The 66,986-nt window shown below is 55.6% G+C and overlaps 7 protein-coding genes across 17 annotated transcripts; 3 read left to right on the top strand and 4 right to left on the bottom strand.

The window, feature by feature from the left end:
• Positions 1-7,920: 7,920 nt before the first annotated feature.
• On the top strand, positions 7,921-12,299 carry ASPHD2 (aspartate beta-hydroxylase domain containing 2; the record flags this gene model as incomplete). Its single annotated transcript, XM_080355399.1, has 3 exons — positions 7,921-8,728; positions 11,002-11,124; positions 12,199-12,299. 3 exons carry the CDS (start codon positions 7,921-7,923, stop codon positions 12,297-12,299), a joined length of 1,032 nt encoding a protein of 343 aa, XP_080211525.1.
• Positions 12,300-12,989: 690 nt separating this feature from the next.
• Positions 12,990-28,295, bottom strand: HPS4 (HPS4 biogenesis of lysosomal organelles complex 3 subunit 2). 6 transcript variants are annotated; one of them, XR_013922960.1, is made up of 14 exons: positions 28,208-28,295; positions 27,431-27,521; positions 26,767-26,910; positions 25,668-25,775; positions 25,373-25,489; positions 25,149-25,243; positions 23,807-23,879; positions 23,109-23,142; positions 22,383-22,479; positions 21,123-21,933; positions 18,010-18,142; positions 17,072-17,180; positions 15,447-15,784; positions 12,990-15,004 (listed from the first exon to the last, which is right to left on the bottom strand). XR_013922960.1 is itself a non-coding variant. In XM_080355146.1 (13 exons), the coding sequence occupies exons 1-13, from the start codon at positions 28,234-28,236 to the stop codon at positions 15,613-15,615; spliced, it is 1,992 nt and encodes a 663-aa protein (XP_080211272.1). In that variant the 5' UTR covers positions 28,237-28,295; the 3' UTR covers positions 12,990-15,612. The 6 variants fall into 6 exon arrangements, 4 of the variants coding, with proteins under 4 accessions (XP_080211272.1, XP_080211275.1, XP_080211273.1 ...); XM_080355146.1 differs by having other exon boundaries at positions 12,990-15,784; positions 23,130-23,142; XM_080355149.1 differs by having other exon boundaries at positions 12,990-15,784; positions 28,208-28,293.
• A 92-nt stretch (positions 28,296-28,387) lies between these two features.
• On the top strand, positions 28,388-30,218 carry SRRD (SRR1 domain containing; the record flags this gene model as incomplete). Its single annotated transcript, XM_080355159.1, has 7 exons — positions 28,388-28,506; positions 28,586-28,626; positions 28,701-28,837; positions 28,919-29,017; positions 29,122-29,276; positions 29,504-29,549; positions 29,825-30,218. 7 exons carry the CDS (start codon positions 28,388-28,390, stop codon positions 30,047-30,049), a joined length of 822 nt encoding a protein of 273 aa, XP_080211285.1. The 3' UTR covers positions 30,050-30,218.
• Positions 30,219-30,362: 144 nt separating this feature from the next.
• Positions 30,363-39,079, bottom strand: TFIP11 (tuftelin interacting protein 11). Its single transcript, XM_080355150.1, has 12 exons — positions 38,751-39,079; positions 37,799-37,952; positions 37,017-37,173; positions 36,352-36,479; positions 35,700-35,852; positions 34,366-34,875; positions 33,550-33,656; positions 33,179-33,347; positions 32,729-32,972; positions 31,958-32,100; positions 31,527-31,692; positions 30,363-31,441 (listed from the first exon to the last, which is right to left on the bottom strand). The coding sequence occupies exons 1-12, from the start codon at positions 38,945-38,947 to the stop codon at positions 31,086-31,088; spliced, it is 2,484 nt and encodes an 827-aa protein (XP_080211276.1). The 5' UTR covers positions 38,948-39,079; the 3' UTR covers positions 30,363-31,085.
• A 5-nt stretch (positions 39,080-39,084) lies between these two features.
• TPST2 (tyrosylprotein sulfotransferase 2) lies at positions 39,085-53,370 on the bottom strand. 6 transcript variants are annotated; one of them, XM_080355156.1, is made up of 10 exons: positions 53,301-53,370; positions 45,783-45,851; positions 45,146-45,241; positions 44,270-44,510; positions 43,919-44,086; positions 42,609-43,516; positions 41,619-41,817; positions 40,419-40,469; positions 40,165-40,213; positions 39,085-39,569 (listed from the first exon to the last, which is right to left on the bottom strand). In XM_080355156.1, the coding sequence occupies exons 6-9, from the start codon at positions 43,442-43,444 to the stop codon at positions 40,184-40,186; spliced, it is 1,116 nt and encodes a 371-aa protein (XP_080211282.1). In that variant the 5' UTR covers positions 43,445-43,516; positions 43,919-44,086; positions 44,270-44,510; positions 45,146-45,241; positions 45,783-45,851; positions 53,301-53,370; the 3' UTR covers positions 39,085-39,569; positions 40,165-40,183. The 6 variants fall into 6 exon arrangements, with proteins under 6 accessions (XP_080211282.1, XP_080211279.1, XP_080211280.1 ...); XM_080355153.1 differs by lacking the exon at positions 45,146-45,241 and having other exon boundaries at positions 44,270-44,703; positions 53,151-53,347; XM_080355154.1 differs by lacking the exons at positions 43,919-44,086; positions 45,146-45,241 and having other exon boundaries at positions 44,270-44,703; positions 53,151-53,347.
• A 915-nt stretch (positions 53,371-54,285) lies between these two features.
• On the bottom strand, positions 54,286-57,964 carry CRYBB1 (crystallin beta B1; the record flags this gene model as incomplete). The annotated part of the gene is made up of 5 exons (XM_080355053.1): positions 54,286-54,466; positions 54,704-54,846; positions 54,978-55,110; positions 56,826-56,944; positions 57,824-57,964. The coding sequence occupies 5 exons, from the start codon at positions 57,962-57,964 to the stop codon at positions 54,286-54,288; spliced, it is 717 nt and encodes a 238-aa protein (XP_080211179.1).
• A 4,277-nt stretch (positions 57,965-62,241) lies between these two features.
• Positions 62,242-63,450, top strand: CRYBA4 (crystallin beta A4; the record flags this gene model as incomplete). Its single annotated transcript, XM_080355114.1, has 5 exons — positions 62,242-62,280; positions 62,385-62,503; positions 62,725-62,866; positions 63,000-63,142; positions 63,303-63,450. 5 exons carry the CDS (start codon positions 62,242-62,244, stop codon positions 63,448-63,450), a joined length of 591 nt encoding a protein of 196 aa, XP_080211240.1.
• Positions 63,451-66,986: the final 3,536 nt, after the last annotated feature.

Genomic DNA, 66,986 nt, shown 5'->3' on the forward strand with positions numbered 1-66,986 from the left:
CAGATCCCCAAAGGGCCAGCTCCTCCCTGGGTCCCCCCACTGCCAGGCCCTGGGGAGGGCAGTGAAGCCACCAAGGTGTCCTTGGCTACCGGTGTCTTTCTTTTGTCCTTGTAGAACAGCAATTGTAGAGACTGGTTTAGGTTTGGGGTGGTTAGTGCATCTCTGCAGTGTACAGCTGAGACTTAGGTTTTTTTCCTTTAAAAACAATGAATGTGTGTTTGTAATTTGTAAAGGTTAAGAAAAAAAAAAAAAAAAAGAAAAAAAAAAAGAAAAAAGTGCCAAAAATGTACTAAGCATTTCATTTCCCTTCATACATGTCTGTTTTTATAAGAACAATGTGAAAATTGCTGGGATTAAATATTTTTGAACATGATAAAGTACTTCCATGGGAAACTCTAGCATTCAGTATAACCTCAATACAATTTGTTCTGTACTTTTGAATGTCTGAAATCGGTTTGCAGAGACTTGGACTGCAGGTCTGGTGCAAGCGAGGGTCAGCACCGAGCACGTCACACACCTCACCGGGCCACGGGGCGAGCTGACACAACCCTGGGGACATCTCTCCTCCTACGGGAGTCAGCGCTGGTTCCACCTGGACCCAACACCACCCGTGCCAGCCCAGCCACAGAGATGCCTCATGGGGTGGGTGGGGGTCGGGGTCCTGCCCGAGGCACTGGGACCCCTCTGCAGACCCACAGCCATGTCACAGAGGATGTGCAGAAGGTTTTCAGAAGCCCTGCTAGCACAGCCCTGTGGGTAGGAGGCCTTTGGGGACCTAGCCTTTCCATGCCCTGAAGACTCATGGCCATCACCTGGCAGCTCTCATGGGACATGTGCCTGCTGGGGACAGCATCTCCCCAAAACCACAGGGAGAATTTGGGGGGCTGCCTCACCTGCCCCCTGTATGTCTCCACACTGGGCTCATCCTGCAATGTGCAGCAGAGCGGCACAGTTCAGAGCATTTCCCAACACCTGCAGAGCCCCAGGTTTCCCTGGCAGTGGCAGTGGCCAACGGGGAGGGACAGGGACATGCAGCCCTCCCCAGCACCCTGGGAAATGCCCCCAGCTGGGGCATCTGCCACCCTGCCAGGAAACCCAGGGCCTCCTGTGTATCCCTGCACTGCCCCACATGAAACAGGAGAATAATCCTGCACTCTGAAAATCTGCTTTTTAAAAAGGTTACGATGTGACATAAGATAATAGCTTCGTTTAGCAGCTGTCAGGCTAATGCACAGGGGGGCGAAGGAGCCAAGGCTCTGATACAGAGCATTCCCAGGGGAGGAAGCTTGGGTTATTTTTGGACAGAGATTGCAACAGAATTAAAATGAAGGGGAGAAAAAAAAACTCTTGATGCTGCTGTTCCTCCTCGGTGACGTAAAGCAGGAGCCAATCTCTGGCCTTGCGCTTTGTGCCGCGGATGAAGCTTTGTCTGAGCGCAGCAGCCACAGCCATTACCCGCCTGTCCCCCACGGCGGCGGGACGCAGCGTGCTGGTCCCCTGGCAGTCACATAGCCAAGGGATCCCCGTGCCCACCCATCCGCCTGAGCTGGGGGTGGAGCAGCAGGGACCCTTCACCTCCCTTACAGCTGCGTCGCAGGGTGGTGAGGCAGAGCATCTCTCCCCAGCGGGATTTCATATAGCCATTCGCTGGCCGCATCCCTGCACCTTCCCCCATCGTCGGGTTATTTCTCAGCAGGAGTCAACAGCGGCTTGGGGGGAACCGTGCGGAGGTGGAATGTGATTAAAGAGCGAAGAGCGGTGGGGGGCTCAGGCTGGGCCAGCAGCAGAGCAGTGCCCAGAGGCAGAAATGCTGTGGGAGGGATGCAGAGCTGAGGGATAAAGCCAGGCTCAGAGAGTCCTGCACACTGCCTGGGCACCAGCTGCTCTGGCAGGGACTCAGGAAGCAGGAGCTGGCAGGTTGGAGGTCTCCTCGGCTCAGGGGCACAGGGAGGACCCCTCTGGGAGCACCATCCCAGCTCCAGCCTGAATGCCCTCAGAAATCCTGGCCCTGGCAGAACACAAGCCAGTTTTGGCTCCAGCTGCATCCTGGCAGCGGCTCGTGGGGGACACCGAGCACTGTCTGCCCCGGGAGCACATCTCGGGAAGAGGGACAAGGAAGGGCTGGAGCCAGGAGGCTGCCATGCAGATGGGGCTCCTGCCAGGGTGTCGCTGGCAGAGCCGTGCCAAGCACATCCTGGGGCTGCTCCCGGTCCTTGTGCTGTGTAATGGTCTAGTGCCTGCTCTCATTGCCTGTTTGTCCCCTGCCAGACCCTTGCTGTCCCTGCCTGGGGCCCAGTGACCCCTCCTGGTGCCAGGGGATCCCAGCTGGGCCATGACGGGAATGACATCTCCTCCAGATCCCCAAGCTGGGGGAATCACCCATGCCAAAGGAGAGGAGCAGGGATCTGCAGAGCACAAGCCCGAGAGGAGTCTGGCAGCAGGGTTAACCCTCCTGGCATCCCTGCCAGCCCCTCCAAAGAGCACAAGGCAGGGGCATCAGGTCCCTGCATGGCCAGCATGAGGCAGGGATGGGTGGTGCAGGACGTGTTGTGAGAAACCTGTGTGCTGCATGTTATGGGCTCAGCATTATTGGGGGAAGTGCACAGCAGGGAGTCAGGATAAGAGCCCAGACCTTCAGATCTCAATTCTACCCCCTCACCCCAGCGCTGTGGGAAAGCTGCACAGCAGAGAGGTTGCTGGAGAGGGTGCAGCATTGAGAAAGGGGTTGGTGCACTGGAGGGTGAAGAGCCCCAGGTGACATCCTAAAGGCAGAGAAAAGAGAGAAGAGATGAGCGGCAGAGCAGGGAGCAGAGAGCAGAAGGCAGATGGAGGGGAGAAAGGATGAGAGAGCCCAAGAGCCAGCAGATGCTGTGGCTGCCAGCAGAAGGGTGCACTGCCTGCCAACAGCAGGTGGGACATGCAGGCTGAGCCTGAGTGGGGTCTGGGAAAGAGCAGGAAGGAATAAACCCACCCTCCTTTCACCCTGCAATATGCAACACTGCCAGGATGCTGTGGGAGCAAACATGGGGAGCCAGGAGGGCTGGGCTGGGGAATGTGCTGGTGGGAGCACAGGGGAACAGCAGGAGCAGAAAGGAGGCAAAAATGTACTGGGACAGAAAACAAGCTGCAGCTTAGGTGTGCAGAATCTGGGGCTGAGATTGCTCCAGAGCAAGCACACACAGTGCAGGGGCTGGGCAGAGCAGCCCTTAGGTCACTGCTAAAACCCAGCTCAAGCTGTGACAGCGGATGGATGTGCAGGCACCGGATGGCAAAACCTGCGAAACAAAGCAGGGCTTCCCCCACACTGGGAGTGGTGACACGTGTCCCACGCAGCTCCATATGGCACTGTGCCACAGAGCCGGGCAGCGCTGCTAGGGCTCTGCCTGTGCTGGGCTCTGCCTGCAGTCAGCTTGGCCCAGCAGCTTCTCTGGCACCAGAGGGCATGGTGGGGGGAGGGCTGGACCTTTGGGGCTCCTGGAACCACTGGATTTGACAGTATGTGCCTAGGTGAATGGGAAATGGGGAGGAAAAAAGCAAGAAGCAGGAAGCAGAAAGGCTCAAGACAAACTGTTTCTTCACCAGTACTGAAGGGTTGTTAAAGGACACCCTAAATTGCAAAAAAAAAATTGCTTTCTCTACTGCCAGCCTGCAAAACTGGTCTCTTCCATAGGGCCAAAGTCTGAACAAATGCAAGGTCGGCTTAGAAAGAGAACATTTTGTCAAGCCCCATGGGCTGGCTGAAGTAGCTGGAGCCAAGCGTGTGTGAGGCAGCTGCACTAAGTCTGTTTGCTCCAAGTGCTGAGCTGCTGCTGTTAGACACGGCCGGGTTCTTCTGGAACCCTGCAGCTGCTGCTCTCGCTGCCTATGGGCTCTCCAAGGGAACTCCCAGGAGCTGAAGCTGCCACAGCCCAGGAACCTCAGCTCCAACACTGCCCTCACCCCAGGTGCTGCAGCACACCTGCACATCCTTGCTTAGGCATCTCCTGGCTGCTTGCACCTAGCGTATTGCCTCCCTGGGTGCTCCTGTCCCCTACATCCCAAACACATGGATCCTCAGGGAGCAGCAGCCCCTGTATGCTGTGTCCCCAGGTGCCTGTATCCCTGCAGCCAGTACTCCCTGCATCCCTGGAGCCAGCATCCCATACATCCCAACTGCTGCATCCCTGATAGTCGGTGTCCCTGGAGCCAGCATCCTGTCTCTTGGGTGCCTGCATCCCTGGGTGCTCCCATTCCTAGGGCCAGAAACCCTAGGGCTAGCATCCCCTGCATCTCAACTGCTGCAGTCTGCAGCGCCTGCATCCTTGGAGCCATTGTCCCCTGCACGTCCTCTTGCATACCGCGGTGCCTCTGCACTTCCTGCATCCAGCTTCTGCAGCCCCACACACGTGTCCCGGGGCCCGTGTGCCCCCAGCCCGGGGTGCCCGCGGCGGGACGGATGCTCCCTCGGGAACCAGCACCCCCGTCTCCCGGCCGCTCCGTCCCCAGTCCGCCACCCGGGTGCCGCAGCCCCGTCGCTCCCGCCCGGCTGCCGGCTGCGGGGTGCGGGGGCGCGGGGCGGGGCGGGCGCGGGGCGGGCGCGGGGGCGGGGGCCGGCCCGCTGCGCAGGGCGGGCGGTGCCTCGCCCGGGGCCCGCAGGCTGCGGCCCCGGCGCGGTCCCGGCGGGGGCGGTGCGGCCCCTCCTTCCCGGGCTGCTGGGAGTTGTGGTCCGCGGCGGCAGCGGCGAACGGAGCGGAGCGGAGCGGCGGCCCCGGGTGGCCCCGCACGGCCCGGCGCGGGCAGCAGGTCGGTACCGGCGCGTCGCAGCGCATCGCGGGGGGGCGGGAGCGGTGGCCTCGGCGGGGAGCGCAAACCGGCCCCGCCTGGCCGGGCAGCGGGGCTCGGCGACACGATCGCGCCGGTGACAGCACGGCGGCAAGTGCCACTGCCACGCTGGGTGATGTGACAGCAGCACGGCTGAGAGCGCTGCCACAACGGGTGTTGCAGCCACAGCGGGTGATGTAGCCACACCGGTGACACCAGCTGATGCCGCCACGCGGGCTGACACTGTCACACTGGGTGAGACCAGCGTGATGGGTGACACCAGCAGGGTGGCACGCCAATGGCATGGGTGAAGTGAGCGCCCGCGGGTGCCTGGCCATGCTCCAGCTCTGTAGTAGCAGCCAGTGCCCTGCCTCACCCCGACACTCCTGCATTCAAAGGAGACTCCTCATGATGGTCCCAAAGGTGCCACCACCGGCGCTGAGCCAAGGACAGCACCACCACATGTCCTCGCCGCCACGGGGCCCACGGCCTGGGCACCTCAGCTGGGCTCCAGGAGATGCTGGGGCTCCTACGGAGCCACCAACATGCAACTTTCTGCTGCATCGAAGCCTCTCTGCCTTCATTATGTAACGCCGCTGCTGCCTGGCACGGTGCTCGCCTCCACGTCCTGCACAACTTCAGTGTGTTGTGGAATTGATTTCCACTCTTCTGGACTGGCTCTGACACTTATTATTAGCTGAGGAACCTTTTATTGGATCTCGGGCTCGGGGTGCTTTAAGCAGCTACCCATCTCATGCAGGGCTGTGGTGCTGCGTGCAGCCAGGGAAGGGTGACAGCACCCACTGGCCTGGCAGTGGGTCCCGACCATGTATCATCTGCCAAGAGCAATGCTGGCATTTAGGCCCTGCTCTGCCACCACTCGCACAGCCCCTACAGAAGGTGGTTTTGGGCAGGTTTGCAGCGGCTCTGCTTGTGCCAGCGCAGGTGGCAGCTCCGGGCTGGATCTCTGGGGACACTCTGCCCGGTGTCCCCGTGCAGCCCAGGGCTCGCAGCCCGAAGGCTCTCTGGCTGCAGGCTGCACATGGGCTTTGATCTCTTACTGCTCTGATGGTTTCCCCCTGATTTTCCCCGCTTTGAGGTGCTGGCACCAGCCACAGGGCAGCAGTGGGGCCATGTTTGTGCTGTGCCACACTTGCACGGGTGTGAGTGACTCTGGCTCTGGGACCCCAAGTCTGTTGCATCCTCAACTGCCCCTCCCGTGCACTAGCTTTGTCCGTCGGCTCCTGGATGCGCCTGGCTGCTGCGCTGAGCAGCTCCCTGCTCGCCTGTCAGGGCAAGAGCCACCCTGAATACAGATCATGCCGGGGCTGTGCCTGCCTTCCCAGCCACACTCCAGCACCACAGAGGAGTGCGGGGGATTGTGCTGGCTTTGGGGAATAACCCTGGGACCGGCTCCATGGCTGCGCCCCGGGCGCCAAGGCCTGGGCTGGAGAAGTTGGCATGTCTGGAGGGATGCCAGCCGGCAGGCAAGGTGGAAAGTTATCTTAAAATTCCCAGGAGGCTGTGACATGCCACGTGGATTGGAGATCCTGGAACGGGACACGCAGGCAATGTGCTACAAGGAAGTAGGATGTAGAAAGGCTGTCTGTATGGATGTCCCTCCCTTGGGTGTAAAACTGCCCAAACCTTGTGTCCCCAGCCCTGCACAAGGGCCACAGCTGCAGGGTCAGGTTCCAGACAAAGCTCTACAGCTGAAGCTCATTCCTCTTGCAATCAGTAGGGAAATCACCTTCATTACCAGGCTGTAGGAAGGACTGGGAAGGGTTTGGATGGCTTCCCTGCTTAGTAAACTCATCCTACTCCTTACAATGCTCTTACAGGTGAGCTCCCATAGCATCTCTCTCCCTCTTACCTGTATCATCCTTGTTTCACGTCTCCCAGATGGTGACCTCTTGGTGCAGGCCAGGGCAGCCCTCAGCGTGCTTCCCAACCTGGTTTGGGTTTCCCCTCCATTTCTGACCTGTTGCCTAGTCTGCTTCACTGCCCCTGCTGCTCAAGGTGCCCAGGGATGGAGTTTGGGGTGAGCAAGCATCACTCATGGTTATGAGGGGTTGGAGCATCTTCTCTTTTCACCAAGCTGCTTCCCAGGAGCCGTGATGGTGGGGCAGGACAGAGCTGCCAGGGGTCATTGAAGAAGGGACAGGCAGCAGCTGCTGGTTGTGTAGCAGGATCGTCCCCTGCCCAGGGAGGGGGACAGGCTCTGCTTTTTGGGCCAGGTGTGTGGAGTGTTGCAGTGATGCTGGGAGCCGTTCACCTCTTGTGACGTGTGAGCTGGTAATCTCTGGTCAGCACGATCAAACAAGCCAACCCCAACCTGCCACCATCACTGCTGTGCCCTCGCCTGGCTGGCCAAGCTCCTGCGTCCCTGAGGGCAGAGACATAGGCTCAGGGCTGTCAGTTCAGTCTCTGGAGGGAGAGTCATTTCAGAGCATGTAGATGGAGGGGATAAACTGATGTGCTGCGAGATAGGGCTGTTAAGTGTCTATTCCCAGCTTTGCCCCGCTACCTTATCAGCCAGATTTCAGATGTGATAAGGCAGCGGTGGTGGAGGAGAGAAAAGAGAGGAGCAGGAGGGGAGACAGTTTCCTTAGGCAGTGAGAGCTGAGGTGCTGGGCTCTCCCTCCTCACTTCCATTTGGATAGTTGTGGAAGATGCTGTTGAGAGGGGTGGGGTTTTTCTCAGCATGGGATGGTGTTTGGCTTCTGGACAGGGAGAACTCCTCATCCATCATCCCTCCACGAGGAGCCGAGAAGCTGGTGCTCCGGCACATGATCCCAGCAGGGAAACCACCTCCCTAATGTCTCTGTGTTTCTTTCCCCAGAGCCTTCCTCCAGTGCTGCCTTTTGGGATGATCGGCCCAGGAGCAAGGGCAGCGACTCCCTGGGCACATCACCGCTGACCCACAGCACTGGCACCCCCAGGCAGCCTGGCTGCCGATGCAGAGCTCCTGGGCACGCAGGGGAGAGCCGCAGCTCCGCGTCCCCATGGCAGCCCTTTCGCCCCACGCCCCGGCCCAGCTGCATGGTGTGGGTGCCCCTGAGGAGCACCAGGACTGACCGCCGGGCCCCGCTGCGCGCAGCCCCCGCCCGCTGCACCACCATGTCTCTGGAGTGGCTGCTGGACTGGAGCTGGTCCCTGGACGGGCTGCGGGATTTCATCGCCACTGGCATTCAGTCGTTCCGGGACTGCGACACCAGCGCCCTGGCCGCTGTCGCCTGCCTCCTGCTGCTCTTCGTCTGGTACTGCTACCACGTGGGGCGGGAGCAGCCTCGTGCCTACCCCACCGTCAATGCCCTCATGCAGAGCGCCGAGGCCAACGGTGTGCAGAACGGCTTCGTCTACTGCCACTCGCCCGAGTGCGTGCGCTGCGCTCACCATGACGGGCTCAACCAGAAACTCTACCACAACCTGCAGGAGTACGCCAAGCGCTACTCCTGGTCTGGCATGGGCAGGATCCACAAGGGCATCCGCGAGCAGGGCCGTTACCTCAACAGCCGGCCCTCCATCCAGAAACCAGAAGTCTTCTTCTTGCCAGACTTGCCAACCATGCCCTACTTCTCCCGGGACGCTCAAAAGCACGACGTGGAGTTGCTGGAGCGTAACTTCCAGACCATCCTGTGCGAGTTTGAGACCCTCTACAAAGCTTTCTCAAACTGCAGCCTCCCACAAGGATGGAAAATGAACAGCACGCCCAGCGGGGAGTGGTTCACCTTCTACCTGGTGAACCAGGGCATGTGCGTGCCCAGGAACTGCCGGAGATGCCCACGGACGTACCGCTTGCTCGGGAGCCTCCGCACCTGCATTGGGAACAATGTATTTGGGAATGCGTGCATCTCCGTGCTGAGCCCGGGCACCGTCATCGCTGAGCACTACGGACCCACCAACATCCGCATCCGCTGCCACCTGGGTAAGTGCCTGGTGGGGAGTTTCATCCTGGCTGGGTGTTCCCACCATGGGCAGTGCTGGGGGGCTGCAGCCACACCTGGGTGCAGGAGCCCACAAAAGGCCTCTTGCACCCTGTACTCGCCCAATTCAGCAACTAATTGCAGCCCCAGGGCTGGCTTAGGCGGCTGCTCCCCTTCGGCATGAGGAAGTTTTGGGGCTTTGGCAGCAGCAGCCTCCCCAGGAGAGGCCAGTGCTCAGTCCTCCCTGGGTGCCCAACCTCCCCAGGGTCCCCAGCACAGCAGCAGGAGTGTTTTACCTCCTCCTCGAGCAAACCTGGAGGTGTGGGCTCGTGCTGATGCATGATACGGGGCTGGTTTTGTACAGAGGTCTCCAAACACCCCTGTCTCTGCAGCACCCCTACTTCCCATCGCGGGATGCAGGGTAGCCGGTGGGTGCTGCTCCAGTGCAAAACTCTTTCCCAGTGCCACCCTCTTGGCAGCTCCCCCTCTCTCGGGGTTTCAAGTGCTCTGTGCTTGCACAGGCAGATGTGAACAAAGCTGCTGCTTCGGTGTGAATCAGGGGTCCCAGGGTGTCCCCTCTGGCGGGTGAGCGCGGGGCTGGCGCGGTGCTCCCTGCGCTGTGGGTGCCGTGATGGGGAGAGCCCCCGCGGCACAGATGGTCGGGGCTCTGCCGCGCTGGAAGCGGCACAGATCGTGCCGGGGGAGGCACCGCACGGGCCATGCTGGCAAACACCGAACGCGCTTGTTCAGCCAACTTCTCTCGGGTAAACACACTCAGGCAGTGACTGGCCATTTATTTAGAATTGGAATCAGTTCTCGGGGCTGATCCCAGGAGCTCTCCATGCCCAGGTCTAGGGGGCTGGGATCTGCCCTCGCTGGTGCCCAAGACAGCCCAGCACCCGGCTGCCAGCTTTCCTCCCTCTCCAGGGAGATGTGCTCCCCTTGCAAGGGCTGAGAGGAGAGGGGGCTGGTGAGGTCCAGGTGAGATGAGCCATGCAGGTCATTCCCTTGTCCTTCCATGTTTCCCAGCTCCATCTGCCCCACAGCTGCTGACGCCCCAGCCAGGACACAGCACTGCACTGGGGACATGCTGACAAGCTGCTCAGGCACTTGCTGCTGTCCCCACCATGGTGCTGGGCGCTCAGCCCTCACTGTGCCGAAGGCATAGGCATGGTTAAGAGACAACCTGCCCTCCTAGGCCAGCTTGGTCTGCAAAGCCAGAGCTCAGTTGAGGCTGTGCTGCAGGGAAATGGCTTTGGGGCTTGTAGGCTTTGAACCACCCGTTAGAAAAGCAGAGCAGCTTTTTGTGCTCCTGGCTGTCCTGGGCAGCTGGGAGTCCCTGCTGCGCTTGCTTGGTTTTGGCATCACTGTGAGATCTGCTCCTGCTCGTTTGCTGCATCGTTACCATTTGCAAACCACGTGAGCCCTGACCCCTTTCTCCGCTACGGCCACATCCTCGGTGCAGGTTGACTCTGCACCAGCTGCAACCGTCCCCAGCATTGCAGGGGGTGACATTCCTGATGCAGGGGGTGGTGGGATCGACCCTTGTCAGATTGGCCTGACTTGCCTTAGTGTTTCAGGAAAAGACCCATTTTATCTCTAGGATTGTCCTTCTGCTTGTGGCCTGCACAGTCTCTTCCTTTATGAAGGTTTTGTGACCCTCCCCTGACTTTCTGTCCTTGCAGCTGCCTCGTGGGGAGAATTGGCAGCATCTCAAGTGGGGCACCAAGTGACAAGGAAGATGCCGAGTGACACAAGGTCAAAGGGGAGCTTGTGGCAGAGCTGGGAATTGAGCCCATTGCTCGAGTTCCAGTGCAGCATCTCCTCCTACCCAGCCTTGCCCAGGCAGGGGGATTGCAGCAGAGCTGGAGGAAGCAGAAGGCAGGCTCTGCCTTCAATCGGTGTTTGTGGGCTCTGGGGACCCGGTGGCTGTTCCAGGTACAAAAGAGGGTGCCCACGATGCTGAGCTCTTTGGGGTACAGCCATGCAGCAGCTGGAGCCAAGAGGGGCAGGAGGGAGCAGGCAGGGGCTGAGATGCACAAGGCTCTGAATTCTGCCTGCAAACGCAGTGCCAGCTCTGTGCATGTTCTGAACCTGCACTCTGCTGTGCGCCGGGTTCAGCATAGCCTCTGCTGCTGCTCTCTGCAGGGAAGCAGCCCCTCGGCAGCAGTGTGGAGCCCGAGAGGAGCTCACCATACGCATTTCAGGGCTGCTCCCTTCTCCCAGGGAGTGCAGCGCTGCCTGACCCTCCCTGTGCTCCTCTCTGTGCCTGCAGGTCTGAAGACGCCCAGCAACTGTGAGCTGGTGGTGGGGGGTGAGCCGCAGTGCTGGGCTGAGGGCCGCTGCCTGCTCTTCGACGACTCCTTCCTGCACACGGCGTTCCACGAAGGTCAGTGCAGTGCGGGGCCTCGTCTCACACCAACAACAGCACTGGGGAGCGGGGCGAGCGGGGGGAACAGCGTGACCTGCGCCCAGTCCCTTCTCCTGCCAAGGCACCTGCAGGGCTGGTGGCAGCTGCGTCCCAGGGGTGACACCGCTGCTGCCCTCTGGCACTGGGGCTGGCGTGGTGGGGCTCACCTCCCATGAATGTTCCTGGCTGCTCCAGCACGGTGGTGGGTCCCCATGCTCCTTGCCCCGGGGAGCCCCAGGACTTGTTCCTGCTGCCAGGGCAGCACAGGGCCCCCAATCCTCTCCCTGCCACGGCAGCCAGCACAGAAACACTTCCCTGGTCCCCCAGAGCTCCGTGGGCTCCAATGCTGACAGCCTCGGCCTCCTCTGGCCCTTGCTGGCAGCAGCACAGTGACTGCGGTGGTCCTGGTACGAGGCAGCGGCTCAGTGCTGACGTGCCAGAGGCACCTTTGTTTCTGGTGCAGAGAGAAAAGCCTCACGCTGGCCTGTTTTGCTGCCTGTCTCCATCACTGATGGAGGCCGTTCAGCTTCAGCTCTCTCGGATTAACCGTCATCATTTGTTGATGGCATAAAAGCATCAAGCAGAGCGGTGAAGAGTGGGAGAACAAAAGCTGTTGCTCCCACATCCACCCTGCTGTGGGGTTGGGAAGGCATCTCAGTGCGAGGTCGCGGGGCTGGGATGGCGCAGCAGCAGCTCCCTGCACAGTTGAGATGCAGCTGCATAAGGGGCAGGCTCAGCATCACACTGCTGCCTGCACCGGGAAACCGCCGGCTCCGGGCACCCACATCGGCCCTGGAGCCCTGGCAGGGAGGATGGTGCCCTTGCCAGCTGCTGGAGGTGCTGGGCTCCCAGCGAGCAGATGTTGTTTACTGGGGTTGTACCGAGCAGATGCCTCCCTGCTGCAGGTGCAGGCTGGCCATGCTGCTGGGTGCAGGCACTGCCTGGGGTGCAGGCAATAGCTTCCCAGTGCAGAGCCCATCACCATCACGTCGGGGCGAGCACCAGCTTCTGCCCTGGGAGCACAGCCTCAGCCCCTGCTTATTTCCCCACCAGGTCCCCCAGAGGAGGGTCCCCGCGTGGTGTTCATGGTGGACCTGTGGCACCCCAACGTTGCTGCTGCGGAGCGCCAAGCCCTTGACTTCATCTTCGCCCCGGGACGGTGACGGTGCTGCCGGTGTCGTGGGTTCCAGGGCGGCCGTGCCGGCTCGGCTCCGCCATGCATGGACGCCCGCTGCGATGGCACGCAGCCTCGGGGCCCTCCCTCTCGGGGCTCCTGTAAATGGAAACTGTCACCTGTATCAACGCCCATCTCTTTATTCCCATCGTTGGCTTCAGGGATTATTTTCCAACACGCCAGCGCATCGCCTGCCCCCCATGGTTCGCTGTAGCACCACGCCCGTCCGTGTTATGTTGCTACTGTGTTTTGCGGTGTTCAGAAGTAGAGTAACTAAACCAAGGGTGTTTGTCTGAATGTAATAATGTAAAACTTCTTGTGGTTGTCAAAAGAACAGCACACACACATCAAACCAGCCAACCGGCCCAGCGCTGAGCTCAGCCTACCTCTACCCCTGTTGCTGTCCCCAGATAGATGGACAGATGGACACCAGAGGCTGCAGTGGGCACGATGCACCACAGGGCAGATGAGGCAGCAAAGGCAGCGCTCAGCCTGCAGAGAGCTCCTGCACCACCAGCCCAGGGGCTCCTGTCCCCCTCGCAGCAGGGCCCCAGCCCACAGTTCCCGTCCCTCCTGCCTCAGCAACCCAATGTCCACCCTGGCGAGGGGACAGTGCACATCAGGCCCCACTCTCTAATCTGACCAAGGGAGTTATCGATTGCCTAAATCCCCTCCTGGCTTTGTCTGCAACCTTCGGTTTTCACCGCTCAAGCTGGGAAGCCCCTGCCGGGCAGGGACACATTGGGAGTGCAGAACAGGGCTTTTGTCTGTCCATAGCAAAGGGAGGAGGTGACGCTTCCTTCTGCTGCTCCAGCGTCTCCTCTCCTGAAGCCAGAGTGAGCATACAGAGCAGCAGCTCACATGTACCTGACAGCACAGGAAAGGTTTCCCAAGGCAGCAGGTGTTTCGTTCTGCAGCCCAAGGGATGAGCCCTCCACCCTGGGACTCCTGCCCACCCAGCAACCAATGAACTTTTCCTGATGTCGCCAAGCATCCAGGGTTTGTTTGGGGGTTTTGGGGTGCAGAGGTACCGTAGGGTTTATAACATGCTACAGGTGAAGCACAGCATGTCGTGGGTGCTCACTGCCGTCCTTGCACCTCTGGTTGGGACACGGCTGTGCTGGGGTCGGTGGCCTCAGCGTGGCTTTGGGGACTGCTCGCCCCCGCACCCGGGAGGGAACACAGCCCACCTGCCCTATGATTTCTTTACCAATTTTTCAGTGATTAGATTGCAAGATAAGGCAGAGATTTCAAATACATCCAAGAGATTTTTTACACCTGTCTTGTTACAGAAAATCTGAAGTGCATGATTTCTACACACATTGACTGCCTGGAACCAGAGCCCAAGGAAGCAGGCTGGCTCGGCAACTGTCTTATGGTTTGGTGACATTCATACAGTGGATAAGCAAAGATTATCAATAAACTGTTGTGCTGAGAACAGAATGGGCTCTGCCTGCTGGTGTAACTGCTCTGGGGTCAAGCACAACACAGAGGGGTTGGGTTCTGCTGAGGCAGCTGCTGGCAGGGAGGGAAGAGGGAACAGGCCTGAGCTGAGTTTACACGTCATGCTTTAGAACACCCAGCCCTGTGACACTTCTGTCCTGCCCAACTGCCCCAAATCCAGCACCTGACATTTCCCAAGCACAGAGCCAGCCTGGCAACACCAGAAATGGCTCAGCACGAGGCCCCGGCCCTCATTCCCAGCACTCACATGCTCAGACCAGACCCAGCCAGCACACTAGCTGCTCCTCATCATGTTCTACTTGAAATGACTGCTTTTTAAACATCCTGTCTCCAACACAACCATTAACTCAAGGGCCTAGAGATCTTCACTGTACTACCACAAGACAACTTTCCTCTAACAGTCAAAGGACAGAAATAGGTCTAAGTGGCCAGATGTAGCTCAAGAAGCACAAGGGAATGAAGCCACCCCAGCTGTTCGCTGCCGACAGATGGCACAGCAGATTGCAGAGGAAGATTCCTCACGACAGCAGGCAAAAGCATCTATTTTGTGCTTTGCTGCTGTGCCAAAATTCCCTCCTGTCCCTCTCAGGCTTTTCCTTCAATTTGTTCGCGTTTCCTGATGGAGCATGCCACCACTTTCCAAAACCACCAGCCAGGAGACAGCGGCATCTCCCTCGGAGCAGCAGTGTGGTCTGGGGCTGCCTTGCAGCTCTGTTGCTGTCACCGTGTCACAGTAAAGCCACCAACACTTCCACCTTCAGTGATCTGCTCAGACCCTGACAAGTGGCTGCTCTGCAGGGGCGGTGGAAACAACAGGCACGGCCTGTCCAACCCCACCTGCACCAACCCCATCCCCAAACCCTCGCGCCAGGAATCACAAACACAACAATCAGGCAATAAGGGGACTCTGGCCGCTGACACATTGCACTTGGATGAGTCTTGGAGACTCGTTTATTGTCACCATAATGGTGATGTGTGCATCTGTAACAGCAACAGGCCCTGAAAGCCCCAGCACAGAGAGTGGCTGTCGACGGGCTGCAAACCCACTTTGGTCCTGGTAGCTCAAGGGGCTCCCGCTTGCCTTTTGTCAACAGAACAGACAGTAGCAAGAGTTAAGAGGTGAAACAAGGTCCTTGTGCAGGAGGGAGCAGGAGGCTGAGGCACAGGCAGCGGGGGTAGAGCCTTCATCACCATCACCGTGTCCCCAGTGAGAGGCCATCAGGAAGGCAGCTGTGAGGGAACAAGGACCTCCCTGATGCAGCAATAGTATCAAACCCCCTGACAGCTCCTGTAGGAGGATTATGAGTTTTGCAGCACTTATTCTATTCCAGTTAGGCTGAGAACAAGCTGTTAATCAAGGTAAGGCATTACATCATGGCAGGGGATCATTTCTATAGATTAAGAGATATAAATAAAGCCCAAGTCTGACCAGGGCAAATGTAGGCACAGGACTCCCGGCAGATGCAGCGTCTGACATCTCAGTCAGCACTGCTCATCAGCCTGCTGTCTGTGTAGCTTAGGGCAAGAAGAGGTTTGACTTCAGGTCAAGGCACCCCAGGAGCCTCTGCCTGCAGCAGAGAACCACAAATAGTCCCAGAGTCAATGTAAACCAAGCAGCCCACCAGCAATTTTCTATCTGCAGCCTTTGGTAAGAGCCAACACCAACACCAACCTGCACTGGCACGGCACGAGCTGCAGGAACAGAGCCTGTTCCCCAGGCCAAGGGAGGCTGAGAACCTGCAGACGTAGCACAGAACCTCCTGCCTCCCACCGAGTAAACACCTTTGAGATTTTACGTATTGGAGATGAACGCTCAGCACGGGCTCAGACGCGTGGGTTCAAAGCAGGTTCACTCCGTGCTTCAGCAGCTTTTGCTTGGCCTTGCTGGGCAGGCTGAAGGCACTGTCATGGGGGTTGGGGACGCCTGAGTTGCGGAGCGGAGCGCCCAGCTGCTGGAAGTAGGTTTCCTGGACAGGGTTCCGGCAGGCGTACACGGCCGTGGAGGCGTTCCTGGCAGGGCAGGAGAGAAGGCAGCGGTCAGGATTCACAGCTTTGGGCCAGATCCCCTTCAGCTCACCACGCTGGGCACTGGGATACTGGTGGCACTAGACTCTCAGCTATTGAGAGGGAATTTTAGGTCTCTCTCAGCAGAGCAAGGGAACCCAGAGCTAAAATAGGCACCGAAACCCCGCAGTGTGTTGCCAGAGGCCACAAGGAACCAGACCCGCCTTCTCAAGGATCTGGGCATCCTAAAAGAGAAAGCATCATATGCCTCATCCCCTAGGACACATGTGATGAAGCTCAGACAACAGCCAGATAGTGTAACCATAGAAGCTCAAGTCACTGACGAGAAGCCACCACTCAGGGTTTACCTGGGAGAGGGCTGGCAGGGAGCAAAGCAAAGGACTCCACGCTCCTCCTCGACAGAGTAAAGCAGCGACTGATATGTTTGCTGACACCCTTCTGTGACAACTCGCCATAAAAGAAAGCAGTTTTAGTCATCTTGTTACTCAGCCTGATTCACACGTGGAGTTGCTTTTTTTGGGGCAACACAGAATCCGCCAGCTTGGCCGGTAGAGAATTTAAGGAGCCAGTCAAACTAACGCTAAACAAGGAGTTCTCCAGCACTGGAGTGTGTGATTCACATTCCCTTGGCAAGCTGCGTCAGGGAAGTGAAACACTGTAATTCCCAGAAGCATCTTTATTTCATCATGTATTGGACAAACACGCAGGGCCAGGCGAGCAGAATCTCTGCGAACTCACAACATGAGCAGCTCAGGAGCGGAGCTGCAGCTCTGGGCCAGCGTCACCGTGGCTGCGATAAGACCATCTCGCCTGGCGCATTACAATGGAGTTTGCCACGCACATCACAGTGTGTTCCCAACCCAACACGCCGTGCAAGAAAACAAAATCTAGGTTGCCAATTCTGGGTGCCTTTGGCTCCCAGCCGAGACACAAATTTATTAGGAACAGCTATATTTAAAACTGTGTCTTAGAACCTTATGGCGCCAAGAACTGGCAATATTCTAGCGTTATATCTTAATCCAAAGCTGTGGCCCAACTTGGTTGTGCCTTCAGTTCACTCACCCTGGTGCCATTCTGGCCTCTCACCACCCAGACCACACTGCAGGCACAAGATAAGTAGCCCACAACTAAACTTCAGGGAATAAGGTGACACAACTGACCCTTGGCAAGAGACAGCAGTGTGATTCCACCACGTGCCAAACCTCATCAGCCCTAGGAAAGAGGTTCTGCCTCTCCCATGTGCCCCAGGGAGCGGTTCCGAGCACCCCGTACCTGACAATGACCTCGGAGGCGGTGGGGAGCTGCCCGAAGTCGCTGTGGATCAGCGTGGCCGCTCTCAGGAAGTGCCGGTCCAGGGGCCCCGGTGTGCGGGGCAGGTTGGCTGCGGGACAGGAGCAGGGGGTGGGTTACAAGCCCAGGCTGCAGAGGAGCATGTCCCTGTGTGCTGAGCAGGAGCAGGCTGCAGACACTCCCACAGACCCTGGTACCCACAGAACAGAGACTGGGGGACACCTCAAACCCCAGTGTCACCTCAATGACACTAATTAGTGGGGGGACAAGAGGGCCTAAGACCTGGGTTACCCAGAATCACGGGGGTTTCTCTCTTCCCCTAAAGCACTTCTAAGCTGGAGAGAGGCAGGATGTTGCTGGTGAGGCTGCCAGAAAAATATTAGAGTGAACAGGAGCAATACATGCACGGGGGTCTCTGTGTGGCGATGGTCCACCCACCAATCCAGGGCAGCACTCGCTGAGCTGCTGGCTACGACCTGCTCCCAGATCCTACTTCTTGTAGGCAGAAACGACTGACAAACACTCTGTCGTACAGTGAGACAAAAGGCATTGCACCAGGAACTAAGGAAGCTGGGGAGGGAGGAGGGCACGTTTGAAGACGGTGTTGAGTCCTGTCCTCAGGATTAGCCCTCAGCAGAACCCCAAAGCAACACCACCAAAGTGCCAGTGGCAGCTGCTCCATCTCCCAGCGGCCTCTGGCTCCCATTCAAACAAAGCCATCAGTAAGCCTCAGCAGATTATAAACTCACAAAAGACAAAGCTTCCCCAATAAGGCCTTATAACCAGGTTATCTGCTAAGAGTTACAGCAAGCAACATTTCTGAGAAGTTGTCTGAAGCGTGATAAAAGGTTACTATAAACCTCCACTCCTCCATATTCCCTCCTGCAAAGCGGCTGCTGTTCCGGAAGACAAAGACTTACCCGTGAGCACGTTCTGAACACAGTCGTAGTGAGTGAAGCTGTAGGTTGTCTTGGCTGAGGACGAGGAGTCCTTGGGCAGAGTCTCCCTCAGATGAACCTCGAGGCCGTTCAGAGAAGCCAGACTGCTGTGGTACTGCAGACAGGACAAAAAAAGGCACCTGTTAGATTCAAGCCGTGCTGGGCCTGACGCCCAGGGAGGTATTGCAGGGAGCTGGGGTGACCAATATCGATCACAAGGTGACCAGACCTCTCCGTGATGTGCTGCCCAGGCTGCCGCCCAGGAATGGCTGGGAACATTGGGGATGGAGGAAAGGTCACAAGTCAGTGAGACTGGCACTCAGGGAAGAGCACTCCAACCTGAAAATAAGCCATTAAACCCCCTGATGCTATTAATTCTGGGAAAATGCAAGGGGCTAATTGATTTGCCATCACACATTACTCTCCAGGGCTCATTTCCACATCCTGGCCATGACTTTAGCAGCAGCAAGGAACATTCCTTTGCTTACCAGCCCTTATTACACCAGGCAGGCAGTACAGCACAGGATGCAGCTTTACACACCAGCACTGGGTCTAACTCCTGGTAGCATTTCCCACAGAAGCCTCCACAGGAGTGAATCTTCTCCTGCTCTGCTCCGAGCCCCTGGGCCACTGCAGCGCTGGGCCAGCACCGGAGAGACAAAAGAAAAGCCAAGGGAACAGCCTCACCTGTGGGGTAACACCAGCCCCACATGGAGCAAGTGATTTGCACAACAATGCACTAATGTGAAAGCCAAACTGCTTGCCCAGCTGGACTTTCAGTAGCCCTGGCCGTGCTGAGGGTCCATGCAGCAGGCACGGCACAGGCAGGACCGAGGGACCTGCTGGCAGTGCTGGGATTATCTCCATAATCCTCCAGCCTGTCTGCTCCCCTCACCGCGGAGCGGATCAAACCTCAGTTCAGCAGGACAGCAGCGCCCAGCCTGTCCTTGCACCCGCTGGGCATGGAATGGATTTTCTTTTCTATGCAGTGAAATGAAGGGATAAGACCTAAACCGTGGTGGAAAGTGAGCCTGAAAGCCGCCAAATCCTCCTGCTCTGTCTGTGTTGGAAACCGTCCTCCCAGAGGGATGATCGGTGCTGCCGGCTCCTCTCAGATGCACAAGGAGCATATTTTACCCTTCTTTGGTGTCATTCAGGGGCCTCAAAGCACTCGACAAACATTAATTCTAACTAAGCTTTGACATCCCTGAGAGCTGAGGGTGATTTTTAATCTACAGATAAACAAAGGAACAGATGAGCTGAGGTTCCGCCTCAAATCCACCATGGTGCCAGCAGCAGAGCCTGGCTCTGCTTTCTCCAAAAACACGCTTCCTCCTGGGGTGTCCCCGTGGGAGTGTCTTCTACAAGATAACAAATACCTGCATCTGGAGGAAGGGTGTAGTCAGAAAAACCCAATCCCAGTCACAACCCACGCTAGGTGACCGTGGGTGACAGTGCAGCTTTGCTGAGATCCAAAGCAAGAGCATGTGAGAGGGAAGCAGCGTATTTGGGAAAAGAGGAACTGGAATGGAACAGGCTCTGTCAGCCCTGGGGCAATGCACAAAGGAAAACCAACCGAGATGTCAAGCAGCACTGATGGGCACCTGATCTGGAGACTTAATGAGCTGAATGACAAATTGCACCAGGCCGGGCACGCTGCTGGCGCTGCCCAGGTGTGTGACAGAGGACATGCAGGGTATCACCAGCAGAGCTGTCCCACACCAGACATTTCATACACTACTTATGTCCCCCAGATGCTCCTGCAAGTCAGAGACGAAGCAAAGCAGAGGTTGGTTTCCAGCTGCAGCTGTTGGGAACCGCACCAGCTCCCAGCACAGCAGAGCCACGACCAGAGGAAACCTTGAGCAGCTGTAGGTACCAGTGCAACATGGCTGACCTGCAGCTCCAGAGCATCCGTTCCCACCTGCCTCATCCCCCTCTCTCCTCATAGAAGAAGACATGGCAGAGCAGGAGCTTTTGAGCAGCTGCCTGTTTGAAACAAGCAGGAAGGGGACAGAGTGATTTGCTGTGTCTGGTGCAAAATGCCACGGCTGCACCTCATGGCCTCGTCCAATTTTGCAGTAACCCTTTCCTGGGCATGCCAACCCCCCTGTGCTGTGCAGAGCTGCCATCCCCTTGCTTATAGGGGGATCACAGCCACATCCTCCGAGTCCCAGAGCTTGGAAAGAAAAGGAGTAACCTTGAGCTCTGCTAATGCTGGGAGCAGGCTTAGTCTGAGCTTTCCTCCACCTTCCAGTCTGATGGTTAAAGAAATTAGGTTGTTCCCATGGCAACTGGCACATCGAACAGGGCTCTGCAGCTTTGACTCAGCTCCCTGGGCGGCGGCAGCGGCCGGCAGCAGCTCTGCAGCCTGATGCTTTGCTGGGAAGCACCGGGGCTGCCACGTCCTTCCCCACAGCCCCATGAGCGGCACGACCTGCCACGGAAACCTCTGCACAAAGCAAATCCCAGCAGGGTAACTTGGGATCGTTCTGGTGCAACACCTACCGGGAGCACCCAAATGACACACTTCACTCAGGTGCCAAGAGCAGCGTCATTGAGAAGGCTGGGGACGCAGACAGACAGACTTTCACGGAGAAAGGAATCACTTCAGGGACTTGCTGCCAGACACATCTCTCTGGTGCTTTCTGAGTGAGAAGCTGTGACATGCGAAGTGGAGGTTAAACAGAACAAACCTGGCTTTCCAAAAAGCACTACAGAACTGACGGGGTTTCCCAACAAATCCCAAAGCCAGCAGAGGCCCTTGGCAGCCCATGGGGCTGTCTGACGGTCACACCTACACGTTCTGCTCCGGCGCTGGCACCGACAGACAACAACAGGCAACAGGAGCTGCCTGTGAGACGATGCTCTCACCTCTTGAGCTCACTGCGATGTTCGTGAACAACCGCCCACGAAGCTTTGGTTGTGGTGACGAACCCTGAGCCAAACGGCTTTGCCTTGCACAACACAGAGCAGGTGAGCAGAGATGGAAACAGCGGTGCAACGCTTGCTCTTCAGTGTAACCCCTGTCATCCCCCCCAACAGACACACAGCACTGAGGGGATCTGCGGGTGTGCAGAAGCTTTGCCACTCACCACATCCTCCACGGAGCGCTGGTCCTCTCGGAGGGGATCTTCAGCCAGCAGGGAGAGCACAAGCCCCTTGATCCAATGAACGTACAAGCTCATTTTAACTGTTTTGCAGTGTTTGCCTGACTCCACACCACCCTGGGCCCCCAGAGTGTCCACCTGAGGCAGCTGGACACTGTCCCTGCTCTGGGGACAGCACGTGTTCTCTGACTGCACTGCAGTGCCCGTGCAATCCAAACCCTGCACATCGCCACCAGCTGCACTGCTGCTTTCTGCAGAGATGCTGCTTTGACTTACAGTCCTTTGCTCGTCTTGTTTGCTGGTTGCAGAGTAACTTGGGGAACTGTGTTGCTCAACATCAGTGTCCACAAGAGATTTCCCCATAGTCTGACTCTTCTGCTCCTGGGCATATGGATTTGGAAAGAAGAAGCCTTTCAGATACACACCTGCTGCTTGAGCTTGTTCAGCAGCATGGAGTGAGGAAGGGCTCGGCAGCTGCTTCGTGTCTCTCTCTGCTGGGAATGACGCTTTGCTACTGAGTTCTGAGCTTTTGCTGTCTGGGCTGCTCGGTATTGCAGCTGGAGAATTCTTTGCACTGGGTTCCATCTTGTTGAAGCCCTTTGGAGGACTCGTGTTTGCGAGGCTGCCTGACTGCGCAGCACCTTCTGCTGCAGCTGTGCCTGAAGCTGGCCAAGGGCACTCCTGCACAGAGATGTTATTCAGGGCTTGGTTTTCATGAACGCCTGTTGATTCTGGCACTGTCTGGGAGCAGAGAGCACTCCCCTCTCCGCTGGGGCTTGTGTGAGACACAGGTGACCTAATGGGAGATGACGAGTTGGTTAAACTACTGAATAGGATCTGTTATTAGACACCTAATGACACTACTAGTGTATCAACAGCTAATCTATTGCCTGCTACAAAGAGCATCTGCCTCAGAAAAGGATGGGCTGAGGTCTAGCACAGGTGAAACACATGGGCCACTGGCACTGCGGACACCTGGGAACGTCACAAAGTGCAGAGCAGCACAGTGAGCTGAGGAACAACAGAACATCGCAGCAGCTCTTGGGAAACGGTTCTATTTCAGGCTGCTTCATGGCAGAGAGATGGACACCACAAATTCTGTCCAGCCTGAAAGATCTCAGGCAGCTCTAACAGCCAGATGACAGTCTATCGGCAAAAACAGTTACGACAGCCAGCGAGAACACAGTGCCCTGCGTTAGCTCCCTTGCTGAAAAAGCCCCTCAATGTGTCAGACTGACTTCCTACCTAGACATCCACTCCACTGGAAAGTCTCGGAGCACTGAGACTTCATCTTCTGTTAGGAATACGGGGATGACACGAACACCCTGCGGCAACGGAGAATCTGCAAGAGCAATGGGGGTTTGAGGATTAAATTAACATGCGTCAGCATAAGGAACAGAAGCCAGATCCATCAGCACCCAGGCTTCCGCGGGAGAAATGATGCCACCATCCTGGGTCACCACAGCTACCCACAGCTCACTAGGCAGCACCTCCCCAGCTTCCTCATACACTTAATGACTCACACAGTTATATTTTCCCTTAGGTTTTGTTTGTTTTTTTCCTAACCATCCTGGCAGAATATCTATAAACTGATGCTTAAAAACGATGACTGAAGGTTTGGACAGAAAGCATTGGCCATCTGTTTTCAGGGCTCCGTCAGTGGCCAAGTAGGCACATGGGTAACTGGAATTAAAGCAGGCACGTTGGGAATCTGCAGAACTGACAATTAAACCCAAAAGAGCAAACTTCTTTGTTTAGCTGAAGGAAGGAATTGGTTCTGGTTACATAACACCCACTGGCACGTGCTGCCTAGTGGCAGCAGCACCCTCAGGGATGCACTCCTGCATCCAGCAAGAGCTTTGCCATGGATCCCCGAGAACCAGCTCATGCTCTCGCCGCAGAGGACACGACCCAGCGTGTTGCCCGTATGCTGTGCACTTGGCAACCAGTTCTCCGCAGCTGGATGCTCACCAGGCTCACGCTGCTCCTCACCTTCAGGCTCGCTCTGAAAGAAAAGCCAAGAATCAGCTCCGTGCTGTGACTCAACCCCTGCCAGCCCCCGTAGCTTCCTGGGGCTGCAGCAGAGCCCAGCCCAGCCACTTCGGCAAATGCTGTGACTGGTTTACCATGCTGGGCAATGATTTGGTTTCTTAGGCAGCCCTCACAGCCAAGGGAACTTTGCAAGAACCAAAATACACCCAAAAGCAAGGACAAATGCCACCATCTGCCATTACTGTCTGCTCAGGGCACAAACCCTGGGTTCACTCAACCAGAGAAAAGCAGAGGCCTGATCTGTATCTGGAGCTTGATGGCTTGTTCATAGATTTTGAGCCACGTAAAGAAATACTTTTGACAAGCTTTAATGCAAACAAAAACTGACCTATTTGTCACTTTCAGACATTTATTTTGTATATCTAGCACTAACTACCTAAACTTGGGTAAAAAGCTAATCAAAACATCACATAGGTGAGAACTCATGAATTCAGTAATTTAAAGACCAAAAAAAAAAAAGGTAAATTTCTAGTGCAGAAGTCTTGAAACCTTACTTGATTTACTCCAAATATTTGTACTTGCCAGCAAGGGCGTGTGTAAGATTGGTGTGAGCAGAGCTCCCAGGCTGCATCTGTACCACTGGGTACCTGCACTCAGGAACATGTTGAGCAACATACCTGATGTGGAGACTCGTCGCCTTGCAGGAGAACTTTGGCAGTGAGAGGTGGTGGCAGCTGGGTGCTCACAATCCTGAAAGGACACCACAAAGTCACCTGTGAGCAGTGTTGTTTCCTGAGGCTCAGCCACAGAGCCCAGCGCTCTGACCCAAAAAAGGGTCAAATCCACCTGTGGGCATTTCTTTTGGGCCAACAAATCTGGTTTTGCCAAGTCAAGAGCTAAGACAGGCCAATCCATACAGGCTTCCTGCTGCCCCATGAAGAGCTGTGGGCACTGGGGAAGATTTGGAAAAACTGGGCTCCCAAAAGTGCTCTCAGTCTTTCCGTTTATGTCTTGTTGAGATCCACATTCTGGAGATTCTCCAAAAGACTCTAAAGTAGAAGATTAACTCAAGTACAAAACCGTTTGTAGTGCTGTAGTAAGATTTGTAATTCAGAGAACTTGGATGACATTTGGAGTAAAAAAACAATCTCTACGAGACAGAGCAGCGAGACACACGCGTGGGCGATGGGCAGAGACAGGGCGAGACTCGAGTCAGCATCCACTCTGCTGCCATACACTGCTGGCTCCCCAGTGCTGCAGTGACTCGCACTCAGCGGTCTGAGCTCATTTCCCTTGAAAACGCCTGGCCTGCCTCTGCCAGACCTGGAAAGATGCGCATGTTGTGGCACATTTCCAATGTTCCTAAATGGTGTTACACGAACACTTTATGCCAAAGAAAAATGGTGCTTGAACGCTACTGCCAAGAAATTCTCAGATTCCCCCACCTCCTTTCAAGGCTGCCTTTGAGGCTTTCCTTGATGCTGCTCAGTGCCACATCTGTAGCATCTCCAGCTAAGATTAATCTCTGGTTGAAAGAAGCCAACATTTTTCATGGGAAATTCTGGCTCATTTGTCTGCACACTTCCTATCAGTATAGAGAATGGTCCTGGCCAACCAGCCAGTCAAAAAAAAATACATAGAGACACACACATGCACTGTTTTTGCAAGAGGGAATGGGGGAAAGAATAACATTCACATGACTTTCTTTTCCTTACTGACTTGCACCTAAAATGCCTAAGAGAAGTTCAGTCTTCACATCCTGCTGAATATCAAAGACAATAGATTACTATTAAAACCCAAACCTTGAATCTTTTTCATGCTTCCATTTCTCTCACTGATAAACACAAATAACTATTCACCCTCTGTGCAATACAGCAGCAGACAGGAGTCACCTTGCCTGGAGCATTAATGTTCCTGCTAATAACAGCAGCCCTGTGTGCACAGCCAGTGACCCTGCTCCGAGATCACAGCCCTGCAAGGGGCAGATTTAATGTGCACATTAACCCTTTCGTTACTTACAAGCCCTTGTAGAGAATGCAGCCTGCCAAGACGTGGGGGGACCGCTGGCAAGTCTGCAAGATGAGAGCTGCTTTCAGCAGAAGCAGGGGGTCCACCTGGAGCAGGATAACCACAGGAAGTTAAGCCAGAAAGTCCTGGGAAACCCTCAAAGCAGCAAATAAAACACAAAAGCACTGACACTAAGGCAGCGCTAGAGCCAGACACTGCAGAGGACAGGCTTTTACCTTGGTTTTGTCCAGGTTCCAGAGAGAATTGAAAATCTTGTGGAGGTCACTGGTGTTGTTTTGGATATGTTCGATGTATCTGTCCCACTGCTTGCTCAGCTCCTCCTGAGAAAATGCCTGCGGACAATAAAAACCCACACAGCCATCACAGCACAGAGGTGTCAGAGGCAATCCAGCTGGGGCAGCAGCTACACGTGACAAATCTCGTGAGGATGAGGAGGAAGAAGATATCGAGATGAAGTTGCTTTAGACCAAACATCTAGGAAACCACTAGCAGACACCCACTCCTAATTACCATGTACGCAGGTCGCACGGGTCCATTGTAGAAGATGAAGAGGCTGATCAGCTGCTCCAGAAAGCGCCTGCAGCTGATGTCAGGGAGCTCCACAGCACAGCCCAGAGCCTGCGATACAGAAAGCCATGAATGAAGAACGTTTCCTCACAAAACCAAGCACAGTAAGTGAGAACAACTCCTATCGCGTTCAGATGAGTATCGAGGGCATACAAGGAGCTCTGTGGCAGGCAAACATCCCCCAGATTCACAAGTCAGATGAACAGGAAAATCAAAAATACTCACAGAACAGCCCTGGCACAGACAGGATAAATAAATATCACAAATCCAGCATTTTAGACACACTCCCTTCCCACATTAGATGACCTAGCTCAGTGCTCTAATAGCTGAGAACATTTTCCTGAAACTAAGTACATGAAAATATTCAGATTAACTTGTTATTTACAGCAATGAAGATGCTTCATTTAGTGTTTGAGTTGTCAAGAGAAACAGAAGCACCAGAGCCCAGCGAGCCTGAACAGCAAAACCAATTAAACAGGTCTGACCAGTCTTGGTCCAGTTTCTAGGGGATGATTTGGGGCATTTCTGTCACAACTCTGTCCCACACTGCTCTTTACACACTGAATGTCTGTTGACACTGACAAAGCTCTGCAGTGGGGAATACCGACAGTTAGAAGAATGGTCAGGCTGCCAAACAGGGAGACCAAGTCTTTGGTATAAACTGCAGCACATGGGATCCTGTTTCCAGTCATCACCAGTCACCCACAGATACATATACTGATGCAGAACTCAACGCTTTGCAGCCACTGCCAAGCACATCTTAAGAAAACACGCTGGGTCTGGACACATAAACGAGGTACACAAAGCTTTTGACCGAACAGCTGAAGCGCTGGCCACAGCACATGCCTGCAGGCTGCAGTGAACAAAACTCATGCACCCTTGCAACGGCAAGTTGTGCATCGCAAGTTCCCACCCCAGCTTGCCCCAGGTCTCGCTGTGTGCAGCCCAGGGCTGGGAAAAACACAACCCTCTTTGTTTGATACAGCAGCTCAGACCCTCCCTGCCCTCATTCCATGACTTTCCCCAGACCTCCCAAACTCACCCACAGGTAGTCGCCATCCACCAGAACCGCAAACTTGAGCTTCCTCAGGCGAATGAGGCTCGGGGGAGCTCCAGAGATCTCAGCCATGCAGCGCACCACGCCGGCAAGCTGCCCGCACAGCAGCTCCTGCTGCTCCGTGAGCGTCTGGCAGGGATGGCACGGAACAGAGAGGTTGGTTTGTTTTACTTTTAAAAGGACATGGGCAAAAAAATCACCACTGTATTCAAGTATAAATAAAAATGTATTATGAGTTCAATTCAATTGTAAACCAATGCATTAGCATGGGTAAATTTCTGGGGAAATAACTGGATTGCATTCTTTCAGGCAGCACAAGGGCCCAGAGTTTATTTAGGGGCAGTTTCATCCCTCGTGTGTATTTAGACACCACCAGAACAGACCTGGACTCTGCTGGATGACCCTGCTGACCAGGACCAGCAGTGAGGGTGCAGAGTCCCCCCCACCGTGCCCAGCGAGGTGAGGGCCGCTGAGGGCCCTCCCCAGCTGCCTCCAGGCACACAAGTTTTCCTAAAACATCTATGAATACTACATAAGAATTAATCCAAAGCTCCACCTGAAAAGCCAACCATTCCTGAATTGGAATTATCAGCACTGACCCACAAGGCGAATATCTCTTTACAGGCACTGAAACTAAAGCAGACATTACCTGAGAAGGATAAAAATAACAAATTCCGGCACTCGTAGGATCACCTTCTTCCTTAACCTTCGAACCATCGTAAAGGAAAAAGTAATTCCACCTAAAGGAAAAAATCAAAGTGTTGGCAGAAATGACTGCACATTTGAAAACTGTTCTGCTTCTCCTTCTCTTCTCTGTTATTTCAGGTAGAGCAATAAACCAGTTATCACAAATGAGGGCAGATGTGGTTCTCACACAATCACACCAAGTTTAAACCTGAAAGCAGCACTAACATGGTCCCACACTATAACCCTCGGCCGCTTTTGTGGGTTTAAGATAAATCTTGTAACTGCGGCTAAGACACGAGGAAGGAGATTTGGACCTGTGAGAAACTCTCTGATCACAAGCGCGTGGAATAATTATCATTAAGCATTAACCACGCGTAGGCCGAACAGCTCCCACAACCTGCTGCTGTTCATGCAGCTGCTGTTCATGGCGCTGCCGCCCGGGCCGGGTCTCCAGAGCACGGGGTGGGGGTTTCACTCACAAATCGCCCACTCGGGCATTTATTCGGTTCACAACCGCCAGGATTTAGGAGCTTTTTCCCACTCCCGCTCTCCGGCCGGATCCCCCTGGGACCGGCCCCGCTCCCGGAGCGACCCCCGGGGGACAAATCTCCCCCGTCACCGAAAGGACGAACGCGCCTTGATGGGGCAGCAGCGCGGCCGCAACACCGGCCACGCGTGACCCCCGCAGCACCGAGGAGCCGGTGACACCGCCCGGGAGGGCCTGGGGTAAGGGGCTCACCACGGCTCCGGCGCGGCGGGACGGGCCATGAGTGCGGGGAGCGGGACCGTCCCTGCCGAACGGCCGCACCGGGACCGCCCGGCCCGGGCTCCTGCCGCCGCTTCCGGGAAGCGGCCCGCGGGTCCCGTGACCGCGGCACGTGACCGCCCGCGCTACGGCGGCCGGGAGGGAGGGCGGCGCATGGCGGCGGCGGCGGGCGGGTGGAACCTGGCGGGCGGGCAGCGACGGCAGCGGCGGCGGGGCAGGGCGGGCGAGGAGGCGGAGGGCGGCGCGGTGCTGCGACGGCTGCAGGAGGCGCGGTGAGTGTCCGGGCCCGGCTCGTGCCGTCCCCCTTTCCCCGGGGCTGCTGGTCCTGCTGACGCTGCGCTCTCCCCACAGGGACGACCTGCTGAGCTCCGGCTTCTGGGCGGCGAGCGCCGGTGCGTGTCGGGGGGATGCCGGGGGGGGATCACGGGCCGCCCCCCCGGCCTGACGCGTCTGTCCGTGCCCGCAGGAGCCGTGCGGACCCCGCTGGCCGGTTGCGCGGAACCGCCCGCCCAGTGCGTGTGCTACGGGCTGGGCCGGTTCAGCGGCTGCCCCGCCGCCCGGCACCAGCTGGCGTTCCTGCTGCTGCTGCTGGAGGAGCTGCGGGTGAGCACGGGGCAACGGGACCGCAACCGGGGGGTCCCGCCGCCTCGCTCCCCGCCCACGGCCGCACGTCTATCCCCGCAGGTGCCCCCCGAGCACTGCGCCCTGTTCGACCCCGCGTTCACCGCCCAGGAGGCGGCTGCACTGGAGCACCTGGGGCTGCGGCTGCTCCCGGAGAATGAGGTGAGGGACCGCGGGGACCAGAGTTCCCGGATCCGGGGTGGCGGGCACCGTCGTGCCGCTGCCAGGGGGCTTGGATGGGACAGGTAGCACGGGTGTCCACACAGGAGGGGAAACACGGCATTGAGGGGTCGGCCACGCTTTTCTACATGGTGCACTGCGGGAAAGCACTGTACAACAACCTGCTGTGGAGGAACTGGTCCGCGGAGGCGCTGTCCAAAATGGTCATCATCGGGAACAGCTTCCGAGGCATCGAGGAGCGGTGCGTGCAGCCCTTGGGTACTCGGCTCCAGCAGTGAGCTCCCCTCCTTGCTTCCCTTGCTCCTGCACTGCTTAAGACAACCCTTCCCCTGTTTTGCTCACTTTCAACTTGCTGTCCCCTTTGCAGTCATCAACCATCTCTTTCCTATCCCCCCTACCTGGTGAGAAAAGTTGTCTAAAATTCACAGGAATGTGGTATCTAACACTGGTTACCTTGTGTTATTCTAGATTGTTGTCAAGAGTATTGGAGAGAGATTATTCTTACATAGCAAAGGTATGAGCCACTAGTTTTTTAACCTTATTGTTTTTCCAAAGCACCTCTTAATGATAAATTAATTGCAGCTGGAAAGAAAAGGGGGGGTTATTTTAAAAGTCTTTTATTTTTGGCCACTATAGTATAAAAATGAATTGCTTTAGGATCATTCTACATTCTTTGCAGCACACACAGCAGCTGAGGTTAACATCACACCATCTTCACCAACTCTTAAATGAAATTTGCAGAAAGGTTCTTCTGCATAATACATAACTTTTTCCTCAAATGCTCTTTAGGTGTTGAAAGGGACAGAGGAAGTGGCGCTCCCCGCACACCCTCGGTACCTAGACACCTTTAACGACACCTCCGTCCACTGGTTTCCCTTGCAAAAGCTGAAGGGACTGTCTCCTGAGGTCTGGAACTTTGTGGAGGAGCCAACGTACCAGGACTGCGAGGACCTGGAGATCATCAGGAAGGAGGACAGAGCTGAGCAGCACAGCCTGGCTGCCACGGCATCCTGACCATGCTCTGCCACGGGGCCACGGCTCTGCCCATGGCAGCTTCTGCACAGCCAAAGTGAAGCTCAGGAACCAACAGCATCATCATGCTCTGCCAAAAACAGCAGCACCCAAACACTGAGTGTGATGGGACGTTTTTATATCTTAATTGTTTAATAAACGGTAAAGCTGTGCTTTGACTTCCACTCAACTACAGCAAAAAAGTTTAACTAAAATCTGCCTTTTAAACCATCCATACCACACAACTGCTTGTTTGATCCCCTCCCTTTGCATATACACACATTTAGAAGCATCAGGATGGGGAAATTATTTGAGGGGGTTGTAGTTGAGGGCGTTGTTGTCTAGTTCCAAATGCAGGCTTAGGAAATATTTCTCATGGGCAGGTGCCTTCAGCTGCTCAGTGCTACTGAAATCAGCATTTAATCTGTTCTTCTGTGAAGAACCATCTCACTCTAGGGAAAAAAAATTTAAAAAAAAAAAAAAATATATATAATCTGTTTCCCTCCCTCTAGGGAAAAAAACCCTCTATGTCCCTCCTTCACCGCTGAGCCCCAAACTGCTGCAGTCCCACAGCACACATTCTGTGAATTTGCTGGAAAAAAATCAGCCCCATTGCAGCTCTGTTGAGGTGGCCGATGGCCCACAGGCAGGCACTGGGCCAAAGGTGCCATCAGCACACCCTGAGAGGTAAGATGAGGAGAGAGGAACCTGCTGAGGGAGGGGAAACTGTTGGGACAGTAACTCAGGGCCAGAGTAGTGCAGCAGGAAAGGAGATGCTGTGACAGCTGTCAATGAAGACCTTCCGCTCATCTGCTGCTGGAGCAGACCCACCTCCCATCACGGTGGCAATTACACAAGCATCAGAACTGCTTTTTCCTCCCTTAGCACTGACTTCTCTTGACACTGCCCGAACAGTTCCAAGAAAAAAATCCTGGTGTATAGCTACAGTTTCATTCTATTTACAAATCTGTAACTTCTTTATTCTAAGAGTTACAGTAAAAGTGTTTGCAAGATCATCTTCCCAGTTCACTGCAGGGTCTCACTTGGCCATGTCGATGAGGCTCTGCAGGGAGGTTGGCACCCAAGTCTTTTCTCCTTGTACAAACACGACACCTCGGTCAATGTAAATGACAATCCGTCCAAATGTGTACAACTGCTTCCCTTCGTGCCGCTTCCCAATCACAGGCATGAAAACAATGTTGTGCTCTTCTGCTTTTGTCTGAATTAAGTCCTTGAAGTTCATGGGCACAGAGCTTGCAGCCACACCGATGCCGCGCTGGGCCATGTTCTCAGCCTCCCGCCGCTCCTGCATGGCTTCGTACTGGAAGTCCTTCCTCCGCTCGGTGTGGGTGAGGTAGGCGATGTTCTCCCGAGCGCCCGGCTGCATGTACCCACCTGTTTGGAGAAAAACATGTGAAAACAAGGTCCCAGTCTGTTCCCAGTGCAAGGTTGAGCAGAGCTGTCACCAAAAGCCACCTACCAACACTGGAAGACACTGCCCGGTTCATGATATCAAGAGCTTCGTTAAACTTGTCTTTGATTGATGGATGTGCTAACACTTGGTCTGAGAACATGGACTTCCAACCCAAGTACCACTTTGTAATCTCTTCATAATTGGGGCTGTTACTGAGCCAAGAACACAGCACCTGCAAAACACATCAGATCAGATGCAGCAGGACAGGCACATTTATGGAGGAGAGTTATTATCACTTGTTTATTACTGAACTTTCAGTAAAAGACTGAGACAGTCTTAGAAAATAGTCTGTTATGATGTGTATGGAGCTATGAGCAGAAATCACACTGTCTGGTAGTTAAACCATTTCAGTGCTGGGGCAGCAGTTTCTAGGCAGGAGACACTGTAACACTTCACAGTCAATCCTGCCTGTTTGCTCAGCCTGGGTAGATTCTCACCTGCAGCCACTTTGGGAAGAAGTGTTTTTCCAGCAGCCCAACCAGACTGGAGACAGAAATCATGCCCTCCCAGTCAATCACCCAGTAGAAGGCATCCATGTGCTGCTGGTGAGGGTTTATGATGAGTTCATTCAGACACATCCCTGGGAAAATGGGGAGAAGAGTCAGGAAAGCCCAATGCACAGGTTTATCAGTGCCCTGACCTGTTTCACTACCAACACACAGGATCTGAGGAGCACCTGTGTTGCTTATTGCCCTAAGGGACATTTGGGATCTTTAAACTCACTGATCCCTGCCACCAAAACAGTACGCTTCCATTTCTGGTGATTACAATTTGCTGCCAGAACTGAAATTTAAAACATTTGACTGTTCTCTAGACTACAGAACCTTTTAGCCACATGGCTGAATGGTGAATTACAAAATCTCGTGGCAAAAGCATAAGCATAGGCTAAAGAATATAGGAATAACAGAGAGATGTTATAGCCTGGTACTATCTGACAGCTACCAGATGTTCCTGACAGCTGAAGAACAGAGGAATCAGATGATTTAGAAAAATAAGACAGAATAGAGCACTTCCCCACATTTTCTAAAATATCTGCCTCTGAAAAAAATGTGTGGTGCTAGTAGCAGTAGACACAAGCTTGGTCTAAACTTCCCAATAACATTCTCTGAAGTGACACTGGCAACCATGTCAACGTGACCTGTTGCCTGTAAGGGAGAATGTGGCAACCGGCAGATTCTAGAAATCCAGCACTGTTTGGCCTGTCTCACCCAGTTTAGGCACGATGTTTTTGACCATGAAAGCCTCCCACGAGCCAGGTGTGAACACATCTTTCCAGGGCTGCAGGATGAGCTTGGCGGAGGAGTCACTGGGGTGCCACTTCTGCAGCGCGTTGGCCAGCTTGTTCCGGATGGGGGAATACAGCGGCTCCAGGCGCGCCTGCATCAGGGGCAGCCAGGGGTGGATCCACGAGTGGATCGGGACTGTGTCTGTCAAAGGATTCCAGCTTTCGACCTTGGGGTGAAACAGAGAAAACATTTAAATAAGTCTGTCCATTAGTGGGAAGTCTTGCCAGGTGCAAAAAGAGCTGCAACGCAACCCCCTGACTCCTAAGTGCACAAGTAGACACAGCAAACTGGTATTTTGGAAGTTCTCATTGTCTGAAATTCAAATAGTGGTTGAGAACATGGCTTCGCTCTAACAAAGCCCTCTCATCTCACCTCTTTCTGTAACTTGGGGAAGATGAGCTGATCCAGAATGTTCTCCAGAATCCAGACAGGAACAACGTTTACCCAGCTGTCCAAGAAATCCACCATGGACCCGCAGTTCCTTGGTTGCCACTGCGCCACTATGTTTCTGACATACGGCATCCAGATTTCCCACATCAGTCTGGAGAAGAGAAAAAACAAAAAACAAGCTTAAATCTATAGCCCCAGGCCTAACTAAACTACATGGTAACTGTCAAACTCTACTTCTTTTTATATAGCCGACACCTGGATTTTAACAGAGCACACTCATATCCATTCTTTTCTACCCCTGAGGAAGCAGGACTTGACGATGCTGCACAAAGTACAACTCGTTTGCTCTTTACCTGTGAAAAGCATCTGTCGACAGGTCCTGCCCACCATGTGACAACAGCTGATCGTTTTCCAAAAGGCTCTTCCACTTGGCTATGATCTCTGTGCCATACGTACAGTCCTGAAAATGACAAGGCATGAGTGGCCTTGATCTGTTTTCATTCACGTTGGCTGTATCCCCAAAGTGCAGGCTTGTTGCATGCTCACTACAGACAGTTGTCTCACCACTCATAAGGCAAGCCAGGAGCTCACAGCTGTGATTAGTAAAGCCCCATAAGAGGAAAATCCCACTTTAGGGATTTAACACACCCCTGGGGGAAAAAAAAAAAAAGAGGATAACCTGGACTTTTTCAGGTATACAGAAAGAATTCAGACTTACCCATCACAGCCAAAAAGGCATTAAGAACAGCCAGCACATCTCTGACTGCCTGAACAACAGAGCTCTCCTGCTTTTGCTAAAAAGCAAAGACTAGAGACTGAGCTTTCATCTACTATTTCTTCCCAACACACATGAAAGGGACTAATTTAAACCTTCAGGCTCCTGAATTGTTAGCCAACTCACAGAACAGTGGCCTTCAGTCATAGCAAATCTCTGAGAGTGGATGCAGAGTGGGTCTATCTTTTCACACACATTTATTTTGCTCTGCCATGAACACAGGGAAGTTTATCTGGAACCTTCCTCTCCCCTGCCAGGCAAGAGGAAGGCACTTTTTCTTCCTCTTTCTCTCCAGACTGATCAGAATTTGGGAAAGGGAGTGGTGAGGGGGGGTGTGTCAAGATAATCAAGACTACTTAAGGCATCATGAACTGCAGATAAATCAAATGTGCACCTTGAGGGGATCCCAGTTTTTGAAGTAATCTTTCATGAGCGGATAGACTATTGCTACTGCCAGGTCCACCCGATCAGACATCCTGTACTCCTCGTAGTACTTGTCTTGAAGTGTCTCAAAAATCTTTGCGCATTCATCCAAGGTTAAGGGATTTTCACAGCTGGGCTGCATCCGTCTCTCGCACTCTTCCACCATCTCCAGCACCTTGCTGAGGTTGCTAATCGCCGTCTCCTCGTGCGAGAGGACTTCGGACATCTTCTGTATCTCGTGGGTCAGGTTGACAACCATGTCCCTCTCGTACTGCAGTTGCCGGTCATTCTGGATGATCTCCTGCTCCGTGATGTCAATGAGAAGCTGCAGGTTGTGCTCCAGCTCGGGCAAGGCGAAGCCCTGGGGCTTGGCATCCTTGCCCAGTGGCTGCTGCGGGCTGTCGTCTGGGATGTTGTGCTTGTGGCTGATCTGACTGTAGCTGTAATAAACCTTCTGTTCCCGGCCCGTCATATCTATAACCTTCCAACAGACAAGAACAAAGATGTCTTAAGAAAACATAAATTATATCTCGTGTTTGAAAAAGGAAGAAATCCCTGACTCCAAACTGAAAACCAAAGATTTCCAAGTACCTTTATTACTGCAGGAGGCTACTATTAATAATTCACTCTGGTGTTCTGAAGGAGGCCACTGGGTCTGCCTCTAGAAAGGCCGACTCCAGACACTGAGACTTCAGATGGGTAAGAAAGAGTCTGGAATTGGAGCTGGAGGAGTATCCTCTGCTCACCTCAGTTTTACCATTTCACCCAGAAATCCTACAAGTGGTTACGATGCAAATACTGCACTATTCATTAGCACACAGAAGCCTTAAATACCTTTATACCTTTTCAAAGACATGTTAGCTTTAAATGAATAATGTTATTAAGCGCATAAAGGACAAATCCCTTACTGTCCCTTTTATGCAGAAGATGGTTCAAACTACATGTTTAAGTTGCACAATAGCAATAAGGACAACTGTGCTTTCAGAGGTACATTAGCATTTTATTTATGACAAATGTGAAACAATTAAACTTGATTTGCAATTAAAAAAAACCCCACATTTGAGCTAATTTCCATTTTCCTGAGGCCAAAATTGTTGCTTAAAAACAAACCCAGTGTTCCAGGTGACACAATGGTCTATGACATGATTCAGGCATGAGTCCAAGGCCTCAATTTTCATGAGGCTGTGGGTGGACAGTTCTTAGAAGTGGTTTGTACTATAGCAACTGATGGTTAAAAACCACTCGTGGTGCCAAAGAGGACAAACAGCTTCCCAGAGACATGACCTCCTGGGCTACTAACCTTACCTTGACCTGCGACAGCTCCTTCTGCGGGGCTGAGAGCTTCTTGTTGATCCTGCCCTTGGCTTTCAGTTCTTCCACTGTCTTATAGCTGTACTTGGGCTTTTTCTTGCCTCCGTTCGGATCCTTCCGCCACTGGCTCAGCTCTTTTTGAAATTCCTAAACAAAACCAAAGAGGAGTTGTGGGTGCTGCTCTTTGTCGCACCCCAAATTCACCTCTATTTTCTGCAGGAAAATAACCCCCAGATCAATGAAAAATGATGCACAGCAAAATAACTGGGAAAGCCGGAAAGCTCAGTGACAAACTGGCTCAGGTCCTGTAGTCCAGTCACACCCCTATTCATACTGCTGGCAATATATTTTTGATCTTTTTTTCTTTAGACAAAAAGGACTATTTACCTGGAGGGACTGTTAGAAGGTAGGGTTTTAGCACAACTACTGGAATAAACTGAGTCACAACCAACCAAAAGAACATCACAGTGATGAGAAAAATATATCTAAATGCAAAAAATATGTTGAAATGCAATTCAAGTGCTATATCTTCAGCTTATTTAAAATAAGCCCGAACAGTTTTCTGTGACACAGCAGGTGATCCCAGAACAGTATTTTGTGCACACAACACAAAAGGGATACAGATAGCCCACGAGCACACAAATACCTCCTCAGCTTCTTCCTCCGAGTCCACCACCGGGAAGTCTTGCAAAGACTGGCTGGTTCTTTCGGAGCCATAAGCCCCCACAGCTCCTTTACCTTTTCTTTGTTTGGCCTCAATTGGATTGATAATTCCTAAAAGGAGAGAAGTTAGAGCAGAGGAACAGTTTGTTTAGTGAGAGAGAACAGTGAGTGTGTTTCTTACAGTACCCCAAGTTATCAAATCAACACAAACAACCAGTCCAGTGCTCTGCCTTCATCAGTCTGCCACCTTCTACCACTTTACTCATTTCTTAGTCGCTATAAAATCACTTAATTCCAGTACACACCAAAACCCAGAACAAAGCAGAGTATTATTCACATCTGCATTTCACTGTTTTTCTATTCTTTCACATAAAACAAGATTTCCTTTTCTCTGAGCTGACTAGCTCTGGAATTTATCTCCCTTTTTCCTTTCTCTTTTTTTCTTGACAAATAAAAAGGGCATAAAACTGGCCTATTTTAAGTTAAATATAATTGAATGTTATCAAGAGGACCCAGGTCACTTGCAAGAGATGCAAGAACACAAAAATGATGTTGGGAGCCACCTGGAGATGGCGGTTCTTTAGAGAATCCAATCTCTTCTCTAAATTACCAGCTGACAATAAACAACCAGACACACAATCAGAGTACCTTGCGCATTCTTCCCGAGACCTCTTCCAGGGACGTAACCCATCTTCTGGAGAAGCTTCTGCCCAATTCCCTTTGTGTGTCTCTCCCAGCTGCCAAAATCCATGAAAGATTTTGTCCCCCCTACAAAGCCTTTCTGACTAGGCTTGAAATTACCACCCTGTGAAAACAAACAAACAAGTAAATCCCACATTACCTTAGGGCATCGTAATAACCATGCTTGGGATAACTTCACTCAAAAGGAATCAGTTCAGTTGTCACCACACTACAGGGCTCACTGGGGCACCACTTGTGCCTCCACCTGAGCCGCTGGACATCTAAGGAGTTTCCCAAAATTCCTTGGATGGAGAAGGAGAAAAGCTGCTGGTTATTAGGCTCTACCACCAGACTTTAGCTGAGCCCGATTCCTGATTCTTTCTGTGTATGATAATTGAATATAAGAGTTTGATTTTTAGTCTATAACATGCCTGGATTTGTCATACTATTATGTGAGATTAAAAAAAAGTCTTTCAAAGGCAGGAAGCCATTCTTTTATTTTAACCTCAGCTGATCAAAGGGAATATTAAGGAAGAGAAAATTACCTCAAAGGGCTGATGTTGCCAAAGACACAAAACTATACATCAGAAGAGCAACAAAACACAGAGAAAACACCTGCTTGGTTTGGTTCTCTGGTTTTAATTATTTGTCCCTTTCTTGAGTGCTCTATTAATGTTTTGGCACCTTTGACTACAGCCTAAGTTTCACAAATGCATTACACAGAACTGAAAACTTTGTGGAAAACTCACTGTTTTTAGCTTCTTTGGCACAAACTCTTTAGGGATTTCTTCCTGCTTAATGGGCTTTTCGTCTTCATCGGAGTCTTCCTCTGACATATCCTCAGCTGCTGATTTTTTCAGCCCGGCGCTGATGAAGTTCACAGGGGCCGAGTAATCCCTGGAGCTACATCAAAATGAAACCTGAGCATAAATTCTGCTCCAGTGGACCTGTGGACGTTCCTATACAAACCCAGGGTCTACTGTCGTAGAATCACAGAATCACTTTGGTTGGAAGAGAACCTCAAGATCATCAAGTTCAACTGTTACCCCAACCCTGGCACTAACCCACATCCCTGAGAACTTCATCTGTCCAACTCCTTCAGGGATGGTGACTCCAGCACTGCCCTGGGCAGCCTGTTCCAATGCCCGACAGCCCTTTGGGGAAGAAATTGTTCCCAAGATCCAACCTCAACCCCCCCTGGCACAACTTGAGGCCATTTCCTCTCACCCTGTCGCTTGTTCCTGGGGAGCAGAGCCCGAACTCCTGGCTCCAAGCTCCTTTCAGGCAGTTCAGAGATCAGAAGGTCTCCCCTCAGCTCCTGTTCTCCAGGCTGAACCCCCCAGATCCCTCAGCCGCTGTCATCCCAGTTGTGCTACAGCTGCTTCGCGAGCTGCATTCCCTTATCTGAACTCGCTCTAGCAGTTCAAGGGCTTTCTTTTTGGCGTGAGGGCTCCAAAACTGACTCCAGGATTTGAGGTTTGGCCTCCCCAGTGCCGGGGATGGTCACTGCCCTCGGTCTGCTGGCCACACTATTCTAATTACTGTGCCTTAGATCCCACGGCCGCCCCTGTCCCGGGCTGGGCTGTTCGGTTTGGCGGTTACAGCCTGGAACCCCCCCGCAGAAAGGGGCCGCCACCCGGGCCCTGCCGGCCCCCCGAGCTGGGCACAACCGAGACCTGGGCCCCCCTCCCCTGCCCGTACCGCTTGCCGCCGAAGCTGGGCCGCTCCTCGTCCGAGTCGCGCTCGGCCCACACGCCGTAGGTCGCCTCCTCCTTGCTCTGCCGGTGCCGCTGCCGGTGGGGGTTGAACTCGTTCTGCAGGTCCCAGTCAGACACCTCGAAGTTCTCCATCTCCACGCCATCCTCTCCGTCCGTGCCGTACAGGTGCGACATCGACATGGCGCCCGCGGGAACCCGGCCCGGCCTGGCCCACACACGGACACCCGGCAAACCAGCCCCGCTCCTCCCGCCGCTCCCAACTGCGCCGCTTCCGCCCGGAAATGAACCGTCTCCTTCCTAAGCCACGCCCCCAACCATAGAGCTGGGGCCGCTCTGGCCGCTGCGCCTCTATGGTTGGGCGGCCTGCACCGAGGGTGGAGAACCAGAGAGGGAGCGCAGAGCCCGGCTATTAAAACACCATTTTAATCATGTGCAGGAGAGGAGGGGGAGGGCTCATATATTAACTCTGCAATAGCCTCTGTAAGTCACGGTGAAGGAAGGGGGGAGGCCACTGGCACGACAAAGGCTCCACAGGGGCAGGACACCCGCTAATTAGACACCGAAACGCGATTAACGAGTCCGGCCGTGGCACGAAACCCCTTCCCCGCACACGGGAGCGGGTTCCCAGAGCCGGCTCCACCCGGCGCGGGACGTGCTCAGCCTTTGCAAATAAATGCAAATACATTCCGTGCGGCGGGCGTTTTGGCAACACAGGAGCAAGCAATATGCTTGGAGAACCGATTTCCACTGGTGCCCTTGCAAACTCTTCTTTGTCGGGCAACAAAAGGCCGTTTGCAGCATTCTGGAAGAAAAAAACAACACACAGGTGAGGATCGGGACCGGCTGCAGGTGCCCAATCCACGGCTGTAAAGCACCAAAACAGTGCAAAAAATAGAGACAAAAACCAGAACTGGGCACACAACTTCCATTCTCACTCAATGCTTCCCATATTTTTTTTAGTGCAATATACTGCTTTTATGTAAAAAGCAGTTTTTAAGGAGTAATTTTTAGTAGAGAAAAATGTTACTGTATGCTTTAGTATAGAGGATAACTGAGAAGAGAGAGAAAAACATCTGATATATGAACAGCAGCTTTGTTTTCCCAAACCGGCAGCAGATGCAGCTGCTTTATCCTCCCGTCCCAGGCAGGGAGTGGCTCCGTCAGCTCCACGTCCCCTTCGGAGCTCCCGTGGGGACAGGCGGTAACAACCCCCCCAAGCGGCCGATCCCGATTTTGCTGAAATAAGCACATTTCCAGAGCTCGGAAGAAGATTTTCTGAGAAATCATCTCACATAACAGGTTAATCCACAGGCACGAGAAGTTACACAAGCAAAATGCTGCCCTGGAGCAATGCGGGTGGATTTGCCTGAGTCCCAAAACAAAGCACAAGGTCTTACCTGGAAATCATTAATTTTCTTAGTGAGAAGACGATGTGTTCTGAGTCACCTAGAATAACCCAGAGACAGGAGGCTCAGCTCTAAGCTGCCATCTGCAACTCAAAGCACTCGCGCTGCATTCCCCAAAGTGAGAAAAGGGAGCGTTTGGGACACGGAGAACAGCACGAGCTGCCCAGCCCAAAAACGCCCGTATGAGGGAGGAAGGGACCAGGCACCGAACAGGGCAGAGCCCTCAAGGGACATCAGACTCTTACCTGCGGGTGACCTTTCAAAGTGGCTGGCGTTTTGTAATCCCCCTTTAAAACCTGTGGAAAAGAGAAGATTGGAGTGACCCTTCAGGGGTGGTGCCTCTGTGGACATCAGCAAATCCATCTCATTAACTGTGTCCTATGTCCCAGTGTACCTGAGCCAGCCAGAACACCCTGACAGGTGTTTATTCTACATCCTGGTGCTATATTGGGGCAAAAGCACAAGCGATTCTCCCCCTCAGCCTGGGAGTGGAGAGTATTTTTGTCTTTACCATCACGCCAGTTCTCCAAATTCACCCCGAAATAGTACTGAAAGGTCCACATCAGAGACCCAAACTGTCCTTAACCCTGTCTAGGGCACATGTTTACCCAAATCACCTGGAATAGGTCCCAGGAAGCAGAGAGAGCGAGGAGAAGCCATAAGAGCAGAACCCTCAGAGCATGGACCAGCCCCAGGGAAGCTCTTTGACCTTCCAGATCGGTGCTGATACCCGCCTGCCTACCCTGCACACAGTGCCACAGGGACTGGTCCCACCACGATCCCCTGCTCCCGCCAGCCTGACAAAGGACACCACGTCCAAGGGCAGCATCACTGGGAGCACAGCAAAGCTCAGGGAGCCTCAGCCTCGGGAGGAACCATTTCCTCCCCAAAGCACGAGGAACTCCCTCTAGTAAGCGCTGTCTGTGGCTTTGCAGCTGCTTCCAGCTCTGCTCCACGGGCATGAGTCAATACTCCAAAAAAAAAAAAGTCTTCTGCTTTTGCGCAAATGCATTACAAGTTCTGCACTCCCTTGTGACTGTGGGAGCAACACAGGGACACGGCACCGTCTGAGCGTCCTCCGGGGCCAGACTGACGTGTCTGGTGTTGCAGCTGCACTCCCAGATAACACCAGCACACACCAGTAACTTCCACAGCCCGTTGAGAGAGCTGGGCTGGGTCAGGGAGGGACAGGGCAGTGTCTGCCACAGCAGAAGAAATGACACCACCCCAAAATCATCACCAGCTTGGGCCATGCCAGGCTCAACCTCCTGCACACATCTGGTTTGACATCATCCCTGTGTAACCATGTGTCTGTTGCTCCCAGGCTCCCAAAGGAACGTTTGTTCCTCTCCGGCTCTTTTCTGATCTGGTTCAGTGCTTCTGCTCCAGGGGGCTCTGGGGGTTCAGGACCCCATCTCCAGGTCACTGCCTGTCCCCACACTCACCCTGTGCGTGTTGTTGACCACCAAGGGGTCAGGGTGGCCGTAGTTGGGGGGGTTGGCATAGGGGTCATAGCCAAGCCGGGCCAGCATTGGTGCAATATGGGCCATGTCCTGGAGCACGTCTCCCGGGATGTGCCCAATCCACTTCGACAGTGCCTCCATGTTCACCGGCTTGATAACCTGGTCTGTTGATCTTTCTATCCTGGGGAAGAATAATAAAGAAAAACAAAACAAGACAAGACACTAAGGTTGGATTTCACAGGTGTTCTGAGCTCAGTCAGAAGAGCCACCTCAACATGTCACTTCCAATGCCCAAGACATGGGTGCAGCACAAACGCCCATCGCCCTTCTCACTGCCCTCACCACTTGGGCATGACCAATTTCCACTAAGACCATTTGTACAGTTTCCTTACACAACTGATTAAATTTGGCTAAGTTAGACTTAAGCCTCCATTTAGGAAATAAGAGGAAGGTGGGGGAAGGCAGCACGCTGGCACACAGCGGGAGTGCTGGGGTGTGTCTGCAACAAGCCGGTGTTTCCCTTACTCTGCAATACCAGCACCAAACCCGGCAAGAATTGCTGTTCACTGCTAAAAGCTGCTCATTAGCAGCAAAACTAATCACAGTAAGGAGGTATTTGAAGATGGGTGGAGGGAAGAGTCATTAAAGAGCTCACATTTCAGAGCAAGCAGTTCTTTTCAAATTAGGGACCAAAATCGCTTCTGTACTGTCAAGAGATTAATAAAACTTGCTCTCAAAATCCTCGCCTGAGAAGCTGCTCTGTTGGGTACAATGGATCACTGGTATTCAAACTGTCTTCTACTCAGATACACAAAACTAATCCCAGCAAAACTGTACATGCTGTGACTTCTGCCCCTGAAAGGCATGTGCAAACACCGCTGACGTGCCCCTGCCCCTGGTTTGAGCCTGGACCTGCTCTAGTGACACTAAACTGCTCCTCGGAAAGCCGATGGCAGGAGCCGAGACACTCACTTGGAGAGCGACACCCCGCCGGGCTTGCCGATGAGCTCCTCATGGTGCAGCAGCGCGTCGCTCCAGGTGATGCCCAGGAAGGTGGTGACGGCGCGCAGGGAGCGCTCGGGGTGCAGCACCAGCTGCTCGTAGTAGACGGGCAGGCAGCGCGCCCGGCCCAGCTCCAGGCACTGCGCGTACATCACCTCGATCGCCTTGTTCCACTTGCTCAGGCAGTCCCGGTAGCTGTTCAGGTCGAAGCCAGCGATCGTCACCTTCCGCGTGATCATAGAGTGGACGGACGCCCGGCCGTCCCGAACCATCAGGAGGAATTTGGCATTGGGGAACAGCCTGGACAAGTAGACAGAGGACTTCAGTGTGAAGGGGTCCTTGTTGCACAGGTAGCGGGCCGGCTCGCCGTGCTTGGCGATCACCTCCAGGATAAAGGCCTGCATGGCGGAGTCCAGAACCTGGTCCGTCACTCCTGCCTCGTCCAGGCGCATCTTCTCCCGCCCTGACTTGGACCAGGCCTGCCGCATGGCCAGCACGCGGGGGATGATGCGGGTCTCCTCCCCGCAGCGCACCTCGGGGTGCGCATCCAGCATGGCCCGCATCAGCGTCGTGCCGCTGCGCGGGACCCCGCCGATGAAGATCAGGGGCATCTCCTTGCTGTAGCGGTACTCGACGTGGTTGGAGTCCATCACGACTAGCTCCTCGCTCTCGGGTCGCATCAGCCTGTGTCTCCTCTGGCTCAGGACCTGCTGACACTCCAGGACCTGCTGGCCCAGGTGCAGGGTCACCATCACGGCCACCACCGAGCCCACTACCAGCAGCACCCTCCTCGTGGTGACCCGCATCCTGCTGTCCCCTGCACAGGCTGCTGGCCGCGCTTCAGCGTCCAGCTACCGAGCGTTCAGCCCCACAGGCATCTGTAAGAGAAGCAGAGCACAGTTAGCGAAGAGCACAGAAGCAGAGTGCTGAAACTGAGCACTCTATCAAGAGTGTGATCAAGTGTGATCAAGAGCAGAGAAGCAGAGTCAGAAGCAGAGCACAGTCGCTTCCAAAGCCGCGACCCAGCCCAGCCCTGTGTCCAGCCCGGCTCCCCAGGGATGCTGACACCATCCCAGCCTTTCATCACCTTTTGCACTTATCAGCAGTTTCCAGGCCAGGTGCTTTCTACATAGAAGGTGACTAAAGTCTGCCTCAGTACACACCCAAACCCATGCTGTTTGCATACCCAGAATCACAGGTTTACAGCTGGAGCAACGCTTTACAGTTTACAGCTGGAGCAAAGCTCCAGGAACACCTCAGAGAGAAGGAGCCATGCATACCCAGTCAGTCCTTAAAAAAAAGAAATCTTTGGAGAGAGCTTCTTCCATCCCAGGTGAAGCCCAAACCCTCCCTGTAGTTCTCCTTCCTCCTAAAGCTGAGCTCAGGTCCGGCTCCTCACTTCTCTCAGCCACCTGCCTCCTTCCTGCATTCTCCTTAGTTTCCATGTGCTGTCACAGGGGAGGGGGGAAAGGTGAAATCCGAGGAAAACAAAATCATCGTATGCAAATTTTAAGGGTCTGAGTCAGGAGAAGCAGTTACCCATTAGAACAAAACTCTGAGAAATTCAACCATCTGCAGGCCTACAGCAACACACAGAGTCAGCATTAAACGCCCTCTCTCCAGAGACTGACCTTACAGAAAAATCCTTGAAGGCTTCATCTGGCATTAAGATGTTTTGGGTTTTCTGTGTCTCGCCAGGATCTCAAGCAGGAAGGCGGCAGTTTCTGCAACTCCCCTGCTCTGTGCCCAGCCAGGAGGGACTCCTGCACTCCCTGGCACTGTGTCCTCCCCCCGGCTCCGTTTGCAAGCCCAGGTTTTGCAATCCTCCTCTGGGCTTCCACCGTCTTTGTGATTATGTGGCCGGGGCGGGAGCTGAATGGAGTGGAAGGAACGGGACGTCCGTGTGTTTTGTTTTGCTGACAGGCCAGAGAACTGCTCCAGAAAAACAGTTTCTCCTCTCAACTCTCTCCATGAAAGAGCACATTGAGTGGCGGCCGGTGCAAAGCTCTTTAGCTCAAAATTATTTTCGTAGCTCTTTAGAACCGTGGTTAACATCCTGGCCAACCTGGTTAACATACCACAGTTTAACGGTTCCAAATGCGTGCCCACATACTAGTATAACAGTCAAAAAGTCAAATGCCAGGCCATTTGTTTAGATGTAAATCAGAAGGAACAACAAACAGCTCTTGCATTTTTGCAGCACTAAGCACTAAGACCCATTAAAAAGACAAGTGCTCATCTGCTCCTTCCTGCTATCTTGATCTGTTTCAGTCATGTAAATATATTCAAATATTCACCCTAAAAATAATTGCAAATGCCACAAGACCCATTTCAATGCATTGTAGCTGGAGCAGTCAGGATTTAAGGCCAACTGGAATAATTACAGCTCTGCAGACCAAGACGGGCTAATTAGCGGGAAAGCTCTGCAGTTTAAAAGGAGACTGATAGAGCATAGAAGTGCTCTGTTCTTTGCAAAAAAAAAATGCTTTACAGTGAGTACTTCTCACCAAGATGCTCCCAGCAGCTCCAGCCCCAGTGCCACCAAAGGGGAACAAAGGAACTCACTCATGTTGCTGGCTGGGAGCCGGTGGTGTCGGCAGCACCTGCGGGACAAAGTACCGTGTCCCTGAGATTGTCCTGCTGTCCCGGCAGGGCAGACAGCCTGGCTCCAAGAGCTTTCCGCTCCAGCACGAAACAGGGAGCTCTTGGGGGCTTCTACGGCACATCAGAGTGGGACTGAGACCCACTGCAGCTGGTGACAGGAAGCAGAAATCAAAGTCCCAGCAGCTGACCCTGGGCACCTCCCGGGAACTGCAGGACAGGGACAGGCTGTGACCCGCAGCCAGGGGCTCCGTCCCCCACCACCATCAGGGCAAGAGAGCAGAGAGCGTGGAGGAGGACGGGTGCTGGTGACAGTGACAGCAGAGCAGTGACAAACAAGGACACAGGAGGTGCTACAGGCAGAAAGTTTTCCTTATTTTGCATGCTGATCAGGCATTCATATAAACAAGGCTTAGGCCACTTCTTGTCAGCTTGTGAAGGCAATACAATATTAACATGGTGTGCACAGACACATGAAATATTCACCAGCCCCTGGCCAGCATCACCAGGGAACCCATCCTTGGGTGCTTGCCAATTGCTTACCTTCCCCCAGTACGGACATGCTGCCGCTAGCCCAGCACCATGCTGGAACACAGGTGGCCGCAAAAATACCTGATGGGAAAGAAAAGCCACAATATCAATTTGTGTATTCTTTCAAAGGCATCTGTGTGTGTGGTGACAAGCGGTGCTCTCCCCCTTGGCACCTTCCCCTGTTGCAGTCACCCTCCCAGCCTGGGGATGGTGGTCCCATTGACGCTGGTGGTGCTGGGCAGTGCTGGCAGGCAGACACGGCACAGCCGCGACTCGTTGCTGGCAGTGCTGAGCCAGAAGGAGAAACCGAGGGAAGCGAGAAGGCGGCTGCTCTTTTAGGAAATTAAGTCTCCTGGAAGGGAGAAGCCTCAGGGGACAGGAGCAACTGGGATGTGGACAAGCCAGGAGACGACAGCCAGATCGTGGCACGGTTCCATCGCACGCAAGTGACCGGCACAACAGCACATCCCAGAGGCAGCAGCTCCAGAGTTGCCCACCGCAGGTGTTGGGACAAAGGCTGACATGGGGCACAAGTCAGACTGTGGTCAAGAGTCCCCAGAGCAGTCACAGCAAAGGGAGCTGGGGCCAGAGGACTGCCCGGGTCTGGCACGGTGACAAGAAAACCAACCTCAGTGCCGGGAGCTGCCCACACTGCCCCTTCGTGCACGATGGTGTCCCGGCCTCGGAGGATGTTTTTGAGAACATTTCAAGGACAGATACTAATTGTTATTCCAGCCACCCAGGAGTCTCCTCCCCTCCTGCCCAGCTGCCATAAAACGTCATGCAGCCCCTCCACTTTAGCACTCATTAAAAAACAGAGGGAAACTCCACCCAGCAGGAACTTTGCAAGAGCTTATCCATAGCGTATGCATCACCCTCCTTCCCCTCAAGGCTTTCTGCTCAATCCTGCCCTGGCCTCCAGCCACCATGGGATTTTGGGTCCGGATAAGGCTGCAGGTTGGTGGAGCAGCAGCTGCATCCCCAGATGTGCTTCTGCAGGGCCATGAACAATCTGGTGCACAGAGCAGCGGTGGTTTAACAGCCCGGCCCCAAGACACCCCGCTCCGGAAACAACTCCAGCTCCTGCGTGTGCACAGACCGACACACATGCGCTTGCAAACTTCCTTCCTGGTGCCTCCCAGCACCACGCAAGGCCATGTGGCCACTGTGGCCGAGCGAGCACCCACTGCAGCCTCCACATCCTCCACATGCTGCTGTGCAATGGGCAAACCAGCCCCACCACCCAGAGCAGTCCCACGCTGGCACAGCCCTGTGCCGGTGCAGCCAGAGCTGTGCACCATCCCTAGTGATGAAGCAATAACTCAAATCCATTTTCTAAACAAGCAAAGTGTTGCAAACAAACAACAAAATCAGTTTCTATGAGAAGCTTAATATTATCATTGAATTCCATTCCCAGAAATTACTGCGATTAACTGAAACTTGCCCAAAAGACATAGGTGTGGCCTGGAAAACTTTAGCTCAAATCATTGGTGCTTAATAAAAGGATGAGGAACTACAAATGTCTCTGGGGCAGAACAGCAGCAGAAGCTGTGGTCAGCCAGAAATACCCTAATGCATCTAGTTCACATCTTTACAAATCAGCAAAATTTAATCACTTAATTGATAGTCTCCAGTTAACTCACACGCAGCATACAACACAAAAGGAAACACAATTTGGCTGAGGGCAATCGCTCCTGTCCCAACCTGAGCTCAGACAAACCCTGTCACCTCCAAAGGCACGTGTCCTTCTTCTGGTCTCTCCTGGTAGCAACTCGTAACGTGCATTCAAAGCACCCCATGGCTCCATGGCATGTCCCTACGCAGGACAGGGATGCTCATGATCCAGCAGCAAACAGGAAAGGGAAAAATGAGCCCCGGGAAAGCTGGAAGAGCAGGCAGAGGCTGCGAGCGAGGAGCAGGGAGGGATGGGCTGCTGGCAAGCAACATGCAGGGTGTTGCTCCATCTCAATTTCAAAGCAGCTTGAGCGAAAGCTGAACAAGATTTTAGGACGTTTGGCAAGAGGTGGCAGCCACGGTGACAGCCGAGGTTCACCCAGTGCAGCACCAGCCCTGTTGCTCCTGCTCATCCATCCCAGCCAGGATCGATGCTGCGGGCATGGCCAGGCAGCGGGTGCAGGGTCCAGCCAGGATCGATGCTGCGGGCATGGCCAGGCAGTGGGTGCAGGGTCCAGCCAGGATCGATGCTGCGGGCATGGCCAGGCAGTGGGTGCAGGGTCCAGCCAGGATCGATGCTGCAGGCATGGCCAGGCAGTGGGTGCAGGGTCCAGCCAGGATCAATGCCGTGGGTATGGCCAGGCGGTGGGTGCAGGGTCCAGCCCGCGCTGTGGGTGGCTGCCCACCCCACTCGATAGTGCGGCTGCTCACAGTGGAACAAGAGCTTTGTACAAACCTTTGCTGCAGGTGAGCAATGGCCCGAGGCTCCGGACAGGAAGAGAGCCCGCTTTTATGTGCATGAAATCAAGCTGCTGAAAGGCATCTATAGCATGCGAAACGAGAGAAAAAAAAAACCACAAAACCAAACAAAAGTGGCTTTCAGGCCGCCAAGTGGCGAGAACAGCAACATTGACAGTTTTTGCTTATTAAAGCTAAAGACACACTACAGGCCACAACCCCAGTTGCATTTACAGCAGTCAGAAGCCGATCCCAGTGAAAATACCTGGATTTTAAAGCACTTCAGGGCTATGTGTCCCTTTGAAAATCCCCAAGTAGAACAAACAGCACCGCGGTTTCCATTTCCTCTGCCAACATCATCTCAAGTGACATTGGAAGAGATAGTCAAATGACTGCATGAGGGAGTGTTTAAGCAAGTGTCTGAGCACCCAAACCACAGCGGGACTGTTTCAGCTTGCGCCTCAGCATGCAACACTCTGCTCCCCTGCAGCAGCTGCAGGGGCTGCAAACAGTGGCTGCAAACTGTGGCTCCCCGGCTCAGCAAACCCGTGAGGTGGCACCCCTAGCCCCACGCCTGGCGCACCGGCCCCGGAGGTGCCCACACAGCACGCCAGCCTGCTTGAACAGGCTCTAAATCACACGCACAAAGGACAGACAGACATTTCACAGCACAAATGCACTGCTTGTTTATTGCTTCAAGGCTGCTATGATCAGAAAAACATTTTATTACCCTGCTCAATGCCACCGTGTTCCTGAAATAAGAAAAATCCCACCAATTTACAGCTTTGCTCCGCCCGCCTCTCTTTCCAAGCACGGCGATGGCATTTTATCATCCGGCAATGGAAACCACAGCTCCCACTTCTGCCAACCTCTCCATGAGGCAACAGCCTGTCTCTCAAACTGGCTTATTAATTATGAAACTCCCGAAGTGAAAGATGCTGGCAGAGGGTGGTGAGGAAGGCACAAGCCACCGCATCCTCACAGCCCAGCCATGGCCCGACAGAGCTGGGGAAGGCGCTCGGGGGGCACTGGTGACATCGAGGGACCTAGCTGAGGGATAGGGCACAGGTGGGGGAGGGAGACCCCCCCCCCAAGCTCCCCGGTACAAGCTGCGAGGGACAGGTGTGGGGCAGGAGGGGTGTCTGTGACCCCCAGATCCACTTGGACTTTGCTTCAAAATGTCTTGTGCTAAAACAGGACAGGAGCTCCGCGCTTCCCAAGGATGCTTCTGACTTTTAATCAACCCACAGAGCTTTACCTTTGCTTAATTAGTCTGCAGACACTACCTCAGGGGACAAAGGCGAAGCAACCGCGGGTGCCACTGCAGGAACGGTGACAGACAGACAGACAAGGGGCGCAGGCAGTGCTGTGGGACCAGCGAGCCACAGTTTGTAGCCTCCATGTTAAGTCGCGGTGCTCGGTGCAAACTTGACTCTTCCCTCCCAAAACTGAACAAAGATCCCCCAGGTAAATGTAGGCAGTCAGGGCCCACCGTACATCAAGGACAAAAAGAAGTCTGAGGAACCACTAGGAAAAATACTAAGTATCTTCAAAAAAATATTTTCCAAATCCACACACGAAACTGTAAGTCACAACAAACTCCATTCTTGCACACACAAAGATCAGGATTTGCAAATAAAAGGTTGCTTCTGCAAAAGAAAACCTCAAAACCTCAAATTTGCTTAGAAAACAAAATCAAAATATTTTATTTCCCGTCTCAGCAACACCAGGAGTCCCCGGAGCCGAAGGCACTGAATGAACAGAGGGCAATGTGGGCAGAAGAACAGGCTGCACACCCCCAGGCAGTGCGGTGGGGAGGAATGCTGCTGTACCCATCGCCCTGTCCCTTTGCACCCTGCGGGTACACAGTCCTGAGCACCGACTGCCCCAGGTTCCGCATAGCAGCTGCCACAAGGGTGAGCGTTTGGCATCCTCACAAAGCCAGTAATTCTGGGAAGGGCACAGAGCGCTGCCAGCACCAACTTCAGCAATGTGAGAATACGTGGCCTCCCACACGATACAGCGTAAAGCCTGTGTGCGGGCACAGCCCCAGCCAGGATGTGCAACAACCTCCCACCAAGCCCCTGCATGGGAGAGGCTCCTCCCATGAAACCATGGATGGAAGAAAAGGAATCGGGTCCTTCCCAGATGTGCTGCTCTGTGCAAATTACCCCTAACAGCACATCCGAGTGCGTCACGGCTCAGTTCCTGTCTGCAGAAGCCCAGCTGTGAGCCCGGGCTCCTCTGCTGCCATCGATGTGCAAATGCTGGGCCACTGAGGGCTGCAGCTGCACGCTGCCCTTCCTCTGCATGCTGCTCTTCTTCCCCAACATGCTGTCCTTCCCCTGCACGCTGTCCTTCCTCTACATGCCATCCAGCAGTGCTGGCCTGCAGCCAGCTGTGTGCACAACTGCTTGGGGGTGCTGGGGGACCGGATGCTCTCCCACCCCCTTGCAGCATGTCCAGGCACAGCCAGTGCCAGACACAGTCACTCATGCTGCAGGATCCACCCCCAGCACCAAGAAGGAACAGGAGTACTGCAAAAACCCCGGCTGCTCCCTCTGCCCCGGCACAGCAGCCTGCGGCGTGCAGCAGCCCCAGAGATCACCGTCATTTCTCCACGGAGAAGCACCCCAACACCACAGCCACACGCAGATTCCCCAGTCAGGGTTTGGGCTCACTCACCAGGGAACATGCGATGGGAACCAGCCACTTGCTTAACTTCCAAGTGCTGTGGATTGAGCAACCTCTGCTGCTGCCAGCAGTTCTGGTTTGCAGACCCTGTGAGGGGCTAGGGGAGTTCCTCAGGGGACCTGCCACATGCCACACAGCTCCTACGGGCAGGGCCAGCCCCTGGCAGAGGCACCTGCACCGTGATCCTGCCTGCACCCACACCACCAGGACAGTACAAAAGGATGGACCAGGCACAAGAAGCGGGGAAAAACGCACCATTCACCTTCAGATGGGATTTTTTTGAGGAGAATCCCTGCAATACTGGAGTTTAGGAGAACTGCACGAACTCAAGGCTTGCAAAATGATATGCAGCATAGCAGGCAGAGGACAACGTGGCAAGCTTCTGCTGACCCACACACTCACTGCCCACGCTCAGAGGGCTGCGAAATCCAAAGTGAAGCACACTTTGAGGAATGCGACTGAGGCTTCCTAAACGCATCACAATTCGTCAGAAGACGCATCTGTACGGTGCCAAATAAAACCACCTGCTGGGTGTTTGTTTTCTCTCTCCAAAAATGTTTTTGACAGTCACTGCATTTTATAGCGCTCCTGCCACCCCGCACATCCCCTGAAGGCTCAGCGTATCTGTAATGCACACTGCCTTTGGAAGGAGCTTCCTAAAATAGCAACAGAAGTTATTAATACAGTTTTTAAAACCTACAGGCAGAGAACGGCAGCAGCACGAGCCTGCCCGTCCTGCTGGTGAGACCACCAGCAACCTGTGCCCTGGAGAGACCCACAGCAGCTCCCGTCTCCATGTCCCCAGCCTGGGACATCGCTGTCCCCTGAGCATGACTCGCAGGAACGGAGGAAGCTCAGAAAGCACCAGGCTGCTTGGAGGGTGTTCATCAGTGCGCCAGCAAGATCCACCAGCCCCTTCCTCCAACTCCAGCGCCTGGGGTGATTATGAATATTGGAGCTGGAAATCACACCCCAATTTTAGGGGCTGCCCCCACTCTCTGCAGGCAGTACAGCACGGCTGCTCCTGCCTACTGCCACAGGCAGGCACTGGGCACAGGCTGCAGGCAGGCACACTGCTGCAAAACCCTGCTTGGAGGAAACACTTGAACCTGCGTTGGCACTTGACAAGCCCCCCACAAGCATGCTGCAGCATTCCCAGAAAAGCAACGACAAATTTGGAAACCTGTTAGCACAAATCATTTTAATCTCTCCACTCACCCTTGCTCGGTACTGGAGCATGAAAGAAGAGCACAGCTGTGCAAAGGGGAGACTCACCGCCCATACATTAAGTACAAGCAGCTGGTGGGGCCGGGCTCTGACTCGTAGAGGAAGATGTGTGAAGGGCTTTCAAGCTGTGAGACGTTTTTTGGACGGAGCCCGAGCATGCAAACAAACACAGCAAGGGACAGAACAAAGGCCTGTGCAATGCAAAACATACCCTTCCCATGGAAGATCGTGGGCCAGCTCACGCTGCCAGCAGCACCACGGACTGTGACTCCAGCCATCAGACCCAAGGAACTCGATCTTGCTACAGAAATAGTGTGGCACTCGCATCCCTAGCATGCACCACCGCAGGGCAGTGGCCCAGTGACAGATGGGCAGAGCAGGGAGAGCAGTGATGTTTTGGGTGGGTAGCCATGCAGGAGCCCGTCTGCAACCCCCATGCTAAGGACCTGCACCCTGAGGCCACCAGCAGAACCTGCAGCTGCCCAGATCTCAGCTGCTGCCAAAACCTTTCATCCCAAGAGCTGAGGCTGATGCCAAGCAAAATCCACGGGTGCAGCCTCTCACCAAGCACTTGCCCAGGCCACCACGCTTGCCCCAGCAAAGGCGGGCAGCCTCAGGTGCCTGGACAGATGGACAGACAGCCCCAGCTGTCTGGTGCCTACTGATGGGCAGTGTGCCCCAGCCTGCTCTCCACACTATTGTGCTGCACGGCGAGGCACGGGCGGTGGAGGGCACAGCCTGGTGCTGGCTCCTAGACAGCTGCCAGGTAGCTCGGAGGTGAGGAGAGCATGTGGTAAGGCAGGAAAAAAGGAACCTGGAGCACCGCACACTGCACCCTGCGCTGAGCACCCTGTACTGTGCACCGCCTGCTGTGCACCAAGCACCCTGCGCTACCCTCCGCACACCCCGCACTGCACAGCACGGCCCCTGCATGGCTCTGTGCACCGAGCACCCTGCATCCCCCACGCACCAAGCACCCCACGCCGCTCCGTGCACCGTCCGCTCTGCACCGTACACCTTGCACTGAGCACCTTGCACGCCACCCACCTTGCACCGAGCGCTGCCCGCGGTGCTCCCAACGCCCGCTGCTACCGAGCACCGTCCGCCGCACAGCCCGGTGCCGCGGCGGGGGGACACGGTGCCGGACACGGTGCCAGGGCACACTCAGCCCCCGCCGTGCCGATCCCCCCCACTCACCGGGGCCACCGCCGCCGCCGGCCCGGAGCGGCGCGAGACGCGGCGACGTCACGCGCACGCGGGGCTGGGATCCCCGCCCCACTGCGCATGCGCCCCGCGGGCGGCACCGTGGACGAGGGCGGCTGTGTGGCGGTGTCACGCGACACGCGTGTGCCCGCAGCGGGGGTGCGTGTGCCCGGGACACGCGTGTGCCCCACGGGCAGCCCCTGCCGGGACGCGGCCCCCAGGGAGCACCGAGGCTGCCCGCATCGTGCCCGCGGCGCTGCGATCGCTAATTAGCGAAGTGGCAGCGCAGGAAAATGAGCCCGAAGGTGCTTCAGCACCTTCAGCAGGAGGGAAAGAGGGGGATGAGGCCCGAGGAAAGACGGGCAGCGCCCGAGGGGAAGCGTACTCCATGAAAGTGAATTGCTCTTTGCCTGGCTGCAGTTACCGCTGTTAATTATTTACCGCTCGGGTGAACCCCGCTGCACGCCGCTCACACACCTGCCTCTTGGCACGTACCCCCGGGAGCGCCCGTGAGCCCCCGCTGACCCCTTGCACGGAGGAGACAGGACCCCCACATGGTCCAGGCGCTCCCGGGGTGTCCCGAACCTCCCCAGAAGTGAGTGGCCCTGAGGGCTGGAGCAGCCTCCTGCCACCCCCTTTCCCGTGCTATCACTGGGGTGTCCCTTGTCCCCACCGCAGCCACAGCGTGGTGGGGGGTCCTGCCTGAGCGCGGTTCCCCTGGAAAACCACCCTCCCGCATGTCCCACCGACTCCCAGCCCCAGGCTGGAGCACAATGGAACAGCAGAGTCACCGCAGAGCATCCCACGGTTGTGCTTCTGCACCATGGACTCCCCAGCAGCTCTAGCCTTCTGATTTCTTTTTAATTTGCCTCACAAGGTAGAGTACATCCAGGGAATGTGCAATGTACAAGGAAAGTGCTGAGCAGGGGAGGTGGGGGTGCCCCACGGGGCCGGGACTCGGCGCTAGCAGGTGGCACGCTCAGTCGGAGGGCGCGTCGGGGGTGACAAAGGTGCCCTTCTGGTCCCACTGCATGTCCCGGATGCGGCGGATGGACTGGATCTGGGGCTGGAAGGCAGACCACTCATTCCAGTGTCGGAAGTCTCCGGTCTCAAAGAGGTACTGGTAGCCTCTGTAGCCAGGGTACTGATACCCAACCCAGCTGCGGGAAAGCAAACAGAGGACACCTGAGCAGGGTCGGTAGTGACAGGCAGCAGTGACATGACTGTCACACTCTTGGGAAGCTGGCAGTGCCTCCCTGCCTCCCATGCACTGGGTGCGACCCCCCAGGTGATGGGCTACATCCCCAAAACCAGCCATGTGGCACTTTCTGGCTGCTCAAGAGCCCCGAGCAGTGAGCCAGGGTGCAGGGGGGGATGGCCGCTGTGGCCTGGCTTACGTTCCACTGGGCACCTGCACGCTGCCCACACGGTCGCAGAAGCCATAAGCCCAGAGGCTGGGCACGTCATCCTCCTGGATTTCCATCTTGTTGCCCTTGAAGTCAGCAGACTCATACAGGGAGATCTTGTGGTCCTCAGCCTCCTGGGGATGACAGGGGGAAGGTGCTGGGTCGTGTGGCCAAAGCCCTGGAGCTTGCTGTAGTGAGGCATTGAGCAGCAGGATCTGGCCTTGGCCAGGCCCCGCTGGGGGCTTTCTGCTGCTAGACCACTCACCATTTTGATGGGACGCATGGACATGAAGCAGTCGCTCCGGTAGCTGCTGGACCAGGTGTCCCAGCGAGGGTACTCGCCTTTGTCCAGGATGAACATCTCCCCACGCATGTTAGCCTGCTCATAGGCCACCCAGCTGAGGAGAGGGACAGGACAGTGGGTCAGATGCCACCCAGCTCCTCTCCCGCTCAGCCAGCCTGCAGGGTGCCGGAGCTGGCCTCCCAGCACCCAGAAAGTCTGTGGGTGTCAGAACTGGCCCCACCACCCCGCTCCCATCTTTCCCCCAGGCCGGGCAAAGTGGCATGTGCAGAGCCAGCAGTTGTGGTGGAGCACGGAGCCATCAGGCTCTAAGCTCAGTGCTTGCTGGTGCATGTGTCTGAGTCTGGCAGCACACACCAGTGTCTTCCCAGTGCTCTGTTTCCTTGTCCCGAGGAGCAGGGGACCACCAGACAGCTGGTGAGCCCCCCATGCTGCACGCTGGAGCCTCATCCTTGCATTATCTCAGGACTTTGCCTGTTGTCCCTCTTGCACCACCAAGCCTGGGCCAGGGCTCGCTGATGCTGGCACACTTGCACGCTTCACTGCGCCAGCTGCAGCCAGATCTGGCATTCAGCCCGTTCCCAGGGTGCGGGTGCTCAGGGCTTGTTCAGCCGCAATGTCACCTCTTTAGCAATGCCACGAAGTGCTGCTGTGCTGTGAATGTCATGGGCTCGGGGCTCCAAAAGCCCTGGGCACTGGAACAGCCCTGCGTTTGCTGCTTCGCGTTTCCCTGCAAAACTACTTCTGCAGATGCCAACAGATATTTTCCTAACGGCAGGAGATGTGTTTTAGCACCACAGGCAGTACAACCTTACACTGACTTCTAAGGTTCAGATTGGTTGATTTTGCTGTTGTCTTTCCCTCAGTAAATTTTAGGGCTCAGAGTCTCACCACTGACTCTCAAGAAGACTCTGAGGGCACCGGTGACAGGAAAGTGACTCTGTTCTCCAAGTTTCACCCTTTCTGTATCTAGTGTAGCTTCCCAGGTGTCATGCCTGATCTTCCTGAGAGCTGTTCCATCCCTTTTTCATTTCAATGAAAGTTGGATACTGTGGTTTCCTAATAAAAACATTGTCATCAGTGCTACATGGTGTCATTCAAGGTGACCACAGGTCACCTTGCTCAGTCCCTCAGGGCTGCTGTCACGGCAAGCCGTGTCCCGTGTATCCTCCCTGCAGCACTGCCAGCCCCCCTGGATGTCCCATCCTGAGCACGGTGTGTCCAGCTGGGCACGACTGCAATGAGATGCTCTTTCAACACAAACATCATCTGCCTGTTCATTATCTGGTTTGGCAATCAGTTTTTCCCTGCCTGTGTCAACTGTTCCCATGGCTTTTGGACGTTTGCAGACCCTTTATGGCCGCTCAGCTGCCCGGTGCAGGCAGGCGTGCGGGGCTGCCTGCCCTCCACTGCCCGCTCCAGGCTTGTCCCACCGTGTCCCTGGCCACTAGCCTGGTCCAAGGCACCCACCTCCTTTCACCCTGGTGTCTCTAAAATCTGCAGGTCTCTTGCATGTCACAGGCAGGTCCAGGTGGCAGATCTGATGGTCACCTTCCCTTCGTGTTTGACTCTGCCCCCAGTGCCCTTTGCTGTACAAGTGGCCCCAGCAGCCTCCCTGCTACCCAGGGTCACCCTGCCCTCCTCGAAGGGGACCTGGGGTCCCCAGCTCTGGTCCTGCACTGGCTGTGCGCTGCTCTCTGCCCAGGCTGCAGGGAAATGTCCCTGCACGTCACAGTGTGCCCAGGGCTGCTCCTCAGGACTACCTCCCCACCTCCACGGGACACCGTCCCTGCTGTCACTGGGGTCACTTACGGTCCAGAGGTGACAATGACACTGCGCACCCGGTCAAAGCCACGGTCTGCCAGGTTTGGGCACTCGGTGGTGAACTCCATCTGCCTGCCCTGGAAGTTCTCCTGCTCGAAGACAATGATCTAGGGGCAGAGAGAAAGGTGGGATGGGGATGGGCACGCTCCGTAAGGGCACAGTAGTGCTGCATGTCCCTGCATGGGCCCTGCACACATGAACCCACTGCCCCATGTCCCCCTTGGCTCTCCAAGGCTTCCTGCAGCTTTTCAGGTCGAGTGCCCAGATAAACAGAGCTGGGCTCTGTGCAGGAGCAGCCCCATCCTGACACAGACTGAGCACAGGAAGGTTCCCCCCAACAGCCATCCATGCTCTCCAGTGGCCTCATCCTTCCCCCAGTTCTGCTGCTGCAAAGCCACATCTCCCTGTGCCAGTGCCCACATGGGACCCCAGCTGGGCTGGGAAGGACCTGCTCTTCCAGGAGCTGCATCCACACCATGGCCTTGGGTGCCTGGCACATGCAGAAATGTCTCTGAATCCCTCACATCGCTCACCCCTTGTCCCCAGCCCTGTTGCAGCACCTTGGTGGCATGCTGCCTTGGGTGGCCCTGTCACCCACACACTCCTCCTCCATCCCCAGCACTGCAGAGTCCTCACCCATGGAGGGTGACTGGAGGTAGAGGGTGGCAGCACCCAACACCATGACCCAGGAGAGAGCATTGCAGAGCCTGCAGTTCCCAATGAGCCAACCTGGCCAAGGGGAGCCAGAGCATCCTTCCCTCCTGCAGCAGCCCCACAGGGGCCCCTCCAAATCCTGCACCTGCAGAGCTGCTGCCTAGGAGGGACACAGCAGGGAGGAACAGCATCATCTGCACTCCCCTCTGGCTCTCAGAGGGTACTTCCCCCTGGGACACCTGCAAACACCTCCTGCCAACTGCCCCAGAGATGCTGCTGCCATCCCTCACCCCCCAACCATGTCTCTGCCCGTGGGGAGCAGCAGTGCTTACCCTGAAGGCTTCTGCATAGGGTTCCTCGCCCTTGCTGTTTGCGATGGGAGCAGGGTCGAGGGATGGGGCTGCCGCTGGGGCCGCCTTCTCCTTCTCCTCTGCAGCCTGGCCGGGAGCAGCGGGTTTTGTGGTCTCAGACATCGCGGTGTTGGGCTCAAGTCTGGGACAGGGCACCAGACAGAGATGGCAGCAGCAGGTCAGAGGGGAAGCACAGACATGGGCACCCACCACCTGCCCCAGCCGTCACCCTGCACTGGAGATGGTTGCACTGGGATGGGGGGCTCAGCAATGGGGTGGGCAGCTGGGGCCAGGAGAGAAGCTGTGGGAAGGTTCTCCCGGCAGGTACAGGCAGGGCTCCTGCCTTCCCCAGGAGGATGCAAGAGCTCCCAGGTCTCCACACACTCCATCTGTGGGCAGGAGAGCCCCGAGCATGGTCCCACCACTGCTGGGGTACCCAGGACAGCCCTGTGCCCCAGTGCCCAGCCGGGCTGGGGTCTGATGCTGCACCAGGTGCTGGGGCTGTTCCTGCAAGGGATGTGCCCAGGAACCTGGCTGGGGACTGGGAGAGCCCTGTTTTGCATGTGCCCTCCAGCAGGCACCTTGCTGGTGGCCCCGCAGACAGCTGTCACCAGTGGCTGCTGGGGGAGCAGAGGGTGGTGGGATGCTGAGCACCGGGGTGCCCCCAGACACAGTGACCACAGCAATGGCCATAGCTGAGACCCTGCATTCCCTCTCCCCCCCTCAGGTCTGGCTGCAGCCCGGTGACCGGAGACTTTGTCCTCTTACCTGGGCAGCTGCTGCTTCTTGTTGGAGTGAGCGGGCTTGTGTTTCGGGGTGCAGTGAGGCCCCCACTTTATAGCCTGGCAAGGGCAGACCCCCAGGCCGGCGCACAAAGGAACTGCCAGCTCATCAGTGTCTGCGTGGCCGCCCAGTCATCACATCCTGCAAAGCGCTGGGCGAGCTGGAAGCCTCTCCCCGGCCCCATGCCCAGCCGCTGAACCCAGCACTTTCCTTTGTGCCCGCGGCACAACAGAAGACCTGACCGTGCCACTTTGCAGCGTGCAGCGGCACCCACGGCCCCACGTGCGGCCATCCCGACAGGGCATATATAGCCCTTGCACGACTGGTGCCGACATACTGCCCTGCTCTGCCCACCCCCAGGCACATGCACCAGCAGCAGCGCCAGCCCCACTGCAACGCTGAGGCTGCACCGGCCCCATGGCTGCATGCTGCCTGGCCCCAGTGCTGCTCTGTACTCATTTCTCCCACCTAAACACTAAATCTCTCACTTTAAACATTGCTCCATACCTGCAAACACCTGAGCATGCTGCCCTGAAGATGCCAGAGTGCAAGACTTAAGTGTTTTGAAATGCTTCAAGGGTTGGGGTTTTGTTTCCAAATGATGTGTCATCAAAGCTGACACTTTCCAAAATATCTCAGTTCCTGAAAATGCTGTTCTCTGTGGATGTCCCTGCTCACTGCATGCACTGTTATGGCCATTAGCTTAGTTTTAGCCTTTTTAACCTGTGCTATGATCATTCTACACCATCCCTACCTTCTCCATCACTAAATCCCACATGAAGTTTCAGTCCACCAGTGCTGTCCCTCACTGACAGCAGGCAGTTGGGGCACAGGGTGGCTGGTGGGGACACACTGGGTACCGGCCCCCACAATGGCTCAGCTGGGGGTGCCACATGTCCTGCACCCCACGGCCACTCTGCACACTAGGAGGCACTGGGGACATTCCCCTGACTCCCTCCAAGCCTCTGATCAGCTGCTCTCCCTATGTGCCTTCTGTGATCCTGCCCATCATGTAAATACCCACACACTTGTTTCCTTCCAGCCCTTTCCAGTCCCCGCAGCATCCAGCACCAGCACTCCTGGGCTGGCTCCTCGTCACTGGCAGCAGCAAATCACCCGAGGCTGTGCGCTCAGAAAACTCGTTTTTGCCATCATCTTCCATTCCCCTCAGGTGTGAAGTGTTAACCAGCAGCAGTGGGATCCAGCTGCACCCTCTGGGCTATTGGCTGAAAGCCTGAACAAAAAGCACTTATTGATCCCTCCTCTTTTTCCTGCAGTTTTACAGTGGCAGTACTGTGCCTGTGGGCTTGGCCAGTTGTGTGGGCTGCTGCCCATTCCCTGGGCACTCTGGTCTCCCACCTTGGTACTGGGCAGCTTTTTGTGGTTCATGGCTTTCAGTTTGCACTCATTTTCAAGTTTGTTAGACAGATTTCTATTTTAAGCTGCATTCTCTTCCTCTTGGAGGCAGGGTGGGTTTTTGACCGCTCTGCCTTGCCCATGGCATTGATCAGCAGGTCTCGCCCAGCTCCTGCTACCCTGCTCCTGTCTCTGCTTTCCCTCACAGCTCCTTTGGACTTGGGCATTGGAAAACTGTGCTTGGATGGACTCTGCTCCTGACAGCTGCTCTGCTCTGCTTTGGCTGTAACTCTGAGCAGTTACCTGCCAGCCCAGGGATTTTCCCTGTGCTGCAGAGAGGCTGACAGCAGGGATCTGTCCTCAGCGGCTCCTGTGCCCCGGGACACAAAATGTCTGTCCTCCCCATTGAGCAGCCCTGCCACTGGTTGCACCATCCCACCCCAGCATGGAGGGACACGTGGGGCGCACAGCTGAAACACAGCAAAGAGGTGCCAACCTGCCCCCAGTGCGGACGGACGGAGTTGACCCAGCTCAGCCCTGGTGGCGCCCACCGCTGCTGGGACTGTGGCTGCAGGGAGGAGGATGCTCCAGCTCAGCAACCAGTGGTTTCCCAGCAAATGCTGTCCCAAAACACAGCACTACCTGGGAACACAGTTGTACCCTCAGCCCAACAGCCTCCTTTGGCTGCTGCTCCACCGCTCCCTACTCCAAGGGGCAGGTTGTGCAGGTGTCTCTGCCACATGCTTGGCACTCTGTGCCCTCTGTGCTCCCAGCACAACCCCAGGACAATTTGTAGAGGGGTCTTTGTAAGCAGAGCTTGAAGGTATTAGGTAGTCAAAATGTGGATGCAGAAGGCTCTTTCCAGGTCTCTGTGCACAGGGTCAGAAGACTGCTGCCACATTCCTGAAGTCTTGATCTGCATCTTCAGTCCCTTTAATGCCTTTGCGGACCCCTTGCTTTCCTGTGCCTCTGGTCCCTGCTTGTTCTGATGCTCCATGGTTGTGTGCTCAACCTGCAGAAGAGCTGCCCTGGCTTTCAGAGAGAGCTCCTCTGCCCTAGCAGGGAGAGCAAGCACTGCCACAAGCAGTGGTGCATCTTTCCTCCTACTTCCTAGAAAAGCAGGTGAGAAAACCTCTCTGTGGCCCCATGCGAGGCGCAGGGCAGGCAGTGCTGCCTGCAGGCAGGAGGAGCTGCAGACGCTGGGGACACAGTGCCAGGCCAGCTGCACGTGGGGGCTGGATGGGTGGCAGGAGCACTGATCGCACCCTGGGGGCGATACCCCAGCTGTGGGGCCGGGGGTCAGAGCCCGTGCTCGGTGGGCTCGGGGAGCGGGAGCGGCATCCCAGCTCATCAGCTTCTCTGCAGTGTCGCCTTTGTTCTGCCCGGTCCCTCCTCCCTGCCATGTGCTGAGTTAGGGGTTTCAGTAATGCTCTCCTGGGCTCTGTCTCTATCTGGAGGCTATAAAAACCCAGCTGGAGGGCTGCCGGACATGTCACCTCCGCGGGCACACAGCACTTCACCCCAGGTAAGCACAGGAGCCTCATGGCAGCTGCCCCTGCCCCGCACGGCTGGATCCTAGGGGCAGAGTTGCCACGGGGTCGTGTGGAGGAGGATCTGAGGCTGCTGGCATGGCATGGCCGGGGGCTGCAGGGCAGGGTGCTGCTGCTCAGCGTGGGCATGTGGCCACCTCTGCAGCACTCCTGGCTCAGCGCTGGCCCTGCCCGCATGCAGTGAGCGTGACTGGGGACCAGCACGGGACTGCCTGCAGGAGGAGGAGTGTCCCTGGGCACAGGCAGCCCCGTGCATGGGCAGGCAGCGTGCTGACCCTGCTGCTGGGCTGGGCTGTGCTGCCAGGATGGCTGCCAGGTCCATGGCTGCCCTTCCAGACACCTGCCCATACAGCAGCTCCGGCTGGGCTGGCAGAGCCTCGGCCCATGCTCTGCACCTGCTCTGGCTGCCCCATCACTGCCTCCCACGCTGCCAGCCAAGGAACGTGCACAGGCTCCAGAGGGCGGTTTTGTCCAGACAGAGGCTGGAGCAAGTCCCACAGAGCAGAGCAGGCGGCTGCGGGCTCCTGCCTCCACCTGCCTGCACTGCCCACACAACACGTGGCCTGAACCCCCATCCCAGGATGTGGGGGTCCCAGGGAAGGGCCAAGCCCCCAGCGCAGGGCCCATGGGTTGGGCCAGGCTCATGAAGGCCAGCGATGCACCAGCCCTGGGGCAGTCTTTAACCGTCCCATGTGCCCTGGCAGAGCTACCATGACCCACCGCTGCAGGAGGTCTTCTGGTCTCTGGAAGGTACGGGAGCCAGGGGAGGACCGGTGACACAGCCTGAGCCCTGTGAACATCTGCTCGGGGCCTCTGCACCCACAGAACCCTCTGACTCCCTCCATCCTCCCCAGATCGTGGTGTGGGATGAGCCTTTCTTCCAGGGCAAGAAGCACGAGTTCACCACTGACTGCTACAGCACCGCGGAGCACGGCTTCAGCACCGTCCGCTCCTGCAAGATCGAGAGTGGGGCGTGAGTGGGGGTCATGGGGCACTGACACACCACCGTGCTTCGGCACCCCACACATGGAGGGGGGTTGGAGGATGGTGCTCTCCCGTGCCTTTTGCCACCTGAATCACCGGGCTGTTTCCTCTGGAGAATGGCCCCATCCTTGCATGGTGCAGAGGGTACAGCCCGGGGTTTAAGTGGGGTGGTGGGTGCTGCGGGGGTCTCACCCCCCTTGCCCCTGGCAGGTGGGCAGGCTTCGAGCACTGTGGCTTCCAGGGGCAGCAGTTTGTGCTGGAGCGTGGTGAGTACCCGTGCTGGGAAGCATGGAGCGGCAGCAACGCCTACCACGTGGAGAGAATGTGCTCCTTCCGCCCCATCACCTGTGCCGTGAGTGACCCCCTGGCTCCCTGCTGGGGGGCTGGCCCCCAGAACCCACCGCTGGGCTGGTCCCCGGAGCCCACTGCCAGCTAGTGGACCAGGCAGGACAGCCATGCTGACACCATGCCCGTCTTGGCGGCAGGACCATGGGCGCAGCAGGCTGATGCTCTTTGAGCAGGAGAACTTCCAGGGCAGGCGGGGGGAGCTGACTGATGACTGCCCCTCACTGCCAGCCCTGGGCTGGGGCAGCAGCGCCGTGGGCTCCTTCCTCATCCTCTCTGGCGCGTAAGTACTCCAAGGGCTTGCACCCTGCTGGCACCCAGCACCGGGGGCATGCACCACTGCTGAGGATGCTCTGGCAGCTGCCAGCACCCTGCCCACTGCCAGGGTGCTTCATGGTGCTGCCAGCCCTGAGCCACCACTACTGCTTTCTGCTCTGTCACAGGTGGGTCTGCTCACAGTACCCAGGGTACCGGGGCTTCCAGTACCTCTTGGAGAGCGACAGCCATGCGGGAGAGTACAAGCACGTGCGGGAGTGGGGCTCTCACGCGCAGACTGGGCAGGTCCAGTCCATCCGCAGAGTCCAGCAGTGACCACCAGTGCCGGAGCCGCGGTGCCACCAGAGCCACCGTGCTGCTAGTTGTGCACCCTGGACACCATCTCTCCTGCACAGCAGTGGGGGCAAAGCTCAATAAAGGCTCAGTTGTCCAAGGCTGCACGCTGGCAGTTGAGAGGGTGCCGTGGGGGCGCGGGACTGGGAGCAATGCTCGAGGGCAGAGTGGGGACGCTGCAGGGGAAGGATGGGCAGAGCGGGCAGCCCTCTGTCCTCAGCAGAGCAGAGCGTCAGGCCAACCCTGTGCTGGCCCTGGAGCAGTGAAGTGACGCCAAGGTGGCACCATGGGCTTGTGGTTCTGCATTGGTCCCGGCAGCACAGTGGCCACACGCCAGGGATGTTCATTCCTGCCTGGCCCTGTGCTGTTGCTGTAGGATACGTGGGACAGCTAAAAGCTGTCAGGGACTGCTGAAAAGCCACCTTCTCCAGCTCACGAGAAAGCGGCAGTTAACTGAAGCTGACAGGGAAAGGCTGGTTTGGAAAAATTTCTCATTTCAGAAGAGCTCTGGAGAAAAGGTCTGATGTGATGAAAATGTCCCATTCCTGACATTTGCAGGAGAAGGACCACCATGGGAGACAGTGCTGCCCAGGAAGGGCTTCTGTTCGCAGGAAACTGTAATTAAAAATGTAGAATAGAAGAAGAAACAACAAATTTTGGGATGGGCTGAGTAAAACTGTCCTACCACCCCAGGACAAACACAGCTGGGGCCACCAGTCAGCAAGACCTGGAGGAGGGACCACAGTTTGGTGGGGGCCAGCACAGAGCCAGCATGGTGGGCAGCTGGCCGTGGGGCTGGTGAGTCCCTGTGGACGTGGCAGGGACATGGACAACAATGCCAGAGCCTAGCAGCTGCCAAGCGCCGCAGAGGGGCTGTCTGAGCCCTCTGGCCCCCAGGGTGAGGGTTTGTCGCCAGTCCCACCATGTGCTGGTACCTCCGACACCAACATGTCCCCAGGCTGGGCTGGTCTCTCTGCTGTCCCTTCTTTGCCATCTAGCATGGCACCATGTCCCCAAGCGTTTTTGCCCAGCCTCCCCTGCCCGGTGTCCCCTACCCCACATCCCATGTGCCACCCCCATGTGTATGGGGTGGCCACGCCACCCGACATGGTCGTGGGGAGCCCTTGTCACCATGGCGGGCCAGTGGCCCGGGGCGGGGGACACGCTAGCCTTTGCAGCGGGGCCGTGGCCGGTGGATGCTCCAGGGTCTGTCGCAGCAGAGAGCGGTGGGGGGCAGGGAGGGGGGAAAGCTGCTCGTCCGCATTTTCTGTATTAAAATTTAATGGGGGTTGCAGCATCCTCCTGCGCCGAAGGTAGGGCCGGGCGGGCCCGGGGGGGCTGCGGGAGGAGGAGTTTGCACGGCGAGCCCTTCCTTAGGGATGCGCTCTGGAAAGCTCCAGCACAAAGGAGCTGCACGGCGGGCAGGAGCCAGCGGAGCCGGCTGTCCCGGCCATCCCCGGCGGTCCCCAGCTCGGCCCTCCCGCGGACAGCAGGTAAACCCGCGCTTACCTTCTCTGCATGTGGCTCCTCTCCTGGCGCTGGGGTGGTCTAGGGCAGCAGGGGCGTCAGGCGGAGCCCCGGGGGCCGCCCCGTGCCTGGCCGGGAGCAGGGAGAGCTGCGGCCACCCCGGGACACGGCTGCACCCCGGGACACGACTGCTGCCCCCCCGGAACATGGCTGCACCCCGGGACACGACTGCACCCCGGGACACGACTGCTGCCCCCCCGGAACACGGCTGCACTCGGGGAACCTCTCCCCAGGGGCTGCGGGGCCGGCAGGGTTGTGACTCCAGCCGCTCTGTCTCCCCAAAAAAATGCCCCCCAGGAATATATCCGTATTCCCTGGTTATATATAACTCCACTGCGAATCCACGCGCAATGCAGGAGCCACCAACGTCCCCCAAGCGGTGCCAGGCTGGGGACAGCCTGGGTCCCCTCCCTCGGTCAGGGGCAGGAGCAGCAGTGTGTTCCCGGCCTGGTGGGGCGATACCCGGTCCAGACAGCAGCACCGAGACAGCCGAGCTCCTGCCGGCACCGTCTGCAGCCCCTGTACCAAATTAATATTAATTGATGCATCACTTGTTTATTTTTTTTATTTTATTTTTTTTTCAGAAACCCCATCAAGAATAGGGCTCGAGACAGGTAAATGGATTCTTTCCTGATTTTCAGTGGTCCTGGGACGAAATGTAGCCAAAACACTGCTTTATTTCTTTGTCTTGAAACCACCATTTTCTCCTAAACCTGGTGATCTCAGGTAGGGGTTTAGTGGAGAGGCTGGGGCCAGCACCCCCCAGGGCATGGCAGCACAGCCCTTCCCCTGCAAAGGGTTAATCTGACAGATGCTGCCCGGGGTCCTTTTGGGGGAGCCATTTTCTCTCCCTCATTGTCTCACTGCCTTTTGTGTGTGCAACTGCATCCTGCCCTGGGGAGCCAGGAGGAGCCCAGAAATAATCAGATTTTCAGCTTCTTCAGAGCTTGCAGGGAGCTTTTCTCCACCACTGCCCCCCCTACCCTGAGCTGCAGACAAAGGCAGCGCTGGCATGGCTGCGGCAGCACAAGCACTCAGGCTGTGCCGGTGGTGGGCAGCACTGGCAGGGCTTGTGCTCCCCTCCAGCCTCCTCTTTGTTTGAGGTGGTTTTTAGACCCCGTTTAACCCAAATACTGCACTTAGGTGCTCAGCCCTGGGGCACCATACGTGCCACCAATGCTATGTGGCAAGAGGCAGCTCGAGCTCCCAGCAGGCAATCACCGCTTGCCATACACAAGGTGAGCGTTTCTTCCTTAAGTGCTGCCCACACAATTGGTTTTCTCCCTGACATCTCCTGGGATGTGCTTCACTGCTGCGCGAGAGAGGCCATCCTGCGGTGCCCACCCCATGCAGACACGTCCTGCCCGCCCCTCAACAGGCACCTCCTGCTCGGATCCAGGCAGGGAATCCATTTGCCACATGCTCAATGGCATCTCGGGTGCCTGCCGCTGCTCCCTGCCGAGCCTGAGCACGGCTCCCACTGCCCGGCCCCGTGGCAGCTGGTTTGCAAATGCTGCCTGGCTGTGCTGTCCCAGTGAGAGGGACTGTCGTGCAGGCAGCGCCTGCAGCGTGCAGTGACATTGAACCGCAGGAAGCAGTGGCGGCTCCGCAGCTGAACTGCAGAGCCATCACAGCCCAGCTCCCCGTGACCTGCTGCTGCTGTGGCTCCTCCATGCGGGCAGGGCAGGAGGAGGGCAGAGCAGGAGGGATGCAGGGCAGGAGGGATGCAGGGCAAGAGGGATACAGGGCAAGAGGGATGCAGGCACTGTGGGCTGCACTCCTGCCTGCCCTGCCCAGCCCTCCTGCCAGGTTCCCAGTGGCACGATGCGTCCCCATCAGCTAGGCTCTGCCCAGGGCCGGCGGCATGGTGTTGCTCTCCCTTGCTGCGTTGGTTGCTTTCTTTTGCAGCTGCTAATGACTGACCTGAGGTCTGTTCACACACAGTCCCCTGCACGGCCTCCACGGCAGAGCAGCCAGACAGGACGGGGGGA

The sequence above is a fragment of the Nesoenas mayeri genome (genome assembly GCF_963082525.1).
Source record: "Nesoenas mayeri genome assembly, chromosome: 17".
NCBI lineage: Eukaryota > Metazoa > Chordata > Aves > Columbiformes > Columbidae > Nesoenas > Nesoenas mayeri.

Excerpts from the sequence above, each read along its gene's own strand:
- HPS4 (XM_080355149.1), bottom strand. The coding sequence starts at position 28,236 with ATGGCCCGTCCCGCCGCGCCGGAGCCGTG. Across the intron at positions 25,244-25,372 it reads GGAACCTGGACAAAACCAAG|GTGGACCCCCTGCTTCTGCT; the intron begins GTAAAAGCCTGT and ends ATCCTGCTCCAG. Across the intron at positions 18,143-21,122 it reads AGCGCTCCGTGGAGGATGTG|TACCACAGCAGTCTGGCTTC; the intron begins GTGAGTGGCAAA and ends TCCTGTCTGCAG.
- TFIP11 (XM_080355150.1), bottom strand. The coding sequence starts at position 38,947 with ATGTCGATGTCGCACCTGTACGGCACGGACGGAGAGGATGGCGTGGAG. Across the intron at positions 33,657-34,365 it reads AAAACTGGGATCCCCTCAAG|GACTGTACGTATGGCACAGA; the intron begins GTGCACATTTGA and ends TGTCATTTTCAG. Across the intron at positions 31,442-31,526 it reads GGCAGTGTCTTCCAGTGTTG|GTGGGTACATGCAGCCGGGC; the intron begins GTAGGTGGCTTT and ends TTCTCCAAACAG.
- TPST2 (XM_080355156.1), bottom strand. The coding sequence starts at position 43,444 with ATGCGGGTCACCACGAGGAGGGTGCTGCTGGTAGTGGGCTCGGTGGTG. Across the intron at positions 41,818-42,608 it reads GGCGGGGTGTCGCTCTCCAA|GATAGAAAGATCAACAGACC; the intron begins GTGAGTGTCTCG and ends ATTCTTCCCCAG. Across the intron at positions 40,470-41,618 it reads TGGTCAACAACACGCACAGG|GTTTTAAAGGGGGATTACAA; the intron begins GTGAGTGTGGGG and ends TCTTTTCCACAG.